The 72,089-nt window shown below is 43.0% G+C and overlaps 1 protein-coding gene across 3 annotated transcripts; it reads left to right on the forward strand.

Moving 5' to 3' along the window:
• The first annotated feature begins 2,526 nt into the window (after nt 1–2,526).
• LOC112231725 (mucin-5AC) lies at nt 2,527–30,563 on the forward strand. Of its 3 annotated transcripts, XM_024398463.2 has the most exons (10): nt 2,527–2,684; nt 3,040–3,125; nt 22,706–23,922; nt 24,530–24,591; nt 24,791–24,951; nt 25,206–25,552; nt 25,694–25,755; nt 25,902–26,056; nt 30,017–30,164; nt 30,371–30,563. In XM_024398463.2, exons 2-9 carry the CDS (start codon nt 3,074–3,076, stop codon nt 30,115–30,117), a joined length of 2,157 nt encoding a protein of 718 aa, XP_024254231.2. In that variant the 5' UTR covers nt 2,527–2,684; nt 3,040–3,073; the 3' UTR covers nt 30,118–30,164; nt 30,371–30,563. The 3 variants fall into 3 exon arrangements, with proteins under 3 accessions (XP_024254231.2, XP_024254230.2, XP_024254232.2); XM_024398462.2 differs by having other exon boundaries at nt 30,017–30,563; XM_024398464.2 differs by having other exon boundaries at nt 22,709–23,922; nt 30,017–30,563.
• Nucleotides 30,564–72,089: the final 41,526 nt, after the last annotated feature.

Genomic DNA, 72,089 nt, shown 5'->3' on the forward strand with positions numbered 1-72,089 from the left:
TGGCTCCATCAAGTAGGATTTGCAATGGCGAATGAACCTCTTTTACGCCAGAGTTTACAACAAAGGCTGGTCTTCGAACGTATAACCATTGCATATTGCCGTTTACCTCAACTCATTGGCTATCTTCCAAGCTAGATTTCAAGATGATCAGTGGTCATTGGGCCAAAATACAGTCAATCAACGATAGACCGGTCCTACCATTGAGGTCATTGATTGGTGTCTTCAAATCGTTTTGTTTTGGTCAATACTTCCTGGGAAAATAACCCTCATGGATGGTTGTGTTAGTAACAACCAGAGGATTGCAATGAAATCAACCATGACTGGATAGAAGTTTGTTTAGTGTGTGTAATTACCACGAACGCTTCGTCCAAAGTTGAATGAGACGGAAATCACGACGCAACCGGGTTACAAATGTTTCGTGTTTGATTTTATCAAACAAAACGAACATTCACTGTGTAGTTAGGACACTTGGCATTGCCACCAGAGGAAGATCTTCAATGGTAAGTGATTTATTTTATTGTTATTTCTGATTTTCGTGACGCTAATGATTGGTTGGAAAATGCTCGTAATACTTGTGTGTGTGGGGCGCCGTCCTCAGAAAATCTCATGTTTGCTTTTGCAGTAAACCTTTTTGAAATCTGACACAGCGGCTGGATTAATAAGACGTTCATCTTTTAAATGATGTAAGATATACAGTATTTACAAGAATGTTTAATACAACGAATGGTGTAATTAAAACGTTAGCTCTCTGCAGTTTCACCGGATGTTGGCCTGGTGGGACGTTAGCGTCTCACCTACCCTAGAGAAGTTAACAAGAAATTTGTGGAGTGGTTGAGAAACGACTTTTAATGGGTGTATGTGAACTTCCGACTTCAACTATAAGTTGACAGTGCATGTCAGAGCAAAAACCAAGGCAATGAATTGTCAATACAGCTCAGAGACGGGATTGTATCAAGGCAAAGATCTGGTAAGTGGTACAAAAAAATGTCTGCAACATTGAAGGTCCACAAGAAGACAGTGGCCTCCATCATTCTTAAATAGAAGTTTGGAATCACCGAGACTCTTCCTAGACCTTGCCGTCGGCCTAAACTGAGCAATCGGGGGAGAAGGGCCTTGGTCAGGGAGGTGACCGAGAACCCGATGGTTACTCTGACAGGGTTCCAGAGTTCTTCTGTGGAGATGGGAGAACCTTCCATAAGTACAACCGTCTCTGCAGCACTCCACCAATCAGGCCTTTATGGTAGAGTGGCCAGACGCTAGCTTCTCCTCATTAAAAAGCACATGACCTCCAGCTTGGAGTTTTCAAAAAGGCACTTAAAGGAATCTCAGACCATGAGAAACAAAGTTCTCTGATCTGATGTATCCAAGATTGAACTCTCTGGCCTGAATACCAAGCGTCACGTCTGGAGGAAACCTGGCACCATCCCTACGGTGACGCATGGTGGTGGCAGCATCATGCTGTGGGGATGTTTTTCAGGGGCAGTGACTGGGAGACTAGTCAGGACTGAGGGAAAGATTAACTTAGCCAAGTACAGAGAGATTCTTGATGAGAACCTGCTCAAGAGCACTCAGGACCTCACACTGGGGTGAAGGTTCATATTCGAAAAAGACAACAAGTTTAAGCACACAGCCAAGACAATGCAGGAGTGGCTTTGGGACAAGTCTCTGATTGTCCTTGAGTGGCTCAGCCAGAGCCCAGACTTGAACCTGATCGAACATCTCTGGAGAGACCTGAGAATAGCTGTGCAGTGACACGCCCCAACCAACCTGACAGACCTTGAGATGGTCTGCAGAGAAGAATGGGATATGGGACCTCCCCAAATACAGGTGTGCCAGGCTTGTAGCGTCATACCCAAGATGTCTCAAGGCTGTAATCTCCGCCAAACAAAGTACTGAGTAAAGGGTCTGAATAATTATGTAAATGTGATATTTCATTTTTTCAAATGTAATTAATTTTAGAATTAGGCTGTGATATAAGAACATGTGGAAAAAGTCTAAGGGTTTGAATACTTTCCGAATTCACTGTATCCCCATTGATTCTTGAAGAACATAACATATAAATGCCTCATGAGCATACTTCCACTGTCGTACTCAATCAGAACACAAAATATAAGCTTGTTTTACTCCAATGTTTGTAAACAAAGTAAATGTTAACAAACAACGTATAGCCTCAGAACATGGTTAAAACACAAATGTCGATTTCATGGATGGGATCCTGCTCTGTTTATGAATTTCAGACTACTTACATTTCTCCAGCCCCATCCCTAAATGTTTTACCGAAATTTTGGGCGGAGAAATGTGTTAGGGAATGCTTCTGATAATCAGCTACTCTTTCTGGTGTCTGATGTCACACAGATGTCTAGACCTTTAATTAATCAAATGACATGTCCTTTCTTCTTCACCAGTGTTTCCGCGTTGTTTTGCCAGTTTGTTGATAAACTCTGCATAAAAATGTTGTTTGGCCATTCAGGTTTTAGGAATGATGAAGTGATGGGAGTGCTTATGTCATAACCCAATGACTTCCTCTCCTTAAATGCTCCCACATCTACACTCCCAAGGTAGTTGTCATTTGGCTGCGAGGCAGATAGTTCTACATCTGGAAATCAGTCAATTCATTATCATTCTATTGTGGAAAGAAAGTAACAGGACTCCTCTTCGTGGTAAACATAGTTATATTTCTAAAGGTGAGTGATGGATGTCATGATATCTGTTCTTTGATTGAACATTAATAGTCTCTTCTCACACACCTGAATGCATGAGAGTTGGTCTGCTCTTTGGTTTGACTATAGGCAGTCAAGCATATGAACACTTCTGACTGCCGATGCATGTGTTGATTGATTTTTAACTTTCAAATCACCTAGATTGTTAAATTACCAACATCGATAACACATTTTTTTTTAAACTACATTTAAAATACAATATTGGCTGGTTATTTCATTGATCAAATTCCACAAATCGTCCCTTTAATTGTCTGGTCCTGTAATATTTTATTTGATCATTTGCTTCCAACTCTTCAATTTGTTCTCTACTCATTTGTAGGTGTTTCCAGGTAGCGGTAGCATTAAAAGGTGACATGTATTGGAAGATTTTGACAGCGGTTCTCTGCTTCTATGCAGTTGTTCCTGGTAAGTTTCTCCTGTTATATACTCCTCTCTTGAGGAGCCATGTAATGCATCTCCTCTGTCTCCTGTGTGACGGCAATGACGTCAAAACAAGTTGATGGTGTTGAAAGTTACTGTGTCATCAATATTGCCAATCCCTGTCAATGTCAATTAAATAGTTGTTACTGGTGAATTACTGTATATTTTTTGCGATTTTGTTCAAAATAAAAACTGAAATATCACAGTCCTGTTGGAAGGTGAACTATCGCCCCACTCTGAGGTCCTGAGAGCTCTAGAGTAGGTTTTCAACATGTATCTCTATCTCTATGTACTTTGCTCCGTTCTTCTTTCCCCCAATCCTGATGAACCTCCCAGTCCCTGCCAATGAAAAACATCCCCACAACAAGATGCTGCCACCTCCATAATTCACCGTAGGGATGGTGCCAGGTTTCCTCCAGACGTGAAGCTTGGCATTCAGGCCACAGAGTTCAGTCTTGGTTTTAACAGACTAGATAATCTTGCTTCTCATGTTCTGAGAGTCTTTAAGGTGCCTTGTGGCATACTCCAAGTGGGCTGTTATGTACCTTTTCCTGATTAGTGGCTTCCGTCTGGCCACTGTACTATAAAGGCCTGAAAGGTGGAGTGCTGCAGAGATGTTTGTCCTTCTGGAAGGTTCTCCCATCTCCACAGAGGAACTCTGGAGCTCTCTCAGAGCTAACATTGGGTTCTTGGTCACCTCCCTGACCAAGGCCCTTCTCCCCCGATTACTGTTAGGCTGGGCAGCCATCTCTAGGAAGAGTCTTGGTGGTTCCAAACTTCTTCCATTTAAGAATGATGTAGGCCACTGTGTTCTTGGGGAACTTCTCGTTAAGCATTCAGCAGGAGGAGGTCTGGCCGTGCCCAGTTGTATGGGCTACAGAGGAAGTGAGTCGAGAGCCCTCTGTGATTTCCGAGGGATCGCGGGTGACATCGGCTTCTCCCGGGATCTTCCGGGATTCCTTGGAGGCGAGGTGGGTGCTGTGGATGAGCGAGTGTGACCAGGAGCAGATCTCCTCTCCCTCCTACGTTCCTGTAGCCACCCATCAATCCGTATGGTCAATGCTATGAGCGAGTTGAGATCCATGGGAAGCTCCCCGGCTGAAAGCACGTCTTTAATCACCTCTAATAATCCATGCATGAACGTGTTGAACAGAGCTTCCGGGTTACAGGCACTCTCGGTGGCCAAAGTGTGAAAATCTACTTCGTAGTCTACGGGAGTCTTGACTCAGTTGCAGTAGCTGATGAGTAGCCTCTCTCCTGGACAACGGAGAATCAAACACCTTTCTAACCTCCGCCACAAACGGTGGATTGTTGCTCCCACACCACCACTGCCCAGGTGAGAGCCCTCCCAGATATCAGCATTATCATGTACGCTTTCCTTGAGCGAACCGAGGGAAACGAAGAGGGCTGCAGCTCAAAGATGAGAGAACATTAGGAGAGATACATCCGGCTGGATCTCCAGCGTAGTGCTCCGGAGGAGGTAAGCGGGGTTCTCGGGAAGCCGGGGTATATTGGGGAGAAGTGCTGTTGGTAGAGGGGTAACTGACAGTCGGGGGGATTACAGTTGTGGCTTGCTGCTTAGTAGATAACCTATGGAATTGCTCCAGCAATGTGATGAAAGCGTGGTCGTGGCATTGCACCAAGGTCTGCGTTCTTTCCATAAGATCTTGAAGTACTTCCTCGTGTCCACCAATGGCAACTCCTTGGATGGAGACAGCGTTGTGGAGCTGGTCTGAGTCTGCTGGGTCAGTCATTGCCAGTTCATACTATCACAACTCAGGATATGACCCAGATGCAGACACAGGAGGCGGATGGTTCAGCTCTCAGATAATTTATTATAACACGGGGCAGGCAAAGGGCAGGTTGAGGACAGGCAGAGATTCGTAATTCGTAACTAGGTCAGATTCCGACAGGTACAGGACGACAGGCAGGCTCAGGGTCAGGGCAGGCAGAATGGTCAAAACTGGGAGGACTAGAAAAGAGAAACTAGAGATACTGGAAAACGGGAAAACACGCTGGTAAGACTTGACAAGACAAGACGAACTGGCAACAGACCACCAGAAAATGTGGGGATAATGGGGGAAAATGGGAGACACCTGCTGGGGGGTGGAGACAAGCACAAGACAGGTGAAATAGATCAGGGTGTGACATGTGGTATGCTGCATAAGTCAATACATTGTATTCAAAGCAAAAAAGTTAGTAATAATGCTGCAAAGTGTAAACAAACAAGACAGACAGACATATATCAAGCAGATAGACAGGCAGACATGTCTTTCGGTTTTTATATCTGTTCTCTCTGTTCTCTCAGTTCTCTCTCTCACACTCTCTTCTCTAATCCCTCCTCCCCCTCTCTCTATCTCCATCTCTCTAACTCTCTACCTCAGTTATCCCCCCTCCTTCTCTTCTCTCTCCCTCCCCCTTCTTTCATCCCCTTCACCCTCTTTGTCCTTTCTCTCTCTCTCTCTTTCTCTCTCACTCTCTATGCTCTCTCACTCCCCTCCCAGGACAGACAGACTGACAGACTGACAGACTGACAGACTGACAGACTGACAGACTGACAGACTGACAGACATATCCACTCACAGACAGACAGAGACAGACTCACAGACAGACATGTCTTTTGGTTGTTATAGCTGTTCTCGTTCTCTCTCTATTATCTATTCCCCCCTCTCCCTCTTTCATTACCTCTCCCTCTTTTCCTCCCTGTCTCTCTCTTCCTTCCCCCCCCCTCTCTCTCTCTCTCTCTCTCTCTCTGAGATTCTTTCAACCTCTGCCATATTGTGGATTCAGAGCTATCTATCTAATATAACTCAAAGGGTTTTATTCAATGTAATATTCTCTAATGTCAAACATGTAAAATGTGGTGTACCGCAGGGCAGCCTCTACTCTTTTCTATTTTTACCAGTGACCTGCCACTGACATTACAGTTTTTCTCAATTGCTAAAACACTAAAACCCATTGGCTGAACTAAGTTCTCAGTTGCCTGGACTCATTGAGCTAATTATGCAGTCTGTTGTCAATACCTTAAACCATTTCACATGGTAAAACACCATTTGCAGTTCTCACTTAGACTTTTCAGCAAAACTCTAAACACATTCTCATTCTCAAAACACATTCTGCACTCGAATGCACATGTCACCCATACTGGTAAACACAAATGGCCACAATCAAATACAAATAGAGAACATACAGTTGGGTAAAAAAGTATTTAGTCATCCACCAATTGTGCAAGTTCTTCCACTTAAAAAGATGAGAGGCCTGTAATTTTCATCATAGGTACACTTCAACTATGACAGACAAAATGAGAAAAAAATATCCAGAAAATCACATTGTAGGATTTTTAATGAATTTATTTGCAAATGATGGTGGAAAATAAGTATTTGGTCACCTACAAACAAGCAAGATTTCTGGCTCTCACAGACCTGTAACTTCTTCTGTATTGAGGCTCCTCTGTCCTCCACTCATTACCTGTATGGCACCTGTTTGAACTTGTTATCCGTATAAAATACACCTGTCCACAACCTCAAACAGTCACACTCCAAACTCCACAATGGCCAAGACCAAAGAGCTGTCAAAGGAAACCAGAAACAAAATTGTAGACCTGCACCAGGCTGGGAAGACTGAATCTGCAAAAGGTAAGCAGCTTGGTTTGAAGAAATCAACTGGGGGAGCAATTATTAGGAATTGGAAGACATACAAGATCACTGATAATCTCCCTCGACCTGGGGCTCCACGCAAGATCTCACCCCGTGGGGTCAAAATGATCACAAGAACGGTGAGCAAAAATCCCAGAACCACACGGGGGGACCTAGTGAATGACCTGCAGAGAGCTGAGACCAAAGTAACAAAGCCTACCATCAGTAACACACTACGCCAGCAGGGACTCAAATCCTGCAGTGCCAGACGTGTCCCCCTGCTTAAGCCAGTACATGTCCAGGCATGTCTGAAGTTGGCTAGAGAGCATTTGGATGATCCAGAAGAAGATTAGTAGAATGTCACATGGTCAGATGAAACCAAAATAGAACCTTTTGGTAAAAACTCAACTCGTCGTGTTTGGAGGACAAAGAATGCTGAGTTGCATCCAAAGAACACCATACCTACTTTGAAGCATGGGGGTGGAAACATCATGCTTTGGGGCTGTTTTTATGCAAAGGGACCAGGACTACTGATCCGTGTAAAGGAAAGAATGAATGGGGCCATGTATCGTGAGATTTTGAGTGAAAACCTCCTTCCATCAGCAAGGGCATTGAAGATGAAACGTGGCTGGGTCTTTCAGAATGACAATGATCCCAAACACATCGCCCGGGCAACGAAGGAGTGGCTTCGTAAGAAGCATTTCAATGTCCTCGAGTGGCCTAGCCAGTCTCCAGATCTCAACCCCATAGAAAATCTTTGGAGGGAGTTGAAAGTCCGTGTGCCCAGCAACAGCCCCAAAACATCACTGCTCTAGAGGAGATCTGCATGGAGGAATGGGCCAAAATATCAGCAACAGTGTGTGAAAACCTTGTGAAGACTTACAGAAAGACTTACAGAAAACTTACAGAAAACTTATGATACAAATTACAGGCCTCTCTCGTAATTTTAAGTGGGAGAACTTGCACAATTGGTGGCTGACTAAATACTTTTTTGCCCCACTGTATGTCATTGATTGAACACAACCACTCAAAATTGATTTAACCTGTTTCAAATGATGCGACACAACCAATATAATCAATTTCAGAGAGCACACAGGTTGTAGAAGGTGGGAAGGAGAAAGTCTGAGAATGGATACTGTAGTACAGTGCATTGTAGGCTGTATACTGTACAATGGACAAATTGTATGGCCCTGAACATTGTGCTTTCCATTTATTAACAGTACCGACTGCTCAATAGATTTTGACTGGTTGCAGGTTCATATCAACAAAGAACAAGAATTACAGTATCACAAGGACATCACAAGTAGAGGAGTTAAACAAGACAGAAATAGCGATACAATTAATCACTTACCTTTGATGATCTTCACATGGTTGCACTCACAATACTCCCATTTACTCAATAAATGTTTGTTTTGTTCGTTAAAGTCCCTCTTTATATCCAAAAACCTCAGTTTTGTTCGCACGTTTTGTTCAGTATTCCACAGGCTCAAAGGCAGTCACAACAGGCAGATAAAAAATCCGAAAAGTATCAGTAAAGTTCGTAGAAACATGTCAAACAATGTTTATAATCAATCCTCCGGTTGTTTTTAGTCATAATAATCAATAATATTTCAACCGGACAAAAGATTTTTCAATGTAAAAGAAAGGCGCGCTCTCGGTCACACGCATGAAAAACCTCTGGGACAGTGCGGTGTCCACTCATTCAGAGTGGTCTTAGTCCCTCAATTTTCAGAATACAAGCCTGAAACAATTTCAAAAGTCTGTTGGCATCTAGTGGAAGCCATATGAAGTGCAATTTGAGTCCTAAGTCAATGGAATCTGTATAGGCAGTCAATGGAAAACTACAAACATAAAACATAATTATCAGGTTTTTGCCTACCATTTCAGTTCTGTTGTACTCACAGACATTATTTTGTGTTTTCTATCCAAATCTACTAATTAGGCATATCCTAGCTTCTGGGCCTGAGTAGCAGGCAGTTTACTTTGGGCACACTTTTCATCCGGAGGCCCCCTACCCTAGTTGTAGTCTGTTTTGGAATGGGTGGCCAGTAATAATCGGGTCCTGAACATCTCTAAAACTAAGAGCATTGTATTTGGTACAAAGTTGAGGAGACTAAATTACATTACTTGACGTTATCATAGAATGTAAACTGTCTTGGTCAAAACATAGACAGTTGAAGTCAGAAGTTTACATACACCTTAGCCAAATACATTTAAACTCAGTTTTTCACAATTCCTTACATTTTATCCTAATAAAAACAATTGGTCAGTTAGGATTACCACTTAATTTTAAGAATGTGAAATGTCAGAATACTAGTAGAGAGAATGATTTATTTCAGCTTTCATTTATTTCATCACATTCACATTCAGAAGTTTACATACACTCAATTAGTATTTGATAGCATTGACTTTAAATTGTTTAACTTGGGTTAAACGTTTCGGGTAGCCTTCCACTAGCTTCCCACAATACGTTGGGTGAATTTTGGCCCATTCCTCCTGACAGAGCTGGTGAAACTGAGTCAGGTATGTAGGCCTCCTTGCTCGCACACGCTTTTTAGGTTCTGCACACACATTTTCTATAGGACTGATGGCCAGGGCTTTGTGATGGCCACTCCAATACAGTCGTGGCCAAAAGTTTTGAGAATGACACAAATATTAATTTTCACAAAGTTTGCTGCTTCAGTGTCTTTAGATATTTTTGTCAGATGTTACTATGGAATACTGAAGTATAATTACAAGCATTTCATAAGTGTCAAAGGCTTTTATTGACAATTACATAATGTTGATAAAAATAGTCAATATTTGCTGTGTTGACCCTTCTTTTTCAAGACCTCTGCAATCCGCCCAGGCATGCTGTCAATTAACTTCTGGGCCACTTCCTGACTGATGGCAGCCCATTCTTGCATAATCAATGCTTGGAGTTTGTCAGAATTTATGGGTTTTTGTTTGTCCACCCGCATTTTGAGGATTGACCACAAGTTCTCAATGGGGTTAAGGTCTGGTGAGTTTCCTGGCCATGGACCCAAAATATCAATGTTTTTTCCCCAAGCCACTTAGTTATCACTTTTGCCTTATGGCAAGGTGCTCCATCATGTTGGATAAGACATTGTTCATCACCAAACTGTTCCTGGATGGTTGGTAGAAGTTGCTCTCGGAGGATGTGTTGATACCATTCTTTATTCATGGCTGTTCTTAAGGCAAAATTGTGAGTGAGCCCACTCCCTTGGCTGAGAAACAACCCCACACATGAATGGTCTCAGGATGCTTTACTATTGGCATGACACAGGACTGATGGTAGCGCTCACCTTGTCTTCTCCGGACAAGCTTTTTTCCGGATGCCCCAAACAATCGGAAAGGGGATTCATCAGAGAAAATGACTTTACCCCAGTCCTCAGCAGTCCAATACCTGTACCTTTTGCAGAATATCAGTCAGTCCCTGATGTTTTTCCTGGAGAGAAGTGGCTTCTTTGCTGCCCTTCTTGATAACAGGCCATACTCCAAAAGTCTTCGCCTCACTGTGCATGCAGATGCACTCACACCTGCATGCTGCTATTCCTGAGCAAGCTCTCAGCCCCGATCCCGCAGCTGAATCAACTTTAGGAGATGGTCTTGGCGCTTGCTGGACTTTCTTAGGCACCCTGAAGCCTTCTTCACAACAATTGAACCACTCTCCTTGAAGTTCTTGATGATCTGATAATTGGTTGATTTAGGTGCAATCTTACTGGCAGCAAAATCCTTGCATGTGAAGCCCTTTTTGTTCAAAGCAATGATGACGGCACCTGTTTCCTTGCAGGTAACCATGGTTGACAGAGGAAGAACAATGTTTCCAAGCACCACCCTCCTTTTAAAGCTGCCATTCTGTTATTTGAACTCAATCAGCATGACAGACTGATCTCCAGCCTTGTCCTCGTCAACACTCACACCTGTGTTAACGAGAGAATCACTGACATGATGTCAGCTGGTCCTTTTGTGGCAGGGCTGAAATCAGTGGAAATGTTTTTTGGGGATTCAGTTCATTTGCATGGCAAAGAGGGACTTTGCAATGAATTGCAATTCATCTGATCACTCTTCATAACATTCTGGAGTATATGCAAATTGCCATTACACAAACTGAGGCAGCAGACTTTGTGAAAATTAATATTGTGTCATTCTCAAAGCTTTTGGCCACGACTGTATATTGACTTTGTTGTCGTTAAGCCGTTTTGCCACAACTTTGGAAGTATGCTTGGGGTCATTTTCCATTTGGAAGACCCATTTGCGACCAAGCTTTAACTTCCTGACTAATGTCTTGAGGTATTGCTTCAATATATCCACATAATTTTCCGGCCTCATGATGCCATCTATTTTGTGAAGTGCACCAGTCCCTCCTGCAGCAAAGCAACCCCACAACAGGATGCCGCCACCCCTGTGCTTCATGTTTGGGATGGTGTTCTTCGGCTTGCAAGCCTCCCCCTTTTTCCTCCAAACATAACAATGGTCATTATGGCCAAACAGTGCTATTTTTGTTTCATCAGACCAGAGCACATTTCCCCATGTGCAGTTGCATACCATAGTCTGTCTTTTTTATAGCGGTTTTGGAGCAGTTGCATCTTCCTTGCTGTGTGGCCTTTCAGGCTATGTCGATATAGGACTCGTTTTACTGTGGATATAGATACATTTGCACTTGTTTCCTCCAGCACGTTCACAAGGTTTGTTGCTGTTGTTCATGGATTGATGGATTGATTTTCACTTTTCACAACAGTGTGCGTTCATCTCTAGGAGACAGAATGCATCTCCTTCCTGAGCGATATGATGGCTGCGTGGTCCCATGGTGTTTATACTTGCATACTATTGTTTGTACAGATGAACATGGTACCTTCAGGCATTTGGAAATTGCTTCCAAGGATGAACCAGAATTGTGGGGTCTTGGCTGATTTCTTTTGATTTTCCCATGATGTCAAGCAAATAGGCACTGAGTTTGAAGGTAGGCCTTGAAATACATCCACAGGTACACCTCCAATTGACTCAAATGATGTCAATTAGCCTATAAGAAGCTTCTAAAGCCATGAAATAATTGTCTAGTATTTTCCAAGCTGTAAAGGGCACAGTCAACTTTGTGCATGTAAACTTCTCACCCACTGGAATTGTGATACTTTGAATTTATAAGTGAAATAATCTGTCTGTAAACAATTGTTGGAAAAATTACTTGTGTCATGCACAAAGTAGATGTCCTAACCGACTTGCCAAAATGTTAGTTGGTAACAAGACATTTGTGTGGTGGTTGCAAAATGACTCCAACCTGTGTGTATGTAAACTTCCGACTTCAACTGTAGATACAATGGTTGTAAAGATGGCCGCTTTTTTGACACCGCACTCGAAAAAGCAAGTTCTGCAGGCTTGAGATTTGCATTTTATTGTAATCAGAGGGCTGTTATAAATACTATGCACACCAGTCTCTCTAGGCTAAGAGTTGAGGAGAGACTGACTGCATCACTTCTTCTTTTGATAAGAAACATTAATATGTTGAGAATCCCATTTTTTTTGCATAGTCAACTTACACACAGCTCTGACACACACACACTTAACCCACCACCAGACATGCCACCAGGGTTCTTTTCACAGTCCCCAAATCCAGAACAAATTCAAGGAAACGTGCATGGAACTTCCTTCCATCTCATATTGCTCAAATATACATCAAATCTGGTTTCAAAAAACAGATAAAGCAACACCTCGCGGGCACAACGCCTCTCCCTTATTTGTCCTAGATAATTTGTGTGTATGCATTGATATGTAGGCTACGTGTGCCTTCATTTTTTTTTACTTAGTCCTGTCCTTGAGCTGTTCTTGTCTAATGATGTTCTGCATTATGTCATTCTTTATTATGTTTCATGTTTTGTGTCGACCCCAGGAAGAGTAGCTGCTACTTTTGCAACAGCTAAAGGGGATCCTAATAAAATTCCAAATACCAAATACCCCGACAGACAGGCAGTTTCAAGTTTCCAGTTCATCTCAAAATATTTGACTGATATTCTCTTCAGAATTAATTCTAACAAGGCAGTTTGTTTATTGTGTTATTTTTTGCCCCACTGTAAATGCTTTCGGGCTGATTGACTTAAATTGTCATATGCTGGTAATTTGGGAAGGTTCAACCTTTTTAACCCCTCAAAACTGTTCCTATGAACCCCAATTAACTCACTTCCTATAATCACAGGAAGCTGATATTGAATGTATGACTTCCTGGGGACACCTTTTAAAAATGTACCGAATTTTAGTCTTTACGTTAAGAATTGACTGTTCTACAGACGATGGAAGACAGTGTTTTTGTGTAACCTCAGGGAGAGAATGAAGAACCGTGTCGAGAATGAATTAAGTCACCACCTATTTCCACAGAAGCTGAACCTTAACACAGGCAATCCCTATACAGTCAGAATGGATTTTGTGAAAAGACAGTTAGCTAGCTCAATCGAGTCCACGGGGCGTCATGGATATGTAAGGGATGTAGGTAATGCTTTTCTATGGAAGAAAGGCCTTGTTCTTGCTGTAAAAGAGTTCATTTCACATGGTCAGCTGTAATCTTGCGTTCATTGAGAGCTTCTGCTGAACGATCCCAAATGTGAATGGTCTTTCTAGTCTCAACCATTCTGCAGATGTCACTCACAGCCCTAGCCCTAACCACTAGCAGACCGGACACTCCCGCATCCCCTGCAAGGCCGGGCCCATGCACCCGTCATCTATGTCTATTTTCTTTTATAAAGAAATATTTGTTTGTTTTATACAGCTTTTTTCACTCCAGACACAAATGTATACATGCGAAAAACAACTTACATAAGCACACAAACTGTTATGTTCTGTTAATTACTGATGTCCCCTTTAAGGATGGAACACCCTTGGTCATGCGCAGTTTGTTCTATGTTATTCTGGTACTAACTAGTTTGAGTAAATGTGAAGCTCCAGTTCAATTGCTTGTATTCAGAGTCTTTCTTATTACATAAATAAGTACTAGGTGTTAAGACACTACAATGGCGACGAGGATGATTACCTGCAGTGTGCATCACGAATACAGATGGAGTTCGTAGGAAGAGAGGAAGATTTTGACCCTGTAGCACAACAGCTAGCAAGCAGTGAAGACAAGGGGAGAGCTGACGAGAACGAGGCGGCAGATCAAAAACCCGTGGAGCCGGAGGTAAAGAGAATGGCTAGCATCGGGAAAATAGATGTGTTTGATGACACGCAAGAAAACTGGGCAACTTACATTGAACGACTGGAACAGTACTTCATTGCAAACGACATTGCTGATAACAAAAGAGTACCAGCGTTGTTGAGTTTAATTGGCCCAAAAACATACAGTTTGCTAAGAGATCTGACTGCCCCTCTGAAGCCCTCAAATAAAACATTCACAGAGATTGTGGAGATATTGCAAAATCACCTATCACCTAAACCACTCCTCATTGCGGAACGTTTTCGTTTCCACAAGACAGGTCAGAATGAGGGGGAGGGTGTTTGTACATATGCAGTGTTGAAGAAACTGTCTGAACATTGCCAGTTGGGAGAGAACCTAAATGACACATTAAGGGATAGATTTGTTTGTGGACTGAAACATGAACACATTCAAAAACGTTTGCTCACAGAATCAGAGCTCACGTTTGCAAAGGCTGTTGAAATTGCTGTGGCTATGGAAATCGCGACCAAAGATGCATTTGAGTTGCAAGGTAAAAGAGGTACTGACCTGTCACAAATTTCCCTGCACAAGTTTTCACGCAGTCGACAGCGCCCCCGTGTGGCCAAATAATGCAACAGGTGTGACAGAGATGGTCACAGAGCAGAGGACTGCCGTTTCAAAGACGAAATTTGTCACAAATGCAGTAGAAGGGGGCACATTCAAAGAGCATGCAAAGCAAAATTCAGTCACAACAGGAAAAATGAGAAAATTAAAGGGTCTGTGAATGCACTAGCAGAGAACAGTGGCAGTGATTCAGATGAACGATTAATTGGTACAATGGAGTTAAACACAGTGACTTCTCCCAGCAGTAGCATAATATGGGTGACACCAGATATCGAAGGCAAACCCCTCAAAATGGAGCTGGACACAGGATCTGCAGTGTCTATAATTTCCACTACTGTCTACAATGAGCACTTTAAGGCTATCAAGCTGAAGAACACAAATGTGTTGCTGAAGACATACTCAGGAGAGAGAGATTGAGCCCAATGGGGGCGTTGCAGGTCAGAGTGCATTATGGGGGGCAAACACAGCAGTTAGAGCTGTATGTGGTGCCTGGAACTGCCCCCCCATTATTTGGCAGGGAATGGCTTTCAAAAATAAAGCTGAATTGGTGTGACTTGAAAATGCTCCACACGTTCCAGTCCAAAGAGAAAGGCACAGACCAAACACTGGAACACTTGCGGAAGAAATACAACACAGTTTTCAGTGATCAGATGGGAACAGTAAAAGGCTTCACAGCAAAACTTGTACTAAAAGAAGACGCAACCCCAAAATTCTGCAAAGCCAGATCTGTTCCATACTCCCTGAGACCAAAGGTGGAAGCGGAAATCGATCGCTTGCAGGATACAGGGATCCTGACGAAAGTGGACAGAAGCGAATGGGCCACACCCATAGTTCCTATTGTGAAGAAAGACGGGTCTGTTAGAATGTGTGGGGACTTCAAGGTAACTGTGAATCCAATGTTGCATGTGGACCAATATCCCCTACCACGTCTGGATGACATCTTTGCTGCACTAGCTGGTGGGAAACACTTCAGTAAAATCGATCTGAAACAGGCTTACCTGCAGCTACCGGTTGAAGAGAGCTCCAAACAGTACCTGACAATAAACACACACAAAGGTCTATACAGGTATAACCGCCTGGTTTTTGGCATTGCATCAGCCCCAGCCATTTGGCAATGAACTATTGACCAGATTTTGCAAGGAATCCCAGGAACCCAGTGTATCCTGGATGACATGATCATAACAGGACGCACCGACAAAGAGCACCTGGCTAACCTGGAAGAGGTCCTGAAAAGACTGAAAGAGTATGGTCTACAGGCAAACTTAAAGAAGTGTGAGTTCTTCAAAGACAAGATTGTCTTCTGTGGACATGAGATTGACTGCAATGGATTGCACAAAACACAGGACAAAATCGAGGCAGTGGTACAGGCACCACGACCACAAAATATCACAGGAGTGAGATCTTTCATGGGACTGATCAATTACTACAGAAGATTCCTCCCAAACCTTTCAGCAGTACTCCAGCCTCTAAATCAGCTCCTGGAAAAGAATAGGACATGGCGGTGGACAGAGCAGTGTGAAAATGCATTTCTGGAGGCAAAACGGCTCATAACATCTGAACAGGTCCTGATGCATTACGACCCTGAAATGCCAGTGAAGTTGGCTTGTGATGCGTCCCCTTATGGATTAGGGGCAGTCCTTTCACACACACTGAAAGATGGGTCAGAGAGGCCAGTTGCATTTGCGTCACGAACATTGAATGATGCAGAGAAAAACTACTCACAAATCGACAAAGAAGCACTGGCACTAGTGTGGGGCGGCAAGAAATTCCACGCACACCTATATGGCAAGCGTTTCACACTGGTTACAGATCACCAGCCGTTGCTTTCCATTTTCAGTCCAAAGAAAGGCATTCCGGCGATGACAGCAGCCAGGTCACAGCGATATGCCCTGTTCCTTGCCAGTCATATGTATGACATTGAGTTTAAGCCGTCGTCCCTCCACACAAATGCAGATGGATTATCCAGACTGCCGTGTACAAGAGAAAGACAAAGGAGGGTGGATGCAGTGGACATGTTCCATACCGCTCAGCTCGAGGCACTACCGGTCACAAGCACAGTTATCAAACATGAGACAAGGAAAGATGTGACCTTGTCAAAAGTGTACACCTACACCATGTCAGGATGGCCAGCTACTGGCAGAAAGGAGCTGACTCCGTATTTCCAGCGGAGAAACGAAATTACAACGTACCAAGGATGTTTGATGTGAGGAATGAGAGTCATTGATACCCCAGAAATGCCAACATCTAGTCTTGCAGCAACTACATGAAGGTCATGTTGGAATTGTCAAAATGGAGCTGCTCGCAAGGAGCCACTTCTGGTGGCCAGGTCTGGACCAACAGATAGAAAATATGGCAAAGAACTGTAGTGGATGTTTGGAAACCCTTCACATGCCTGCTCCTGTCCCAGTCCACCATGGGAATGGCCCGCAGAGCCATGGCAGAGAATTCATGTGGACTACGCTGGTCCCTTTGAAAAGCACATGTTTCTGGTTATAGTTGATGCCCATTCCAAATGGCCAGAGGTGTTTTGCACTGACTCCTCCACCTCAGCTCAGACGATAGTGTCTCAGAACAACGTTTGCACGCTTCGGTTTGCCACTGCAGCTGGTAAGTGACAACGCGCAAGCTTTTGTAAGTGACGAGTTTACAAGATTCATGTCAGTAAATGGAATCAAACACTCAACCTCAGCTCCGTACCACCCTGCCACCAATGGGCTGGCAGAACGCTTTGTGCAAAACCTAAAGCAAGGACTCCGTGCAGCAAAACGAGAAGGAATGGACTTTGCAAACAAAACTGGCCAAGTTCCTGGCCTCCTACCGAAACACACCACATGCCACGACAAATGAAAGCCCAGCCGCACTGATGTTCGGGAGGCCTCTCCGCACACAGCTGGACATCATGAAGCCAAACAGGCGTAATGAAGTGCTGAACAAACAAGCCAAGATGCTCTCCGGTGGCCGGGAGCGCCATCTCCAAACAGGACAGGAAGTGATGGTGCGAGAGTACAGAAGAGGAGGGAAATGGACAAGAGGGACCGTACACACACAAACGGGACCCAGAACTTACCAGGTTCAAGTGAGCCCAGACATAATGTGGCGGCGTCACATTAACCAAATGCATTCCACTGAAAACAGCACAACAATCGAGAGAGAACAGGCACAGAGCTCCTGAGAGTGACACACAGGGAACTGTAGAGGACGGTGGGGCAGTAGAGAGAACAGGTACAGAGATCCTGAGAGTGACACACAGGGAACTGTAGAGGACGGTGGGGCAGTAGAGAGAACAGGTACAGAGATCCTGAGAGTGACACACAGGGAACTGTAGAGGACGGTGGGGCAGTAGAGAGAACAGGTACAGAGATCCTGAGAGTGACACACAGGGAACTGTAGAGGACGGTGGGGCAGTAGAGAGAACAGGTACAGAGATCCTGAGAGTGACACACAGGGAACTGTAGATGACGGTGGGGCAGTAGAGAGAACAGGTACAGAGATCCTGAGAGTGACACACAGGGAACTGTAGAGGACGGTGGGGCAGTAGAGAGAACAGGTACAGAGATCCTGAGAGTGACACACAGGGAACTGTAGAGGACGGTGGGGCAGTAGAGAGAACAGGCACAGAGAGATCCTGAGAGTCACACACAGGGAACTGTAGAGGACGGTGGGGCAGTAGAGAGAACAGGTACAGAGATCCTGAGAGTGACACACAGGGAACTGTAGAGGACGGTGGGGCAGTAGAGAGAACAGGCACAGAGAGATCCTGAGAGTCACACACAGGGAACTGTAGAGGACGGTGGGGCAGTAGAGAGAACAGGCACAGAGAGATCCTGAGAGTCACACACAGGGAACTGTAGAGGACGGTGGGGCAGTAAAGAGAACAGGCACAGAGAGATCCTGAGAGTCACACACAGGGAACTGTAGAGGACAGTGGGGCAGTAGAGACAACAGGCACAGAGAGATCCTGAGAGTCACACACAGGGAACTGTAGAGGACGGTGGGGCAGTAAAGAGAACAGGCACAGAGAGATCCTGAGAGTCACACACAGGGAACTGTAGAGGACGGTGGGGCAGTAGAGACAACAGGCACAGAGAGATCCTGAGAGTCACACACAGGGAACTGTAGAGGACGGTGGGGCAGTAAAGAGAACAGGCACAGAGAGATCCTGAGAGTCACACACAGGGAACTGTAGAGGACGGTGGGGCAGTAGAGACAACAGGCACAGAGAGATCCTGAGAGTCACACACAGGGAACTGTAGAGGACGGTGGGGCAGTAAAGAGAACAGGCACAGAGAGATCCTGAGAGTCACACACAGGGAACTGTAGAGGACGGTGGGGCAGTAGAGACAACAGGCACAGAGAGATCCTGAGAGTCACACACAGGGAACTGTAGAGGACGGTGGGGCAGTAAAGAGAACAGGCACAGAGAGATCCTGAGAGTCACACACAGGGAACTGTAGAGGACGGTGGGGCAGTAAAGAGAACAGGCACAGAGAGATCCTGAGAGTCACACACAGGGAACTGTAGAGGACGGTGGGGCAGTAAAGAGAACAGGCACAGAGAGATCCTGAGAGTGACACACAGGGAACTGTAGAGGACGGTGGGGCAGTAGAGAGACCCCAGGCTGAAAGAAGGGAACGTGTTGATGAAGGTGCTGCTATAGCAGACGCTATAATGGAACAAGCACACACTGAGGATGTTCAGGAGCCTCCAGACAATCTGAGGCGCTACCCAGAACGAAGGCACCGTCCACCAGACAGACTAGACTTATAAACAAACAAACAAAAACGAACTGTTCAAGTTCAAATTAAAAGATGCAAAATAACTACAACAAGTTCTGGGAAATGTTTCAGTTGTGGTTTGGTAAAAGTAACTCTGATTGTATAAGAGAAGGAATGTTATGTTCTGTTAATTACTGATGTCCCCTTTAAGGATGGAGCACCCTTGGTCATGCGCAGTTTGTTCTATGTTATTCTGGTACTAACTAGTTTGAGTAAATGTGAAGCTCCAGTTCAATTGCTTGTATTCAAAGTCTTTCTTATTACATAAATAAGTACTAAGTGTTAAGACACTACACAAACAATGACTACATTTCATCAGCCCAGACGTGCATGCTCACACCCCCATCCCTAGTGCCTGCATTATTGTTTGCCACATGGCCTTAAATTGCACAGATTTGTTTTTCCTCTGTCAACCATGCTTTTTCAATATTTTAATACTAGTCATTTGATTTTACATTGTGTTAATGATGGCGGATTGATTGATTTCCAAGTTCGTAGTCTAACGTTTTCTTGAAATGTGTAACGGTCGTTGTTGGAATGAGGTGAGGACCAATGTGCAACGTGGTAAGTGTCCATCGTTTTAATAAAGTAAATGAACACTGAACAAAAACAACAAAGTGAACGAACGAAACCAGAAACAGTTCTGTCTGGTGCAGATACAAACACTCAACAGAAAACAATCACCCACAACTCAAGGGTGAAAACAGGCTGCCTAAGTATGGTTCTCAATCAGGGACAACGATACACAGCTGCCTCTGATTGAGAACCATACCAGGCCAAACACAGAAATACTAAATCATAGAAAAAGAACATAGACCGCCCACCCAACTCACGCCCTGACCATACTAAAACAAAGACATAACAAAAGAACTAAGGTCAGAACGTGACAAAATGAGTGATGAGAAGAGAATCGTCCAGCCAATTGGGTATCTCACTATATAACCATATGCCATGTCTTGAAATATGTAGACAAACAGATTAAAAGTAAGTTTACAATGTAATACTTCTGATAGACAACTTTCTAGCTCCGCCCGTAATTTTTGGACTTCATAGCATCCCCAGCAGGGATATTGAGTAATTGTTAGTTTTACACTTAAGACATAACTCTGCCGTTCTGCTGTAAATCATTTTGAAAGTAACCCTACAAAAAGTAATTAATACACCTTTTTATTTTATACGTAGGAAGTTGTGTTTTTCAATAATCTACATGGGTAGTAGGTGCGTCAGAGACAATAGGCCTATCATTGCCATGCATCTAATTGGCCTCTTGCTCAGCCCCGGCCTCCTCACTTAATTGGCTATCAATTTTTTTTTAAAGTAAATTGGATCAGCAGGTCGGACTCGGATACGGAGAGTGAGATGGATAAAAGGCAAGACCAAGTGGTGCACAAAAATGCCAAGAAAAAGTATTATCTGATTAAGCTCGTACCAAACTATCGAAGCTTATTCAGACCAGTCAGCGAAGCCACCTCGTCCTCGACTGACGCAACACCATTGCATGTGGAAGAAGCTAGTACTTCTGCAGCAGCTTTCGATAGCAGCCCCCCAATCCCAACTGATACCTCACTGCCAGCAATGACAGCAATGGCAGTGGCCTTGCTCCTCTTCCTCTCCACGAGAATAGTCACAGTTCATCTAGTGAGAGCACTGGTTCTCCATCTCCTCCTCCTCCTCTCCCAGAAAACCAAGCTGATGACCAGAGACCCTGCAGCGCTAATGAGTGAGATTGTCCTTCTCTGAACATTGGTAGGCCTGCTACGGGTGTTACGTACTGACAGGGTCAATTTCCCAGTTGATGTAAATTATGACAACATTAAATCAGTGACAATATAAATAGTCCGGGTGGCCATTTGATTAATTGTTCAGCAGTCTTATGGATTGGGGGTAGAAGCTGTTAAGGAGCCAATTGGTCCTAGACTGCTTGCCATGCGGTAGCAGAGAGAACAGTCTATGAAGTACTGGAGTCTTTGACATTTTTTGGGTCTTTCCTCTGACATTGCCTAGTATATGGGTCCTGGATGGCAGGAAGCATGGCCCCAGTGATGTACTGGGTCGTACGCACTATCCTCTGTAGTGTCTTGCGGATGGAGGCCGGGCAGTTGCCATACCAGGCAGTGATGCAACCCGTCAGGATGCTCTCAATGGTGCAGCTGTTAAAACTTTTGAGGATCTGAGGACCCATACCAAATCTTGTCAGTCTCCTGAGGGGGAATAGGTTTTGTTGCGCCCTCTTCACGACTGTCTTGGTGTGCTTGGACCATGTTAGTTTGTTGCTGATGTGGACACCAAGGAACTTGAAGCTCTCAACCTGCTACACTACAGCCCCGTCAATGAGAATGGGGGAGGGCTCGGTCCTCCTATTCCTGTCGTCCATAATCATCTCCTTTGTTTTGATCACGTTGAGGGAGAGGTTGTGTCATTGCACAACACGGTCAGGTCTCTGACCTCCTCCCTATAGGCTGTCTCATCGTTGTCGGAGATCAGGCCTACCACTGTTGTATCATCAGCAAACTGAATGATGGTATTGGAGCCTGAATGCCAAGCGTCACGTCTGGAGGAAACCTGGCACCATACCTTAGGTGATGCAAGGTGGTGGCAGCATCATGCTGTGGGGATATTTTTCAGTTGCAGGGACTGGAAGACTAATCAGGATCGACAGAAAGTTGAACGCCGCAAACTAGAGAGAGATCCTTGATGAAAACCTTCTCCAGAGCACTCAGGACCTCACACTGGGACAAAGGTTCACCCTCCAACAGGACAACGACCCAAAGCAAAAAGCCAAGACAATGCAGGAGTGCCTTCGGGACAAGTCTCTGTATGTTCTTGAGTGGCCCAGCCAGAGCCTGGTCTTGAACCCGATCGAACATCTCTGGGAAACCTGAAAATAGCTGTAGAGCGACAGGGCTTTAGAGGATCTGCAGAGAAGAATGGGAGAAACTCCCCAAATACAGGTGTTCCAAGCTTGTAGCGTCATATCCAAGAAGACGCGAGGCTGTATTTTCTGCCTGAGGTGCTTCAATAAAGTACTGAGTAAGGGTCTGAATACTTCTGTAAATGTGATATTTAATTTTTAAATTTTTAATACATTTGCAAACATTTTTAAGAACATGTTTTAACTTCGTCATTATGGGTTATTGTGTGTAGATAAATCGTGTGGGGAAAACTATGTAATCCATTTTAGACAAAGGCTGTAATGTAACAAAATCTGGAAAAAGTCAAGGAGTCTGAATACTTTCCGAAAGCACCATAAGATTGCAACAATATGCTGCAACAATGTGTGTTGTAATCAGCAAGAAATTAGTTTTCTACTGAAAAAATATTATGCACGAGATTATTACACGAAAATGTAATACAGATATTGGTTCATTATATAAATGCATTCACTCTTTTCAGTAGAACCTACTGCATCCTCAGCAGCTCCCACAACAACTGGAAATGCAACAACAACAGCCACAGCTGCCAACACCACAATCACAGCTGCCAACAATATCACCACATCTGCCAACACTACAACCACAGCTGTCCCCACAACAGCCACAGCTGCGAACACTACATCCACATATGCCAACAATATCACCACATCTGCCAACACTACAATCACAGCTGCCAACAATATCACCACATCTGCCAACACTACAACCACAGCTGTCCCCACAACAGCCACAGCTGCGAACACTACATCCACATATGCCAACAATATCACCACATCTGCCAACACTACAATCACAGCTGCCAACAATATCACCACATCTGCCAACACTACAACCACAGCTGTCCCCACAACAGCCACAGCTGCGAACACTACATCCACATATGCCAACAATATCACCACATCTGCCAACACTACAATCACAGCTGCCAACAATATCACCACATCTGCCAACACTACAACCACAGCTGTCCCCACAACAGCCACAGCTGCGAACACTACATCCACATATGCCAACAATATCACCACATCTGCCAACACTACAATCACAGCTGCCAACAATATCACCACATCTGCCAACACTACAACCACAGCTGTCCCCACAACAGCCACAGCTGCGAACACTTCATCCACATATGCCAACAATATCACCACATCTGCCAACACTACACCCACAGCTGCCAACAATATCACCACATCTGCCAACACTACACCCACAGCTGTCCCCACAACAGCAACAGCTGCAAACACTACATCCACATATGCCAACAATATCACCACATCTGCCAACACTACAACCACAGCTACCAACACAACAGCCACAGCTGCCAACACTACAACCACAGCTGCCAAAACCTCAACCCCAGCTGCCAACAATATCACCACAGCTGCAACAACAGCTGCCCCCACAACAGCCACAGCTGCAACAACTACAACAACAGCTGTCCCCAAAACAGCCACAGCTGCAACAACTACAACAACAGCTGTCCCCAAAACAGCCACAGCTGCAACAACTACAACAACAGCTGCCCCCACAACAACCACAGCCGCTCCAACTACAACGCCCTCGCCCCCAGTTGTTTTTGGCCTGGTATTCAGATCAGATGAGGATTTCAGTCCTGCTCTGACAAATACCTCTTCACCTTTGTTCCAGAATCTTGTAACGAAGACAACTCAAGCGGTAAGATCCTCGTTTGCCATGCAATAGGAAAGTACCAGGCATTCACAGTAATGATTTAAATTAAAGGCAGCTCATCTGGGCCATTGAGCTTGCTTTGACAACCAATTTCAAATTAAATTAAAAATAGGAATTTTGTTTGGCACATTTTGATAATCTCAACAAATTACTTTTAGTGAAATGATCATGTGGATTTCATTATAGGACCCCTGTATTTTTTAAACACACATTCAAACATTCATAGCAGGAAGTGAAAGTTTGCTAAAACAGAATATCATTTATCACAGATAACAGTACCAATTGTGCATAACATGGGAAATCACAAGACTGTAAAATGTTGTTGACCTCTAAAACAGCATTTTAGAATAATGAAGTTATTGAAATATTGTTTTATATTTTTAGAATTTCTTGAAAAATATCCTCTACCAGGCAGATTATTTGCCCATTAATTAGAGGAATGCTGTTTAGTCAATGCTAGCTATTATGGATAATGGAGAAATGTTGCTCTGGGATTTGTTTTGAGCAAATAGAACAATATTTTCATATTCATATCAGTATTTACTGTCTGCCACATGTCACTGAATCACTCTTTATCATTTTTGTTTTTCAGCTTGAGCCTCTGTTTAAGGCACAATTCCCAAACTTCATAAGACTGATTGTGGTGGGTTTCAGGTCAGTAAGCTGTATCACTCAATATACAAAGTCAGTAACATTTATAAACCTTTTGTATACCCAGTGTAATTTATTTCTAAATCAGTATTACCATTAAACAGTTTTAAATAGCTAGTACAACAGTTTACTGCTATCAACAACCACCAAACTAATTATAAAAAATAAAATATTCAGTCTATGCCTTGTTTTGTCACCCCAGGAGGGGTTCCATCATCACAGACACCCAGCTGGAGTTTGCTGCCGCTAACACAACTGCTAATGCAACCACACCTTTTGCTGATGCCGTGGCTACTACTCTGAAGGCTGCGATCACCAATGGAAGTTTGAGTATCAACATCTCAGCCAATTTCAATATTACTGGTCAGTTCTTGCACACTTCAACATTATACATTTAAGCAATAAGGCACGAGAGGGTGTGGTATATGGCTATACCTGACTACGGCACATCAACACATACAATTATGCACTACTGTGCTGCAAAACTGTGTGTGGTAATCCGCAAGGAATTTGTATCTACAGAGAAAAAGATTATGCACAAGATGTTAGAAATGGTATACATTCAAATTAAATACAGATGTTGATTCATTATATGAATGTATTGATTTTTTTTTCAGTCCGAGCTAATCCAACGACAGCAGCTCCCACAACAACCACAGCTGCCCCCTTAACTATCACAGCTGCTCCCACAACTACCACAAGCGCACCAACAACAACCACACGTGCACCAACAACAACTACACGTGCACCAACAACAACTACACGTGCACCAACAACAACTACACGTGCACCAACAACAACTACAGCTGCCCTACAAACAACCACAGCTGCCGTTGCCCCGACAACCACCGCAGCCCCAAATGTTTTGCTTCTAGTGTTCAGTTCAGATGAGACCTTCACCGAAACTCTCTCAAACAACACCTCCCAAGATTTCCGGGATCGGGCTACTACTATAAAAAACGCGGTAAGGTCATTTTTTGCAATCAAGCAGCAAATAGAGTTTGTAACGTTAGTTGATTTCAAATTTCCCAGCTATGAACCTTCTAAGGTCTGTGATTTCTGTCTTGATCCTGAAGTCTTCATACCATCTCTGTTTGCTTTTCAGATTGAGCCAGTCTATCGCAAAGTCTTTAGAAGTTTCATTCAGCTTGTTGTGTTGAGTTTCAGGTGAGTGGCAGCCTGAGTTCAATAATGATCTGGGTGTTCTTCTAATAGATGCACAAATTGTCCTTTTTCCAATTTACTTCAGCCACTTCTAAGGGACTGTGCCACTTTTTTTAACCTTAGCTCTGTTCCTTGTTTTGCATTCACAGACGTGGGTCCGTCATCACAGAATGCAGAATGGAGTTTGGACCTACTGGTAACGGGACTGAACCCACTGCTAATTTGGTGAAAGATGTTCTGGTGAAAGAAGTCAACAACGGGAATATAGATATCCCTGTCAATGCCAGCTCCATCGTTGTCAGCGGTCAGTTCAACACATCACCTACTGATATTTCTGACATGTCACGCTCAACATTTCACCACAATCATAGCTGCCCATCTTCATTCTGCGTCACTTCACTATACTATGCACTTGACATAAGGTGGCACAATGTCACTCTATTCAGAGCAACACATAACAAGTCAGACAGGGACACAGTTGAACATAAATAAACGTTACCATTTACACCAATTACGGCAGAAAGGACTAGTGTCTAGTGTTCTTTACCGTCACTTTTGTCTTAAACTCACCCTGGCAATGTTACGGTTTTCTAGTGGTGATGAAGGAGAGTCGGACCAAACTGCAGCGTGTCGATTGCGATCCATATTTATTAAACAAAACGTAAACACGACTAAACACTAAACACTACAAAACAATAAACGTAATGAAAACCGAAAACAGCCTATCTAGTGCAAACTAACAGAGAGTACAAGTAAGACACTAAGGACAATCACCCACGACAAACTCAAAGAATATGGCTGCCTAAATATGGTTCCCAATCAGAGACAACGATAAGCACCTGCCTCTGATTGAGAACCACTCCAGACAGCCATAGACTTTGCTAGACAACCCACTAAGCTACAATCCCAATACCACCACCAAAACCCCAAGACAAACACACCACAATTACAAAAACCCCATGCCACACCCTGGCCTGACCAAATACATAAAGATAAACCCAAAATACTTTGACCAGGGCGTGACAGAACCCCCCCCCCTAAGGTGCGGACTCCCGAACGCACCTCAAAACAATAGGGAGGGTCCGGGTGGGTGTCTGTCCATGGTGGCGGCTCCGGCGCGGGATGTGGACCCCACTCATTTAATGTCTTAGTCCCCTCTCCCTTCGTCCCTGGATAGTCCACCCTCGCCGCCGACCATGGCCTAGTAGTCCTCACCCAGAACCCCACTGGACTGAGGAGCAGATCGGGACTGAAGGACAGCTCGGGACTGAGGCAGCTCGGGACTGAGGGGAAGCTCGGGAGTGAGAGAAAGCTCAGGAGTGAGAGAAAGCTCAGGAAAGCTCAGAGTGAGAGGAAGCTCAGGAGTGAGAGAAAGCTCAGGAGTGAGAGGAAGCTCAGGAGTGAGAGGAAGCTCAGGAGTGAGAGGAAGCTCAGGAGTGAGAGGAAGCTCAGGAGTCTCAGGAGTGAGAGGAAGCTCAGGAGTGAGAGGAAGCTCAGGAGAGGTAGAGGTAGATAGATCTACCAGCTCCTGGCTGGCTGGTGGTTTCAGCAGATCCTGGCTGACTGGCAGATCCTGGCTGACTGGCAGATCTGGAAGATCCTGGCTGACTGGCAGATCTGGAAGAGTCTGGTTGACTGGCAGATCTGGACGAGTCTGGTTGACTGGCAGATCTGGAAGAGTCTGGTTGACTGGCAGATCTGGAAGAGTCTGGTTGACTGGCAGATCTGGAAGAGTCTGGCTGGACTGGCGGATCCTGGCCGACTGGCAGATCCTGGCCGACTGGCAGATCCTGGCCGACTGGCACTACTGGCAGATCCTGGCCGACTGGCACTTCTGGCGGATCCTGGCTGACTGGCACTTCTGGCGGATCCTGGAAGACTGGCACTCCTGGCTCCTGGAAGACTGGTGGATCCTGGCTGACTGGCGGATCCTGGCAGACTGGCCCTGGCTGACTGGCGGATCTAACTGATCCTGACAGACTGGCGGCGCTGGGCAGACTGGCGGCGCTGGGCAGACTGGCGGCGCTGGGCAGACTGGCGGCGCTGGGCAGACTGGCGGCGCTGGGCAGACTGGCGGCACTGGGCAGACTGGCGACGCTGGGCAGACTGGCGCAGGGCAGACTGGCGACGCTGGGCAGACTGGCGGTGCTGGGCAGACTGGCGACGCTGGGCAGACTGGCGGTGCTGGGCAGACTGGCGGTGCTGGGCAGACTGGTGACACTGGGCAGACTGGCGGCACTGGGCAGACTGGCGGCTCCTTGCAGACTGACAGCTCCTTGCAGACTGACATCTCCTTGCAGACTGGCAGCTCCTTGCAGACTGACAGCTCCTTGCAGACTGGCAGGTCTGGCTGCTCCATGCAGACTGACAGCTCTGTCTGCTTCATGCAGACTGGCAGCTCTGGCTGCTCCATGCAGACTGGCATCTCTGGCTGCTCCATGCAGACTGACAGCTCTGGCTGCTCCATGCAAACTGACAGCTTCATGCAGACTGGCAGCTCTGGCTGCTCCATGCAGACTGACAGCTCCATGCAGACTGGCAGCTCTGGCTGCTCCATGCAGACTGACAGCTCTGGCTGCTCCTTGCAGACTGGCAGCTCCATGCAGACTGGCATCTCTGGCTGCTCCATGCAGACTGACAGCAGCTCTGGCTGCTCCATGCAGACTGACAGCTCTGGCTGCTCCATGCAGACTGACAGCTCTGGCTGCTCCATGCAGACTGACAGCTCTGGCTGCTCCATGCAGGCTGGCAGCTCTGGCTTCTCCATGCAGGCTGGCAGCTCTGGCTGCGCTGAACAGGCGGGAGACTCCGGCAGCGTAGGAGAGGAGAAAGGCTCTGGCTGCGCTAAACAGGCGGGAGGCTCCGGCAGCGCTGTAGAGGAGAAAGGCTCTGGCTGCGCTAAACAGGCGGGAGACTCCAGCAGCGCAGGAGAGGAGAAAAGCGCTGGCTGCGCTGAACAGGCGAGGCACACTGAAGGCCTGGTGCATGGTGCTGGAACTGGTGGTACTGGATCGAGGACACGCACAGGAAGCCTGGTGCGGGGAGCTGCTACCGGAGGACTGGAGTGTGGAGGTGGCACAGGATGGGCTAGACCGTGAAGGCGTACTGGAGATCTTGAGAGCAGTGTTGGCACAGGATGTGCAAGGCTAGGGATGTGCACAGGAGGCCTGGTGCGTGAGGCTGGCACCAACTTCAACAGCCGACTAACACGCACCTCAGGACGAGTATGGAGCGCTAACCCAGGTGCCATCAAATCCCCAACACGTTCCGTCGGGCGAATTCCATGCAAAAAGCACCAACACAGCAACTCCCTCATTTCTCTCTCCTCCAATTTCCCCATTAACTCCTTCACAGTCTCTGGTTCTGGTCTCCTCCTTGGCTCCTCACGATAAACAGGGAGAGTTGGCTCAGGTCTGACTCCTGACTCTGCCACACTCTCCCTGAGCCCCCCAATAAATTTTTGGGGCTTCCATCCGCTACGCCGTGCTGCCTCCTCATATCTGCGCCTCTCAGCTTTCGCCGCCTCCAGTTCTTCCTTGGGGCGGCGATATTCTCCAGGCTGAGCCCAGGGTCCTTTACCGTCCAGTTCTTCCTCCCATGTCCATTTCTCCAGGTGGTGCAGCCTCTCCCACTGCAGCTGCTGCTGCTCCTGCTGCTGCTGCCTCTGTTGCCTCTCCTGTGGTTCCTGCCTGTTAACACGCTGCTTGGTCCGTTGGTGGTGGGTGATTCTGTTACGGTTTTCTAGTGGTGATGAAGGAGAGTCGGACCAAACTGCAGCGTGTCGATTGCGATCCATATTTATTAAACAAAACGTAAACACGACTAAACACTAAACACTACAAAACAATAAACGTAATGAAAACCGAAAACAGCCTATCTAGTGCAAACTAACAGAGAGTACAAGTAAGACACTAAGGACAATCACCCACGACAAACTCAAAGAATATGGCTGCCTAAATATGGTTCCCAATCAGAGACAACGATAAGCACCTGCCTCTGATTGAGAACCACTCCAGACAGCCATAGACTTTGCTAGACAACCCACTAAGCTACAATCCCAATACCACCACCAAAACCCCAAGACAAACACACCACAATTACAAAAACCCCATGCCACACCCTGGCCTGACCAAATACATAAAGATAAACACAAAATACTTTGACCAGGGCGTGACAGGCAACTCTTGTTCAGATAGTGATGATGATTATAAATTGTACATGTGTTTCAAGTGTTTTAACGGGAATCCCATTTTTATGTCCACAGTTCTAAGCTCATCCATGTCTCCAGTGGTAAACAGTGTGTTTTCCTCTTTTGGAATGACCCTGGTTTTCCTGCTGCTGTCTGCTGCAATGCACAGACTTTAAGACCGGGACAAACCAACTCATTTGCAACCCTGCACCTGACTACACATGTAACTCTTTTATTTTTTTATTTTTTTATCACATAGCCCTCTTTTTCCAGTGAAATTTCTCTATAGCATATGCATATTAGGATCCAGCCATCAGCTGTTGTATGTGAAGTCACCACATCAAAGAGTAAAGAGCTCTATCATTCAAATGAAATTATGTTTGTTTAATCCTAGATGGTCTTTAACGTAATGTTAAACCTATTGTACAGGAATGGATGCGTAAACAGATTTCGTTTGTCAATATGGAGTTAATGAAGGCAGGGCAAACAATGAAACCAGACCTGAAGATAATCCCAACCATCAAAATCACCCATTATTGTGAGAATATGTCTGCATTAATACAATTATCCCTTGTGTTTACTGTTGATTTGATTAAAATAAAAAAGGAAACTTTGGAAGAACCTTCACTTGTCAGGTTTTTTTTTAACTGGTCCAAGAGAAATCTAGAAATCTACTCGTTATTACTGTTACGTTCGTCGATGGAAGGATTGGACCAAGGTGCAGCATGGTAGGCGTACATTTTAATTTATTAAATGAACACCGAAAAAACAACAAATACCAAACGTAACGTCTAGTAGGGCTAAACAGCACAGTACCAAAAACAAGATCCCACAAACAACAGGTGGGAAAAGGCTGCCTAAATTTGATCCCCAATCAGAGACAACATTTGGGAACCATACCAGGCCAACATAGAAAAGAAAAACTAGAGTACCCACCCTAGTCACACCCTGAACTAACCAAAATGGAGAATAAAAAGGCTCTCTAAGGTCAGGGCGTGACAATTACAGAAGTCAAAAAAAGGCACTGTGATTATGGCATCCGTTCCATGTGAAAAACAAACTGTGTATATTTTCCTGACATTAAGTAATGAAAGAATGAAAATGATATAATTCCGAAGTAATTTATTAAGTGATTTTTGTTCTCCAAATTTTAGCCATACCAAGGATGGATGATTTGTCAATTTAATTATGAATTCTGAAAAGTCTTCAAGAAGGCCTGGGTGAACACAAATGATCATATACTGTATATGCCTATTAATAATGTATTCATAAATACTAATATAAAATAAAAAGTCAGATAATGTGACCTAAAGCATAAACAACAATAGACAGGTCAATACATTTGTTTTGCTTCATAAATAATGTATCCTTAAATATGAATAAGTTACATTCAGAATGTATCATTCTTGTTTTAATCCCAGTATTTTTTCGCATATTGCAACCTGCCCACCATATGACTTGCAGTAGCATAGCATGTAAACATAGCACAACTTTTCAAAAGCTTACTTGGTTTTCTTCCTATGAAATAATGTCAGTGTTGTAGCTGGTGTTTTGGCCATTATTATGTTTGCATGTGAATTTTGTCATTCACAACTTCTCCTGATTCATCATTATTGCAGATAAAACATGTTGAGCCACTTTAAATGTGAAAGTCACTCCCCTCTAGAAAGAATGTATATGGCACACCTAGTTTTCCTCTCTTTTTCCATTCCCTCCAGTACTCACTTTCATAACAATTGTTGTGTTCCTCGGTTAATGTCCTTTAGCTCATAAGGGTTTGAGCAAGCTGACATTCTTTACTTTACAAGGGTTATAGCCAGCTGGACAGTCCTGTTAGCATAGTGAAACTGCAATCATCATGGTGATTTTCAAGGCGTTGGCTCCTGAGGCAATGGTGTCAGCGACTGCAGCTGCTGTAGTTGGTGCTGTGATGGCAGTGGTTGTCAGGGTTTAACAGCGGAAGAGAGTGAAATAACACTAAGATGTATTCCCTTTTATAAAGCTCCATTCGTTTTCATAATAATGGTAATAATGCAACAGCTACATCGGAAACACTATAACATCTTAGAATAACAGATGGAATTACTTACTTGCTCTAATGGAGGTTGTATCAACAGTTAGGAAGGTGTTCCCCTGAGCCAGAGATTGAGCCAAACCATGCTCTGCACTCATTGTATTGGGAACCGCTGTCTGGTTCTTGAAAATAAGGGTCATGTTGACAATAACTGAGCTACTACTGTAAACAAATAAATATATAAATATTTAGTATTTCTTTTGAGGTCAGATACTTAAACAGTTGTTTCCCAAAAAGTATTTAGAAAGATGACAATGTTTATAGTAAATATTTTTTAAAAATCTTACTGTATTATTCAAACTTGCTATTTCTAAATAATTATATTTAAGTGTTGACATTCATACAGTTACAGAATACAATTAATTGTTACTTACGTGAATTTAATTATCTTACACCTTAGGTAATTTAAAAGGTAAATTATTTTGTAACCACGATTCACCTGTAAAAAAATTAATGGTTGTGGTTGTTGTAGCTGCGGATGTGGTTGTTGTTGGTGTTGATATGGCTGCTGATGGTGCAGATATGGTGGTTGTTGGTGCAGCTGTGGTTGTCTTGGGTGCAGCTGTGGTTTTTGTTGATTGAGCTGTAGTTATTGTGGGAGCAACTGTGGTTCATGTGGTAGTAGCTGTTGTTGTCTTGGCAGAAGCTGTGGTTGTTGTAGGTAACGCGGTGGTTGTTGTTGGTGCAGCTGTGGTTGTTTTTGGAGGAGCTGTTGTCATGGCAGCAGCTGTGGTTATTGTAGGTGCAGCTGTGATTGTCATGGCAGCAGCTGTGGTTGATGGTGGTGGAGCTGTTGTTGTAGTGGCAGTAGCTGTGGTTGTTGTAGGAGGAGCTGTGGTTGTTGTTTGCAGCTGTTTTTGTTGTAGCTGTTGTTGTCTTGGCAGAAGCTGTGGTTGTTGTAGATAACGCGGTGGTTGTTGTTGGTGCAGCTGTAGTTATTGTGGTAGTAGCTGTTTTTGTCTTGGCAGAAGCTGTGGTTGTTGAAGGTGCAGCTGTGGTTGTTTTTGGAGGAGCTGTTGTTGTCATGGCAGCAGCTGTGGTTGTTGTAGGTGTAGCTATGTTTGTTCTTACAGCAGCTGTGGTTGTTGGTGGTGGAGCAGTTGTCATGGCAGTAGCTGTGGTTGTTGTAGGAGGAGCTGTGGTTGTTGTTTGCAGCTGTTTTTGTTGTAGCTGCTCCTGTGGTTGTTGTGGGTATAGCTGTCATTGTAGTTGCTGCAGCTGAAGTTATTGTGGGAGCAGCTATTGTTGTCATGGCAGCAGCTGTGGTTGTTGTAGGTGGAGCAGTTTTTGTCTTGGCAGAAGCTGAGGTTGTTGGTGCGGCTTTGATTGTTGTAGGTGCAGCTGTGGTTGTTTTGCTGTAGTTGTGGTTGTTGTGGGTGAAACTGTTATTATCGTGGTATCAGCTGTGATTATTGTGGCAGCAGATGTTTTTGTTGTGGTGGCGACTGTGGTTGCTGTGGGGTAGGTTGTGGTTGTTGAAGAAGAACCTGTAGTTGTGGCTGCTGAAAATGTGATTGTAGCTGCGGCTGTGGTTGTAGTTTGTGCTGCTGTGGTTGATGTGTGTTTCCCGGGGCGGCTGTGGTTGTTGTTGGAGCAGATGTGGTTGTTGCGAGGCAAGCTGTGGTTGCTGAAACAGCAGCTGTGGTTGTTGTGGCAGCTGTGGTATTTTCTTCAACTGTAGTTGTTGTAGCAGCTGAAATTGAAGTTGATGTCCCTGTAACTCATAAAATGTACCTAATAGTAACATGCCATGTGTCAATCTTGAAAGTGATGACAATGCCAACAACGTCATCAATGATGGCTTTACTTACTTGCAGTAATGGAGGTTGGATCAACGGCGAGAAGGTGTTCCCCTGTGACAGAGAGTCAGTCAATCCCTGCCTTGCCATGGTTGCATTTGGAACCACAGTCTGATTCTTGAAAACAAGTGTCATGTTTACAATCACTGAGCCACTCCTGTAGGAAAAGATACAGACAAAGAGATGTAGTATTCCTTTCAGGTGAGGTGCTTGAACAATTGATTCAGATTCAATTTGATTCATCCATTGACATCTTTTAAGGAGAGTGCACAGTTTTGAACAATGGTTCGTTAGATCAGTCTAAAACTTTGCACAAACACTGCTCCCATCTACTGGCCAAATTCTAAATTGCAGCTGGGCTGGAATAATACATTATGGCGTTTCTATTGCAATTAAAAGATGATGGTACAAAAAAATACAAATGAATGGTTGTTCTTTTCTTTGTGTTGTCTTTTACCAGATCTTTTGTGTTATATTCTCCTACATTCATTTCACATTTCCACAAAGTGTTTACTTTCAAATGGTATCAAGAATATGCATATCCTTTCTTCAGATATTCTTGCTACAGGCAGTTAGATTTGGGTAGGTCATTTTAAGCGAACATTGAAAAAAAGTGTCCGATCCTTTAAAACAGGTTTCCAAACGTTGTATAGTCTGGTACCTCTTCAAACATTCAACCTCCAGCTGGTAACCCCTCTAGCACCAGGGTCAGTGCACTCTCAAACTTTGTAATCCTACCACACACACACACTATGTGATACATTTATTAAACATCAGAATGAGTGTGAGTTTTGTCACAATCTGGCTCGTTGGTATTGACAAAGAGCTGTTTATAGGACCAGGGCACAAATAATAATATTATAATTATCAATCATTTTGCTCTTTATTTAGCCATTTTATATATAAAACTGTATTTGTTCATCGAAAATTGTGAAAAACGCAGGTTAAAGAGAAGGGTGTGCTTGAAGGGATTTTATTTGTATTTTTTATTTATTTAACCTTTATTTAACCAGGAAGGGCTCATTGAGATTTGAAATCTCTTTTTCAAGAGTGCCCTGGCCAAGATAGGCAGCACCAAGTCATTACATAATTACAGACAGACAACATGAAAAACTACAGGTAATCTAGTAAAAAAAAACATTGAATTCACAAGAGTATAACAAAATCATAAAACAGCTAATTAAAAACATTGCCAGGTCAGGGAATCATCCTCCACATCCTTTATCAATGATTTAAAAACACCAATTGGGACAAATTCTTCCAGATTAAAAGTATTTTTTAAGGCGTTCCAAGCAGATGGTGCAGAGTACATAAAGCCCCTCTTACCATATTCAGTTTGGACATTTGGAACAGTTAGCAGGATAAAGTCCTGCGAACAAAGAGAGTACCCACCACATTTCTGAACAATAAAAATGCCCAAATGAAATGCTAGTAAACCCAAAATGGCTTTGTAAATAAAAGTATACCAGTGACTGAGCCTACAATTGACTAGAGAAGGCCAGCCCAACCCTTGTATATAAAGTGCAGTGGTGCGTAAGGGTTTTGCAGTTTAAAATAAATCTCAATGCTCCATGGTAAAGGGTGTCAACTGATCTCTATCACTGAGCGGAAGAATTCATATTTAAATTATCCCCATAGTCTAGTAAAGGCATAAATGTAGCTGATACTAGCCTCCTTCTGGCTTCAAAAGAAAAACAGGCCTTTTTTCTCAAATAAAATCCCAACTTCAGCTTCAATTTTTTTTGTAAGTCCGTTGAATGATCAATTAAAATTCCAGGATATTTATTTGAGGTTACAGTCTCAATCTCATTGTCATGACAGGTAGTAATATGTGAAAGGTTCAGCGGTCTATTTCTTGCTTTAGAAAACACCATTAGTTTAGTTTTGTCAGTATTGAAGATAAGCCTCAATTGACACAAGGTATGTTGAACAGTATAAAAAGCAGTTTGCAAGTTCTGGAAAGCATTTGTGAGAGATGAGGCACAGCAATAAATAACAGTATCATCAGCATAAAAGTGAAGTTGCGCATTCTGCACATTTCTGTCTAAAGTACTTTTTAAATAGTCAATAAGAGGGGACCAAGTACAGAGCCCTGGGGCACACCATTACAGACAGACAATGTAACAGACATGAGCCCATCAAATTAAGTGCACTGAGTTCTATCAGACAGATAGTTATCAAACCAAGCAACTGCATGCTCCAAAAGACATACACTTGACAATCTGTCTCAGTATAGCATGATAAAATGTATGAATATCCTTAGAACAGGGGTGGGCAATTCCAGTCCTCGAGGGCCCGATTGGTGTCACAGTTTTGCCCCAGCCCCAGCTAACACACCTAACTCCAATAATCACCTAATCATGATCTTCAGTTTGGAATGCAATCAGCTCTGTTTTCTAGGGATGGAGAAAAAGTGTGACACCAATCAGGCCCTCTAGGACTGGAGTTGCCCACCCCTGCCTTAGAGAGATCAATAACAAGTGACACACAGTGCTGTTTTTTGTCAAGGGCTTCAGTGAGTATGCACATAACTCTGCAATGTTGGGTTGTATTGGAGAGAGTCTCAGTCTTAAATCCTTTTCTACACACAGCCTGTGCCTGTATTCAGTTTTCATGCTAGTGAGGGCCGAGAAAACACTCTCACATAGGTACGTGGTTGCAAAGGCATCCGTTTCTTAACAGAGCGATTTGCCAAGGCAGGATTCTCAGAGCGCAGCCAAATCCAGAAATCTGGCAGTGTCTTCTGATTAAATTCAATTTTCACAGAACCGCTTGTTGCAATTTTGATGAAGATCTCTTGTTCAGATATTGGTAAGTGGACTGAAGGCAGGGCATGAAAGGGATAACAAATCCAGTTTGTGTCAACCGTTTCGGGAAAGTACCTGCTTAATTGCACAACCAACTCACTCAGGTGCTTCGCTACATCATATTTGACATTGTCCGTAAGCTTGTGTTAATTTGCAGACAAAAATTCATACAATGATGGAAAGACCTTGTCACGAATCCCGTTTCCTGAGTCTGTTTTTTGCCTGTGTTCTGTCCTGGAGTGTTTTTTCTGTCGTCCTGGAACGCACCCTGTCTGGTTGCCGGGCAATGTAGCCAGTTGGGAGTTCTGATTACCCGCACCTGTATCCCATCAGCTATCTGCACACCTGGTCCTGATCATCATCTCTCCTCTTCATAAGCCCGGACCTGACATCCATTCCCTGCCGGATCGTTAGCCATGAACAGTATGTTGTGCCATAGTATCAGCCTCAAGTTGGATAGAATTTGTTTTGTTGTTTTTTTACGTATTGCTTGCCTTAAACTTACCTCCGTTTGTTCTGTCTTCAGTTACTCTCCCGGATCATTTACCCCATTCCCGCCTGGTCGTCGGAGGATTCCGCTTCCCCATTGGATCCACCTATTTACTCCCATCAACTCACCACCGCTGCCCGCTACGCCACCTGGATATATCTACCCATTCACATTCACTTGTAAATAAATACTCACCTTCTTCCTACTCTCCTTGTCCTGGTCTGCTTCTGGGTTCGATTTTGAAGAAACGTGACAGAACGATCCGGCCAAGGATGAACCCAGCGGACCTGGATTCCGTTTGCCATGCCATTACCCAGCAGGGGAAGACATTGGGACAACACAAGACGGCGCTACAGGAGATAGCGGGTGCAATCCAGAACTTATCTGCTAGCTTGACACAAATCCAGGATTTTCAGGTTGCTGGCGATTCATTCACCACCTGTTTCACCCATCTCACCTGCCGTGTCTGATGCGGTTTCCTTCCGTGAACCCAAGGTACCGACGCCTGATAAATATGAAGGGGATTTGGGAAGATGCCAATCGTTTCTTATGCAGTGTGGGTTAGTGTTTGATCTGCAGCCCCATTCTTACGCCACTGACAAGGCTAGGATAGCCTTTGTTATTGAACTGCTGAGTGGAAGAGCTCTGGAATGGGCTTCAGCCGTTTGGGAACGACAGGAGACCTGCATGGCTTCATACCAGGAATTCACGGGAGAGATGAGAAGGCTTTTTGACCATCCAGTCCGAGGTAAGGACGCAGCTAAACGTTTGTTCACTCTTCGCCAAGGAGCTTGCAGTGTGGCAGACTTTATGATCGAGTTCAGGACATTGTCTGTGGAGAGTGGTTGGAATGAGGAGTCACTACAAGCGGCTTTTTACCAGGGGTTGTCGGAGCAACTCAAGGACGAGCTAATATCCTATCCAGAGCCTAGTGACCTAGACAGCTTGGTCACTTTATCTATTCGGGTAGATAATAGAGTCCGAGAGAGAAGGAGGGAGAAGCAGTGGGGCCCATCCAATCAATCAGCAACTCGGTTACCGTTCAGGAAGTGAACCAGAACGTATTGATCGTTATTCCCCACACGGGATTAGTGGAGGGGTCTTGCCACCAGATCCTGAACCAATGCAAGTGGGGCAACACGGGCTAACTAAGGAGGAGCACCAACGTAGACGTGAGACCAACAGCTGTCTCTACTGTGGTAGCTCAGGACATTACATCTTCGCTTGTCCACAGCGCTCGTTAAACTGCCCGGCTCGCTAGTTTTGGGAGGAATTTTAGCGAGCCAGTTTCAACCTCTCAAGAATCCTGTCAGACCCTGTTTTCCTGCGACCCTTATGAATAAGGATCAGAGCTTAGAGATGAACGCTTTTAACGATTCAGGTGCCGATGGCAGCTTTATTGATGCCGACTTGGTGGAACAGCTGGGGCTTTCCAAGGAGCAATTGCCGGAAGCCATTGAAGCAACCACTCTGAACGGCAGTAGTCTGGCACGGATCACTATGAGGACTGAACCGGTTAAGATGTTGTTGTCGGGGAATCATTCAGAGTTTATCTCATTCTTCATTCTGTCCTCGCCCCATGTTCCCCTGGTTCTTGGTTACCCCTGGCTGAAGGAACACAATCCCTCGTTTGATTGGGTGACGGGAAAGGTAACTAGTTGGAGCATTGATTGTCATGCTAACTGTCTTAGGACTGCCTGTTCTCCTGCCGTTTCCAGTCAGGTCAGTGACTCTGCTCCTCCTGATTTGTCCCTGGTTCCAGAAACATATCACGAGTTGGGTGAAGTATTTAGTAAACAGAAGGCTCAGTCCCTTCCTCCCCACCGACCTTATGACTGTGCGATTAATCTGTTTCCTGGAGCCGCCTTTCCCAAGGGACGGTTATACAGTATCTCTCGACCTGAACGTGAGGCCTTGGAGACCTACATCAAGGAGTCTCTAGCTGCAAGTCTCATTCGGCCCTCGTCATCACCTCTGGGAGCAGTATTTTTTTTTGTGAGCAAGAAGGATGGCTCTCTTCGACCGTGTATTGATTATCGGGGTTTGAATGATATTATGGTCAAGAACAAGTATCCCCTGCCCTTGATGAGCTCGGCTTTCGATTCTTTACAGGGTGCTACGGTTTTTACGAAGCTTGATTTACGTAATGCTTATCATTTGGTTCGGATCAAAGAGGGGGACGAGTGGTTGACTGGGTTCAATACTCCGATGGGACATTTCGAGTACCAGGTGATGCCGTTTGGACTGACCAACGCTTCTGCTGTGTTCCAAAGTATGGTGAATGACGTTCTGAGAGATATGATTGGTATTTTTGTGTTCGTTTACCTGGATGATATCCTCATCTTCTCGAAGGAGCTTTCTAGCCACGTTCAGCATGTCAAGCAGGTCCTGCAGCGGTTATTGGAGAACCGTCTGTTCGTGAAGGCTGAGAAGTGCGATTTTCACGCCCACACAACGTCCTTCCTCGGGTATATCATCTCCAGGGGAGAGATCAAGATGGACCAAGAGAAGGTTCGGGCGGTTCGGGCGGTTCGGGATTGGGTCCAGCCCGGTACGAGATTGCAGCTCCAGAGATTCCTGGGGTTTGCGAATTTTTATCGGAGGTTTATCCGTGATTACAGCCGGGTGGCCGCCCCTTTAACTGTACTGACGTCTTGCACCAGAAAGTTCTGTTGGTCTCCTGAGGCAGACCGAGCATTTCTAGATTTGAAGAGCCGATTCACCAACGCCCCGATTCTCTCTCAACCTGACACTTCCCGTCAGTTCGTTGTGGAGGTGGATGCGTCTGATGTGGGGGTGGGCGCCATCCTGTCCCAGCGTAGCTCCACTGACGGGAAACTCCATCCCTGCGCCTTCTACTCTTGTCGTCTTTCTCCAGCTGAAAGAAACTACGATGTGGGTAACCGGGAGCTTCTCGCTGTGAAGCTTGCCTTGGAGGAGTGGCGTCACTGGTTGGAGGGAGCAGAGCAACCGTTTGTGGTCTGGACTGCCAACAAGAATCTGGCTTACGTGCAATCGGCTAAACGTCTCAACGCCCGTCAGGCCCAGTGGGCTTTGTTTTTTGGACGCTCCAATTTTTGGGACGCTTTTTTGGATGCCCTGTCCCGGATGTTCTCCAGGACGGAGGAGAGTGGGGCCAAGACTGAGACGATTCTTCCCCAGAACGTTGTCGTGGGAGCCGTTACAGAGGATTGAGGAGGAGGTGATGTCGGACTATGGCGTTACTGCGCAGACGATTTTGGTGGCCTGCCATGGGAGAAGATACCCGGAGGTTTGTTGCCGCTTGTCCTGTTTGGTACTCTTATTCTGCGCACAATCGGGCCAGCTCTGGGCTTCTTCACCTCCTACCTATTCCCCGGCGACCTTGGTCGCATCTGGCCCTGGATTTTGTCACGGGGTTGCCCTCTTCTGTTGGTAACACGGTTATTCTGACCATTGTGGATAGAGTCAGCAAGTTTGCCCACTTTGTTCCCCTCTCCAAGCTGCCTTCTGCCACTGAGACGTCTGAGATCCTGGTTAGGGAGGTGTTCAGGGTCCACGGGTTGCCCTGTGACATTGTTTCTGACCGTGGTCCTCAGTTTACCTCTGCTGTCTGGAAATCCTTCTGTTTGGCCATTGGAGCTACAGTCAGTCTCACATCTGGATTTCACCCCCAATCTAATGGTCAGGCGGAGAGAGCCAACCAGAAGATGGAGTCCACGCTGCGCTGTCTTGTTTCCTCTGATCCCACCTCTTGGTCCTCTCAATTACCCTGGGTCAAGTATGCTCATAATACTCTCCCTTCATCTGCCACTGGGATGTCCCCCTTCCAGTGCCTGTACGGTTACCAACCTCCCTTGTTTCCTTCTCAGGAGCGGGATCTCTCGGTTCCTTCTGTCCAGACCCACATTCGTCATTGCCACCGCACCTGGCATCGGGCCAGGAAGGCCCTCCTTAAGATTTCTGAGCGGTATCAGATCCAGGCGAATCGTCGCCGTATTCCTGCCCCCGCTTATACCGTTGGAGATAGGGTTTGGTTGGCTACACGGGATCTTCCTCTACGGACTGAGTCGAGGAAACTGTCACCGAAGTTCATTGGTCCGTTTGTAGTGGAGAGGATCATTAATCCTGTTGTGGTCCGACTCAAGTTGCCTGCTACACTAAGAGTACATCCCACCTTTCATGTCTCCTGCCTCAAGCCGGTTCTCCTCAGTCCTCTGTTGCCCCCTCCTCCTTGTCCTCCTCCTCCTCGGATGATCGGTGGTGGTCCTGTCTACACGGTGCGCCGCATCATGGACTCCAGACGGCGGGGTCGAGGGTTCCAGTATTTAGTGGATTGGGAAGGATATGGTCCTGAGGAGAGGAGTTGGATTCCTCGGCGTCAGATCCTTGACGATGACCTGCTTCGTGACTTTTACCGCCTCCACCCTGGCGCTCTGGGTAGTCCGCCCGGTGGCGTTCGTCGGAGACAAGAATCTCCATCACCTTGAATCTAGGTAAATGTTTTTATTGTTCTTTGAAGGGTCAGGAAGTTAATTGACAACACCTATACCATCAGTCTTGGACTTTCATGCTGAGTAATCAGCAGAATGACGTTTACTCTGGAAGCAAAGGCTACTGTAATGGTCAGTCTTACATTTTACCCCCTATCAAACTTCAGGACTTGGGGAGCAGTGGGGGAAAAAGTACCCAATTGACATACTTTAATAAAAGTAAAGATACATTAATAGAAAATTACTCAAGTAAAATTGAAAGTCACCCAGTAAAAAACAACTTGAGTTTGAAATATATTTAAGTATCAAAAGTAAATGTAAATGCTAAAATACATTGCATTCGGAAAGTATTCATAACACCTGACTTTTTCAAAATGTTGTTACGTTACAGCCTTATTCTAAAATTGATTAATTTGTCATTTTTTGGCAATCTTGGCACAATACCCCATAATCACAAAGCAAAAACAGGATTTTAGACATTGAAATATCACATTTACATAAGTATTCAGACCCTTTACTCAGTACTTTGTTGATTGCGATTACAGCCTCGAGTCTTCTTGGGTATGAAGCTTGGCACCTGTATTTGGGGAGTTTCTCCCAGTCATCTCTGCAGGTCCTCTCAAACTTTGTCAGGTTGGATGAAGAGTTTCGCTGCACAGCTATTTTCAAGTCTCTCCAGAGATGTTCGATCGTGTTCAAGTCCGGGCTCTGGCTGGGCCAAATCAAATCAAATCAAATGTTATTTGTCACATACACATGGTTAGCAGATGTTAATGCGAGTGTAGCGAAATGCTTGTGCTTCTAGTTCCGACAATGCAGTAATAACGAACAAGTAATCTAACTAACAATTCCAAAAAAAAAACTACTGTCTTATACACAGTGTAAGGGGATAAAGAATATGTACATAAGGATATATGAATGAGTGATGGTACAGAGCAGCATAGGCAGGATACGGTAGATGATATCGAGTACAGTATATACATATGAGATGAGTATGTAAACCAAGTGGCATAGTTAAAGTGGCTAGTGATACATGTATTACATAAGGATGCAGTCGATGATATAGAGTACAGTATCTACGTATGCATATGAGATGAATAATGTAGGGTAAGTAACATTATATAAGGTAGCATTGTTTAAAGTGGCTAGTGATATATTTACATCATTTCCCATCAATTCCCATTATTAAAGTGGCTGGAGTAGAGTCAGTGTCATTGACAGTGTGTTGGCAGTAGCCACTCAATGTTAGTGGTGGCTGTTTAACAGTCTGATGGCCTTGAGATAGAAGCTGTTTTTCAGTCTCTCAAGGATATTCAGAGACTTGTCCCAAAGCCACTCATGCATTGTCTTGGCTGTGTGCTTAGGATTGTTGTGCTGTTTGAAGGTGAACCTTTGCCCCAGTCTGAGGTCCTGAGTGATTTGGAGCAGATTTTCATCAAGGATCTCTGTATTTTCTCTCTGTTCATCTTTCCCTCAATTCTGACTAGTCTCCCATTCTCTGCCGCTGAAAATTAGCACCACCGCATGATGCTGCCACCAACATGCTTCACCGTAGGAATGGTGCCAGTTTACCTCCAGACTTGACGCTTAGCATTCAGGATAAAGAGTTCAATCTTGGTTTCATCAGACCAGAGAATCTTGTTTCTCATGGTCTTAGAGTCCTGTAGGTGCCTTTTGGCAAACTCCAAGCGGGCTGTCATGTGCCTTTTAATGAGGAGTGGCTTCCATCTGGCCACTATACCATATAGTCCTGATTGGTGGAGTGCTTCAGAGATGGTTGTTATTCATGAAGGTTCTCCCATCTCCCCAGAGGAACTTTGGATCTATGTCAGAGTGACAATTGGGTTCTTGGTCACCTCCCTGACCAAGGCCCTCCTCCCCGATTGCTCAGTTTAGATGGGTGGCCAGCTCTTGGAAGAGTCTTGGTGGTTCCAAACTTCTTCCATTTAAGAATAATGGAGACCACTGTTTTCTTGAAGACCTTCAATGCTGCAGAAATGTTTTGGTGCCCGTGCCTCGATACAATCATGTCTCGGGGCTCTATGAACAATTCCCACGACCTCATGGCTTGGTTTTTGCTCTGACCTGAACTGTCAACTGTAGGACCTTTATATATATATATATATACCTTCCAAATCATGTCCAATCAATTGAATTTACCACAGGTGAATTCCAGTCTAGAAGCATCTCAAGAATGATACATGGAAACAGGTTGCACCTGAGCTCAATTTTGAGTCTCATAGCAAAAGGTCTGAATACCTATGTAAAGAATGTTTTTATTTTACTTTTAATTTGCAAACATAAAAAAACGATTTTGACTTTGACTTTACAGAATGCAGATTGATGAGGGGAAAAAATGTAATCCATTTTAGAGTAAGGATGTAACGTAACAAATGTTCGAAAAGTCAAGCGGTCTGAATTCTTTACGAATGCACTCTGTACTTATTAAGCATAAAAAGTAAATGTATAAAAAATAAATGTAATTTCAAATTCCTTATATTAAGCTAATGTTTTTTTAACTTACGTGTAGCCAGGCCAAACTCCAACACTCTGAGATAATTTATAAACAAAGCATTTGTTCTTTGTGAGTCCGTGAGTCCACCAGATCAGAGACAATAGGGATGACCAGGGATATTATCTTGATTAGTGCGTGACTTGGACCATTTTTCAGTCCTGATAAGCATAAAAAATATAACGAGTACTTTTGGGTGTCAGGGAAAATTGACATAATTTCTTTAGGAATGTAGAAGTAAAAGTGAAAGTAATCAAAAATAAAAATAGTAAAGTCCAGTACAGATACCCAAAAAAATGAATAAGTAGTAATTGTAAGTACTTTACACCACTGTTGGGGAGTATACGCTGATCCTAAATCTGACTGATGGATAACTACCCAGAGCAAAGTAAACATACCTACAATAATGTAAATAATGTATCAAAAAAATTGTCACATACACAGGATAGGTGCATGGATAGTGGCCATAGTAGTACAGAGCCCCTAATGCAAATGAAGTGCCTTGCTCAAGGGAATGTCATCAGATTTTTCACCTTGTCGGCTCGCGTATTCAAACCACCAACCATTCGGATATTGGTCCAACTGTAACGCACTGCGCGCAGGAGGCAGGAGATACGGAGTAGCGCTTTAATACGCACGGGGAAAATGTACTCTCCAAGACACTGTGCGCACATAAATAATCGCCCAAAACCAGGACCACACCAGTCCGAAGGGAAAATCTAAAACAATCAGCACTACTACACAAAATACACAGTGGGAAACAAATATAAGCCTGCACAAAGAGCAGGCGGGCCTACCGGCTTAAATAGTCCAACTAACCCTAAACAAGAAACAGGTGTACTAATCAGACAAACACAATAGAAAAGGGGAAAAGGGATCGGTGGCAGCTAGTAGGCAGGTGACAACGACCGCGGAGCGCCACCCTTCGGTAGGAGTCGTGACACCAACGCTCTAACCGATATACAATACTACCTGCCGCCACTGAAAGGGGGGAAAGGGGATAGTAATTCACAAATTAATGCTTTATCTAAAAAATGCTAACTACTCAAGAATTACTCAACTGCTTGACAAAAAACACAATGAAAAAATAAAACTTGATTGTGATAATATCAACTTGCAGGGAACTGAACAAACAATAAGCAAACTCCTCCCTTACACTTTAAACACTCTTCAATTAATTTCAGCTGCCTTGAGTCAATTTCCCCTTCCCCTCAAATTTAATTAGCATCATAAAAAGAATCCCATAAAATCCATCTGTTTAAGATAGAGATATCTGCATGGGCTGCCTCTTAACCCACCGCATCCGCCGATATCGGCCTGCCACATCTGCGGCGAAAGGTGTTCGTCAGACCATGAGACATCCCAAAAATCTGTCTTCTCACAAAAACGTATGTGGTGTCTGAAAGTTTTGGCCTACACAATGATATGACCCCTCTATGGAAGGTGAGTCTCTCACGAACACATACATGTCAGTTGTAGTATCTGGGATCTACATCTGTTTATATTAGTTACTGTGCTGTTACTAAGCAGTAATGCATTACGGCAGTGTTACGTTACTACACCTAATAGGAAATGCACATGCGCACTGGAATGCCGCGAACTGAAGAGCACGAGGGGTTTTGACTAAACGAAAACTAACTGTACTCCCGTCTCCTGCCTGGTCATTTCTCCACAACACAAATATTACATCAGTTGTTTTAGGAAGTATATATGGAAGTAGTTTAGTGCCTAAAAACGTTGATAAATATTTAAAACATTGTTTCCCTGATCTGTCATCAAACCAAAGGGTGGTTACTTTGAAGAATCTCAAATATATGTTGATTTGTTTGACACTTTTTTAGTTACTACATGTGTTATTTCGTAGTTTATATGTCTTCACTTCTACAATGTAGAAAATAGTCAAATAAAGAAAACCCCTTGATTGAGTAGGTGTGTCCAAACTTTTGGCTGGTACTGTATATAAAACAGGAATATACTGTATCTTGATTACAGAGGTATTCAACTTACTGTTAGAATCATTGTTTAGCAGTTTATAGTTGTTAGTCTTTCTGGTTAAGTCTCTAAGAGCTTTGCACACATGGATTGAACAATATTTAGAAATTATAATGTAAACATTTCTTCAAGGTCTGTCAAGTTGTTGTTCATTACCAGGCTGCCATTTTCTTGCCATACATTTAAGTCAAAACTGTAACTAGGCCACTCAGGACCATTCAATTCCAGTGTATATTTGACCTTGTATTTTAGGTTATTGTCCTGCAGAAAGGCAAATTTGTCTCCCAGTATCTGTTGGAAAACACGCTCAACCAGGTTTTCTTCTAGGATTTGCTAAGTTCTATTCCATTTATTTTTATCCTAAAAAACTCCCAATTCCTTGACGATGACAAGCATATACATAACATGATGCAGCCACCACAATGCTTGAAAATACTGTATGACGAGTGGTACTCAGTGATGTGTTGTGTTGGATTTGACCAAAACATAATGCCATGTATTCAGGATATAAAGTTAATTTCTTTGCCCCATTTTTTGCTGTTTTACTTCAGTACCTTATTGCAAACAAGATGCCTGTCATGGAATATTTTTCGTCTGTGCAGGCATCCTCCTTTCCCCTCTGTCATTTAAATTAATATTGTTGATCCATCCTGAGTTTTCTCCTATCACAGCGATTCAACTCTGTAACTGTTTTAAAGTCACCATTTGGCCTCCTTCCTCTCCTGCATCTGAGTTAGCAAGGACACCAACTTCAGACGGGCCTGGACATGTACTGGCCTGGACATGTACTGGCTTAAGCAGGGGGACACGTCTGGCACTGCAGGATTTGAGTCCCTGGCTGTGTAGTGTGTTAATGATGGTAGGCTTTGTTACTTTGGTCCCAGCTCTCTGCAGGTAATTCACTAGGTCCCCCTGTGTGGTTCTGGGATTTTTGCTCACCGTTCTTGTGATCATTTTGACCCCACGGTGTGAGATCTTGCGTGGAGCCCCAGATCGAGGGAGATTATCAGTGGTCTTGTATGTCTTCCAATTCCTAATAATTGCTCCCACAGTTGATTTCTTCAAACCAAGCTGCTTACCTATTGCAGATTCAGTCTTCCCAGCCGGGTGCAGGTCTACAATTTTGTTTCTGTTGTCCTTTGACAGCTCTTTGGTCTTGGCCATAGTGGAATTTGGAGTGTGACTGTTTGAGGTTGTGGACAGGTGTCTTTTATACTGATAACAAGTTCAAACATGTGCCATTAATACAGGTAATGAGTGGAGGACAGAGGAGCCTCTTAAAGAACAAGGTACAGGTCTGTGAGAGCCAGAAATCTTGCTTGTTTGTAGGTGACCAAATACTTATTTTCCACCATCATTTGCAAATAAATTCATTACAAATCCTACAATGTGATTTTCTGGATTTTGTTGAAGTCATAGTTGAAGTGTACCTATGATGAAAAGGCCTCTCATCTTTTTAAGTGTGAGAAGTTGCACAATTTGTGGCTGACTAAATACTTTTTTGCCCCACTGTATCTCTCTGTAATACTACCCAGAGACGTTCCCAATCTCCCAACCTCATAACTAGCTACCAAAAAGCCATTTCAGGATATCAATCAAGTTAGAGTAGTTACCTTATCTAATTATCTTAGCTGGCATGGCTGCTGGCAAGGCTGGTAGACTTTAGAAATGAGGGCAATAACTAAATGTACTGAATAAGACTCACATTCCTTTACATTTTTTCTACCCAGAGTTTAGCAGAGATGCAGAGAAGCATATTATGTATAGTTTCTTTAAATTATAAAGAAATTGTAAATTCTTTACAATTATGGCTATAGGTGTTTGATTAAGTTTGAGAATTTAGCATTTTTCAATCAATGAACATGAAAAAACACATAAATTGTGATAAACAATTCTAAAAATCAAACTGCAATAGAGCATGCCGGGAAAAAGGATACTGATGGGCGTGGTTGAGTGTTTTACAGTACACAGAGTAAAAATTACACCAACACCGTTAATTTCACTCTTAGCAGTGTTAGTTTAACTCTTTTCGAGTAAACAAAATAGTAACTCTGCTGTAATTAATCTCCATTATTTCCTTGGTACTTATGTTACTCCATACGGTTTTCCACACAATGTCTCCCTCTAGTGCTGGAAAATCATTCTTCCAAGTTTCATACATCTTTAGAGGTTTGATTTGAACAATTCACTTGGATTTACATGTTGCATACATCGAGCCAGTAAATTGGTGTTTACATAAATAAGAAGACCAAGGAACACCATAAGCCTTTATGGGAGCACGTAACTGAAGGTAAAGAAAAACATATAAAACTGGCATATTACATGACAATTTGTCTGCTTCATTGCTGATTTCCCATATAGACAGAACATTAGAAATGATGTGTCCATAATGAAGTCAAGCTTGTTTCCCAGGAGTAATGTAATCCTCCAATACATGACATATAACTCGTTTCTCCTCAATGGAACCCCAAGCTCTGTCAGTAATGGGTCTATCCATATAAAAAATGTACAATTCAGAACCCCAACATCCACCAGCAGACTTGGGTCTTTTTAAAGTTGATTTGTTAAAAAGACAGAAATGCCAATGGTGGAGGTGTTGCTGTTATTCAGGACCACATTCCTGTAAAAGTTAGAGATGATCTCATGTTAAATACTGTTGAAGTAATATGCCGACAGGTTCATCTGCCTCACATGAAGCTCATTCTGGTGGGAAGCTGCTATAGACCACCAAGTGCTGACAGTCAGTATCTGGACAACATGTGTGAAAATGCTTGATAATGTATGTGATATCAAGAGAGGTATATTTTCTGGGTGATGTAAGTTTGGTTGCAAAGTAATTGTTGCATTAGTAGGTGAGGAAGTTGTATCGGTGTGTGGTTGTGGGGAAACGGTAACATTCAGTGTTAATGTAGTATTCATATCTGGTGGCAATGTAGTCATATTGGATGGCACAGAAGGGATGCTGCTAATTGGTTGACGTGTTGTCACATTTCAAGACAATGAAGCTGTGTTGGTATCTGGTTGTGGTGGTGTGCAAGTTCTTCATTTGAGCCTGCTGGAACAGGATCTGCCACCTCTCAGTTTTGGACTGTTTCGTTCCGGAACCTATTTGCCAGGATCCAGTACCTCTTGCGGCATGAAAAATAATTTTCACTGTTTGCAATGTAAAATGTATAATAAAAGCAATCAGAGTTCATTCAAGTTTTCTCCTCTGTATTTCTCCTGCCCCCTAAAAAACGTAATGTGAATATGCGCCTGATATTCTAAGAATTGATTTGTTTTGATGATGATTTGTGCAACATTGTAGCCTATAGACCAATGCCTTGCCATTGCTGTGGTGAGAGAGAAGCACACCTGTATCTCTCACAGAACTAGAATGAGATTCACTTTCTATGATCTCTCCCTCTCTGTGAGCCTGCAACTTAATTTATTTCCTTATAGGATATACAGCATAAGAACCCTTGATGAAATTAAATACATCATATTGTATTATTTATTGTATACAGTATCTTTGACACGTATGTGTTTGACACGTATGTGTTTGACACGTATGTGTTTGATATGTTTGACACGTTATGACAATTCCTGAAACTTTCCTAAAGTACAGGTAAATTGCTGGTGAATTGCAAAACAAACTAGGAATATTCCCTCCCTTTGCAAACCTAGTTACTGCTTACAAACTGCAAACCGGTAGTACAGTTACAAATACCTACAATGTAATTACATTGTACGTAACTACAATGTAAATGCAAAGGTATTAGGGACATTTATTGTTAAGTTGGACCCAAAGTAAACCAGGAACTTTGCATGCAAAGATAGGGCAAGTACTCCAGCTACCAACTATTTTCTCCAAGTGTTTAAGTACTGCTGGTATCTGGTGGCAGTAGAGTCATATTCAACCTGAAATCACACCACCCACAAGTGGCAATTAATTGAATGAAGGCATGTTTTTTTGTGTGGTTTTGTTTTCTAAGTTTACCTAACCACTTAGTAGCATCTGTTTGTGGCATTGTTCTGTAGCTTTGTTGCCATTCGAAACATTTTGAGGCAGTGATTTTGACTGCATCTAGTGTGGTCTCAATGAACATTCAATCTGTTTCTGTTTGTTGCAATGGATTGTGTTGAAGTCGTTGGAATGTTGATTCATGTGAGAGTGCATTACCCATTGTAATGGGTAAACAATTTAGAAAAATATAATACAAGACTATACATTCCAGTCCAATATCCATCCCCCTTATACACTGTACAATAAACATCAACTATAACTTATGATAACTTATTATTTCCAACAGTAGTGGTAAAAACGTGGCTGTGCAACACTTCATGAGCAAATAGCTATTTTAACCTGCGAGGTTAACCCCTGAGGAACACACCAACACACAAAAAACACAGACACACAGTGTAAGCTAAAAAAAATTACCTCACACTCAACGTCAACAAAACTAAGGAGATGATTGTGGACTTCAGGAAACAGCAGAGGGAGCACCCCCCTATCCACATCGATGGGACAGTAGTGGAGAGGGTAGTAAGTTTTAAGTTCCTCGGCGTACAGAACACAGACAAACTGAATTGGTCTACCCATAACGACAGCATTGTGAAGAAGGCGCAGCAGCGCCTCTTCAACCTCAGGAGGCTGAAGAAATTCGGCTTGTCACCAAAAGCACTCACAAACTTCTACACAATCCATGCACATCAAACCTTAAATGAAGCTCATTACATCTCACGTTAACCCACATTTCTGTATTATTATTGTTGGACATAAGACTATAAGAACACCAGCAAATCAGCTCCAAGTGATTTTGATTTAGGAAATCTATTCCAAAGTATTCACTACCAGAATAGAGAAACATATGAGATTGTGTACAAATGTAAGCAAGGCTTGAAGTTATTGTTTTATTCAAATATTATATCTTCTTTGGCATACATGCGGTCAATTTGCAATTTAAATCTAGTTGATGATCCCTGATATAGACTAATATCAATTAGTCCATTAAGTGAATTGGGACCTGGTGGTTAGAGCATTGGGCCAGTAACCAGAAAATCACATTGTAGGATTTTTAATGAATTTATTTGCAAATTATGGTGGAAAATAAGTACTTGGTCACCGACAAACAAGCAAAATTTCTGTCTCTCACAGACCTGTAACTTATTCTTTAAGAGGCTCCTCTGTCCCAGAATCACACGGGGGGACCTAGTGAATGACCTGCAGAGAGCTGGGACCAAAGTAACAAAGCCTACCATCAGTAACACACTACGCCACCAGGGACGCAAATCCTGCAGTGCCAGACGTGTCCCCCTGCTTAAGCCAGTACATGTCCAGGCCCATCTGAAGTTTGCTAGAGAGCTTTTGGATGATCAAGAAGAAGATTGGGAGAATGTCATATGGTCAGATGAAACCAAAATAGAACATTTTGGTAAAAACTCAACTCGTCGTGTTTGCAGGACAAAGAATGCTGAGTTGCATCCAAAGAACACCATACCTACTGTGAAGCATGGGGGTGGAAACATCATGCTTTGGGGCTGTTTTTCTGCAAAGGGACCAGGACGACTGATCCGTGTAAAGTGATAGAGCATAATCGAGCAACCATGCCCTGCAGTGCCCTGCCATCCCATTGAGGGTCATCATGTGCTGCTTAATAACAGGCTATGGTATAGCAAAAATAGATTGAACCCTTTCAGCATTCAACTGTCTCCCATTAGGAGTTACATGCTCTAATATACTGCTGAAATGGCCAATTTACAGGCTTGTTGAACTCGGGATGGCCGAGCAGTGATAGTAGTTCCTCTCCATCGCTCGTTGGTGTTGATTTCAGCATGTCCATTTGGTGATGGTAAATCCCTCATTAAATACATTGGAAATGTACACTGTCCATTTGCAATGTATTACAATGGGCATTTACCATCACAAATTTGACATGCTCTAATGTACTGCAGAAATGCCCAACTGACAAGCCTGTTGAACTACAACCACTTGCTGATCTAATATACGGCCACAAGATGGCGGTGCAAGACCTCATTAAGTGGACTCCAAAGGCTAAGTTGTCTTTGACTAGGTTTAAACAGCTTCGTACCTCCTCTCCTTGTTTAGGATTGCCTGATCATGAGAAGGTTTTTAATCTTTTTGTTTTTGAAAATGATGGGTTTATGTCCTCAGTTCTTACTCAGGATCATGGTGGTAAACAAAGACCTGTTGCTTACTATTCTAAGAAGTTTGACAGTTTTTTAAGGGGGCTGGGATGTTGTCTGAGAGCTGTGGCTTCTGCATATGAGGCTGTGCTGGCTTGTGCTGATATTGTGACTATGTGCCCATTGACCGTTCATGTTCCTCACACAGTTCACACTCTTATCTGTCAGGCTAAGACTGTACACCGTACTCCTGCCAGACTGTTGCATTATCAGAATGTGCTACTAACAATGTCTCATGTCACCCTTAAGCGTTGTAGAGTTTTTATTCCAGCCATCCTTTATTGCCGACGGAGCAGCACAAACCGCATGATTGTGCTGCCCTGTTGGAACAGGTCTGTAAGACACGCCCTGATTTATTTGTTGTGCCATCAATGAATGTTGATTTGGAACTGTTTGTTGATGGCTCTGCCCAGAGGTCAGAATAAAGGTGAGCCATTGGTGGCATATGCAATAACTACTGCTGCCACCACCCTAAAAAGTGCAAAGCTACCAACTCATGTATCTTCCCAAGCAGCATAACTGTTTGCTTTGACTAGAGCATTCCATTTTGGCAAAGGATAAAACTGTGACTATTTACACAGACAGCGGGTATGCATTTGGGGTTGTGCATGGTACTCTATGGAAGCAGGGTGGTCTTACCTCCTCTGGTAAGACGATTTCACATTGTAAATTGGTTGATAACTTGTTAAAGGCTATTTTGTTACCCACTTCCATTTCAGTTTGTAAATGGCAAAATCGCACTCATTTATCTGACCCCATTTCTAAAGGGAATGCTGCTGCCGATCTGGCTGCAAGGGCGGCAGCCACCTCAACTATCTCACCACACTTCTGAAGGTTTCATTTCCTATTTCTGTGAAAAAATATGCTTTCTTTACAGGATGTGTCTGATCTGCAATCAAGTGCAGGTCCTGGGGAGCTTTGCATGTGGAATACAAAGTGTTCATTTGATGCTGGTCAGAACCTATAGACAGGACCTAATGGCCTGCCGGTTCTGCCCCCTCTTGTTATCCAAAGTTTGCTCATGGTCCAGATCGTGTGTCAAAGGGGGGATTTGTGGGAATTGTTCTTCATATTTGGTTTGCTTCTGGGTTTTCTGTTTTTGCGGAGGAATTCTGTGCAAAGTGTGTGATTTGTATGACTAACAATGCAGACAGAGGCATTCCTATGCCCATGTCAGCCCACCCAAGGCCTGAAGGACCTTTTGAACACATTATGTTGGATTTTATTGAGCTCACTCCATGCCAGGTGTGTAAGAACTGTATTGATGCTTTTTTTAAGTGGATAGAGGCATTTCCTTTACACCTATGACTTTAGTCAATAACCTACTGAGGGAAATCATTTCTAGGTGGGGTCTGCCATCCACATTAACGTTGGACAATGGCACACATTTTGTAAATAGTGTTATTCAAAATATTTCTGAGAGTTTGCAGGTTGACCTGCAGACACATTGCAGCTGTCACGCAGCAAGTGGTGGTCTCGTTGAGAGAGCCAAACAATCTCTGAAAAATTAAGCTGACGAAACTGATGGCCGAGGCAGGTGTGCCAAGGGTAATGGTAATGACTTTGGCTCTAATGTACATGCGTGGGCGCACACATCGTACCACTGGGTTAGCACCTCATGAGATACTAACAGGGAAACCTATGAGAATTCTAAATACCCAATTTCCACAGAATAGGCTCAGAATAGGCCTTAGCAGAAAGACATGGCACCAGAAGCGTTGGACTGGTCCATTCCAGGTACTCCTGACAACCCAGACTGCTGTGAAGGTTGCTGAGAGATCTATGTGGGTTCATGACAGCCAATGCATGAAGGTGCCATACAACCCGGTCCAAGATGTACCAGAGGACGAATGGCCGCAGAGGACCTAGACGGCCATGGGAGGATCAGGACCAGACTCGTATCCTGTTTGTAGCTTTTCTGACTAGCCTCCTTATTGCAGCTGCTTTATGGACCCTGAAGGGAGCGGAGCAGACCCGAGGAGGTGATGAAAATAATGCTACCAGTCTAACTAATTCCAGTGCAGTCCTAATGCGGGACTTTTTAACTAACAGCCACTCAAGCAGAAATAAATGTTCAGCACCTACACAAGGCTGGGATGGGCTACAGGACAATAGGCAAGCAGCTTGGTGAGAAGGCAACAACTGTTGCCGCAATCATTAGAAAATGGATACTTACTACATGCTTTGTAAGTAGGAAAACCTGCAAAATCGGCAATGTGTCAAATACTTGTTCTCCCCACTGTAGGTACGCCGGTGGGGAAATATTAGGGTATGTGGTACAAATGCTTATACTTTTATTCCTCGTGATTAAAATCAAATCAAATCAAATCAAATTTTATTTGTCACATACAAGCAGATGTTAAGCATTAGCATTAGCAGATGTTAATGCGAGTGTAGCGAAATGCTTGTGCTTCTAGTTCCGACAATGCAGTAATAAAAAGCAAGTAATCTAACTAACAATTCCAAAAAAAACTACTGTCTTATACACAGTGTAAGGGGATAAAGAATATGTACATAAGGATATATGAATGAGTGATGGTACAGAGCAGCATAGGCAAGATACAGTAGATGATATCGAGTACAGTATATACATATGAGATAAGTATGTAAACCAAGTGGCATAGTTAAAGTGGCTAGTGATACATGTATTACATAAGGATGCAGTCGATGATATAGAGTACAGTATCAACGTATGCATATGAGATGAACAATGTAGGGTAAGTAACATTATATAAGGTAGCATTGTTTAAAGTGGCTAGTGATATATTTACATAATTTCCCATCAATTCCCATGATTAAAGTGGCTGGAGTAGAGTCAGTGTCATTGACAGTGTGTTGGCAGTAGCCACTCAATGTTAGTGGTGGCTGTTTAACAGTCTGATGGCCTTGAGATAGAAGCTGTTTTTCAGTCTCTCGGTCCCAGCTTTGATGCACCTGTACTGACCTCGCCTTCTGGATGACAGCGGGGTGAACAGGCAGTGGCTCGGGTGGTTGATGTCCTTGATGATCTTTATGGCCTTCCTGTAGCATCGGGTGGTGTAGGTGTCCTGGAGGGCAGGTAGTTTGCCCCCGGTGATGCGTTGTGCAGACCTCACTACCCTCTGGAGAGCCTTACGGTTGAGGGCGGTGCAGTTGCCACCCAGGCGGTGATACAGCCCGCCAGGATGCTCTCGATTGTGCATCTGTAGAAGTTTGTGAGTGCTTTTGGTGACAAGCCGAATTTCTTCAGCCTCCTGAGGTTGAAGAGGCGCTGCTGCGCCTTCCTCACGATGCTGTCTGTGTGACTGGACCAATTCAGTTTGTCTGTGATGTGTATGCCGAGGAACTTAAAACTTGCTACCCTCTCCACTACTGTTCCATCGATGTGGATAGGGGGGTGTTCCCTCTGCTGTTTCCTGAAGTCCACAATCATCTCCTTAGTTTTGTTGACATTGAGTGTGAGGTTATTTTCCTGACACCACACTCCGAGGGCCCTCACCTCCTCCCTGTAGGCAGTCTCGTCGTTGTTGGTAATCAAGCCTACCACTGTTGTGTCGTCCGCAAACTTGATGATTGAGTTGGAGGCGTGCATGGCCACGCAGTCGTGGGTGAACAGGGAGTACAGGAGAGGGCTCAGAATGCACCCTTGTGGGGCCCCAGTGTTGAGGATCAGCGGGGAGGAGATGTTGTTGCCTACCCTCACCACCTGGGGGCGGCCCGTCAGGAAGTCCAGTACCCAGTTGCACAGGGCGGGGTCGAGACCCAGGGATTATGCTGGCTGTTTCCATTTATCCAATCTTACTACTGGCATAGCCGTGTTTCTGTTAAATTCCCAGAGGGGAAATACATCATAGAAATGAAAGGGACTTTAAGTAGTTCAATAATCTTGAATATTTTCATTGGCATACATCACTAGAAGAGAAGTGGGCTATAAGTATTTTCCCCTGGTATGGGACAGTATTCTTGGCTGAGCATAACGACAACATAACCTACTCTATGTGGCAGTTTTCGAATCACGCTGTACACCGTTTCAAACCTTGAGTAATCCCAGCAAAATCACAGGATAATGCTGTTACAGCATCAGATGGCACTAGGTTATATTTTGGCAAGACAAGGTGGGGTATGTGGCGCTTTAAACCTGACGGGTTGCCAGATCCATATGATGATTTAACAGCATTAATGGATGGTTTGGAGGCATTAACTAATTCATTTGCCCCTTCAGATAGTGAGGGGTAGTTCAGCATCATTGTAGTTCTTTGACACGTTAGGCCCTTGGTGTAATCTGATGTTACAAGTTCTCCTCCCAGTAGCAATTGTGTTATGCCTTATGTTTTGTGCCTGTGCTATTTTGATAACATGTATGAGAGCTGTATTGCTGAAATGGGTTGGGGTTGCTCTAGAGCCTGACAAATCCTTAATGATGCCCCTGCTAGCAAAGGACGATGGAACAGAGGATAAGGACCCTAATTTGAATGAGTTGCCAAACAATTTTTATAATGGTGAAGGTGATGAACTCCATTGTTGCATACACTGCATTATGCATTAAATAATTGATTTTCACTGTCTATGAAGATATAGCCTTAAATCGTATAAACTGTATGTATCTTTTGTTTTTCTTTAAGGTTCATGCAGGTCATGCAGGTGACTGGGTATCATAACCTCTTAAAACCAGTTTATAGAATGCTTAGAATATGTGTTAGAGGTTGAAATGGGAGACAGTGCACATTTTGGGGGGGAGGAGGCTGAGTCTGTGATATAGCTGTAAGTCACATGCAGGGACAAATGCAATTCATTATTGTTTTTAGGTGTCTTGTTTTATGAAGAATGTATGATCTATGTGAAAGTTTAAAAAACTCAATGAACCAACGGATGGTAATTTACAATGGTAATATACTAGTGCAAGGAAGCTTTTTTTCCTATATGTTTTAGTTAGAAGTTGTTTGTTTTTATTTTGTGAGAAAGTTTTTTAAAAGTTGTAATTTAAAATTGAGACTAGGTCTCAAGTTGGGGAAATGTCGTAGAATTACAACATGATGTTAATCACATTACTTTTATATTAGTACTTTCACAATATCTGTTCATCTGAGTTGTGCCTCTGAAGGTTTCGCTGAGGGTTGATTTACGATGCCTTGGTGATAAAACAAACAGCCACATTCCATTCATGTGAGAGAGATTGCTCCGGTCTGACTGAGCCAGGGAGCGATAGCTCAGGTATGGATAAGGGTGCGGAGAATCCTCCCTTAAAGGTTATTAATGAACACTGAACTTTATTAATTAAGGGAAGGACTTAGTATCCTATGTCACATTAGTATTTTTGTATAAACAAACAGTAAATTAACTAGAGACAGATATGCACCATGTAAATCTTGATATCTGTTGCATGAGGGCACAATGTACCTTTGTATAATTTCACGTTTCTGTTCTTCGTCACAATGACTCAGAAAGACTATAAAGAGTTGTAACCTAAACCTGTTTTTTGGGGCTTTAACTCTACACCATTGGGTGACCGGTAACGCTCCATTACTGCAGTAACTATGAATAACGTTTGATGGTTTTGAAGAAATCTAAAAATCTCTCCTTTGATTAGAATAATTACCACGACAGGTGAACAAAAGGACTTGAGTTTCTGTATGTTATCACAATCACACCATGAGTAGTTAATCAGGAATCATACACCTCTGCCTCTCTTCTTCCTGGAGAGTTTTTGTATTCCTATCCGCGATGTACTGAGAACCCAGCTGGCTGTATGAAAGGGGACAGTATATCCCGAGAGAGCTATGTTTCCGTTACAATCTCTGATGTCTCTCTGGAAGGAGATCCTCACCCTGAGCTCGTCTACTTTATTATCCAGAGACCAAACATTAGCAAATAACATACCCAGAAGCAGTGGATGGTGAATACCTCTTCTCTGCCGGCGGTGTTTTGGAGCAATCTCTGGAATAAGATCAATTGCCCTGGGGGGTACAAACAAAGGATCCAATTCAGGAAAGTTGTATTAATGGGTATAATGCTGGTGAGTTACCGCCGCTCTGATATCCAAAAGTTATTTCCGGCTGTATGTAATAACACCAAAAAAAATCTGCTTTAATAATGTAAGAAATAACACACAAAAAAAAAATGTAAAGTTGCTTAGGAGCTAGAAGCAGAAGGCCATGTCTGTTGGCGCAATCTTAACTGAACACATTATCCGTCTGAAAAACAGTGCATTATCTTTTACCAGATATAATGTGTTATATTTTCCCACATTCATTTCACATTTCCACAAACATCAAAGTGTTTCCTTTTAAATGGTATTAAGAATATGTATATCCTTGCTTCAGGTCCTGAGCTACAGGCAGTTGGATTTGGGTATGCATTGAATACTGGGGTAGTTGAACGAGCTGTTATCTTGCCTACTGGGGTAGTTAGAGAAGCGTTTGTGTTGATTACTGGGGTAGTTGGAGAAGCGGTTGTGCTGATTACTGGTGTAGTTGTAGTAGCTGTTGTGTTGACTAAGGGCATATTTGAAGAAGCTGTTTCACTGACTACTGGGGTAGTTGGATTAGCTGTTGCATGGAATAATATGGAAGTTGGAAGAGCTGTTGCATTGACTACTGGGGTAGTTGGAGAAATTGTTGTGTTTACTACTGGGGTAGTTGTAGGAGCAGATGCTTTGACTACTGGGGTAGTTGGTGGAGCTGTTGCCTTGACTACTGGGGTAGTTGGATTAGCTGTTGCGTTGAATAATATGGAAGTTGGAAGAGCTGTTGCATTGACTACTGGGGTAGTTGGAGAAATTGTTGTGTTTACTACTGGGGTAGTTGTAGGAGCAAATGCTTTGACTACTGGGGTAGTTGGAGAAGCTGTTGTCTTGACTACAGGGGTGGTTGATGGAACTGTTGTGCTGACTTTTGTGGTGGTTGGAGGCACTTATGCATTGATAGCTGGCATAATTAGAGGAGCTGTTGCAATAACAGCCTGGGTAGATAGAGGAGCTGTTGCATTGACTACTGTGGTAGTTGGAGGAGCTGTTGCGTTGACTACCTTGGTAGTTGGAGAAGCTGTTGTGTTGACTATGGGAGTAGCTGAAGGAGCTGTTTCTTAGACTACTGGGGTAGTTGACAAGGATGGGCTTGTAGTTGATAGTGTTGAAGTTGTATTGCTTTGTGTTGCAGGCACAGATGTGACGCTGACAGCATTTTGGGCTGTTGTTGACAAATTGAAGGTCTGCCGAATTTCCGTTGGGCTCTCTATGTGTGTTGTTGACATGTTCATGCAAGTGGAGTGAGCATGGAGAGAGATCACGTTCAAACTCCTCTCATGCTGCTGGTCCACTAGTGGGATAATAGACCTCACAGAATGGACTGGACAGAATGGTGGTGTCGGCTTAGGTAAGATTGGTCTGCTTGGGAAAATGTGATTATTCCTCAGATATTGAAATCAGGACATTATCAAAGGATGTCACACATCTCAGGAGGGATTTTGTCCCACGTCTCTTTGCAGATCTTCTCCAAGTCATTAAGGTTTCTAGGCTGACGTTTGGCAACTCAAACCTTCAGCTCCCTCCACAGATTTTCTATGGGATTAAGGTCTGGAGACTGGCTAGACCACCCCAGGACCTTAATGTGCTTCTTCTTGAGTCACTCCTTTGTTGCCTTGGCCGTGTGTTTTGGGTCATTGCCATGCTGGAATACCCATCCACGACCCATTTTCAATGCCCTGGCTGAGGGAAGGAGGTTCTCACCCAAGATTTGAAGGTACATTTCCCCGTCCATTGTCCCTTTGATGCTGTGAAGTTTTCCTGTCCCCTTAGCAGAAAAATACCCCCAAAGCATAATGTTTCCACCTCCATGTTTGACGGTGGGAATGGTTTTCTTGAGGTCATAGGCAGCATTCCTCCTCCTCCGAACACGGCGAGTTGAGTTGATGCCAAAGAGCTCCATTTTTGTCTCATCTGACCACAACACTTTCACCTAGTTGTCCTCTGAATCATTCAGATGTTCAGCGGCAAACTTCAGACGGGCATGTATATGTGCTTTCTTTAGCAGGGGGACCTTGCGAGCGCTGCAGGATTTCAGTCCTTCACGGCGTAGTGTGTTACCAATTGTTTTATTGGTGACTATGGTCCCAGCTGACTTGAGATCATTGGCAAGATCCTCCCGTGTAGTTCTGGGCTGATTCCTCACCGTTCTCATGATCATTGCAAGTCCACGGATTGAGATCTTGCATGGAGCCCCAGGCCGAGGGAGATTGACAGTTATTTTGTGTTTCTTCAATTTGCGAATAATCGCACCAGCTGTTGTCACCTTCTCACCAAGCTGCTTGGCTATGGTCTTGTAGCCCATTCCGGCCTTGTGTAGGCATACAATCTTGTCCCTGACATCCTTGGAGAGCTCTTTGGTCTTGGCCATAGTGGAGAGTTTGGAATCTGATTGATTGATTGCTTCTGTGGACAGGTGTGAGGTGAGGACAGGTGGACAAACAGGTGGACAAACAGGTGGACAAACTGAGATTAGGAGCACTCCCTAAGAGTGTGCTCCTAATCTCAGCCTGTTACCTGTATAAAAGACACAGGCAGTTAACCCACTGTTCCTAGGCCGTCATTGAAAATAAGAATTTGTTCTTAACTGACTTGCCTAGTAAAATAAAGGTAAAATGTTTTTTAAAAAAATTACATTTAAAAAAGTTAATTTGTTTCAATGTACCGGTAGGCACCTGCGGCTTATAGACATGTGCGGCTTATTTATGTACAAAATACAGTGGGTGCGGCTTATATTCAGGTGCGCTTAATAGTCCAGCAATTATGGTATATACAGTGGGGAGAACAAGTATTTGAAACACTGCCAATTTTGCAGATTTTCCTACTTACAAAACATGTAGAGGTCTGTAACTTTTATCATAGGTACACTTCAACTGTGAGAGACGAAATCTAAAACAACAATCCAGAAAATCACATTGTATGATTTTTAAGTAATTAATTTTCATTAGGAGCAATGTGCCCCCTGTGATGCGTTGAGCAGACCGCACCACCCTCTGGAGAGCCCTGAGGTTGCGGGTGGGCAGTTGCCGTGCCAGGCGGTGATACAGCCTGATAGGATGCTCTCAATTCTGCATCTGTAAAAGTTTCTGAGGTTTGGAGTATCTGAAAGATTCAGTCCTAGATCTATCAGTGAACTGCAAAGGCAATAGGAGAGCAGGAGACAGATTCAATGAAATAGCTATTCTCACAGTAGTCGATGTAGGGACAGTAACTGAATGAGCGGGAGTTGTGGTGAAGGATGCTATAGTAACAGCATGGAACTGGACAATAGCTGCAAATTAGGAGTGGGAGAAGGGGAGAAAAGTGAAAATGACATGGATTGGGAACACCTCTTTGAACCTGTTGCCGGACGGGGGAAGACTGGGTGAAAGCATGAGGAGGCTTTTTAGGGCCTTCATTTTTGTGGAACCCAGCATAAAATTATCCCTAAATCATAGAGTTAGGCGAAGAGAGAGTTGGAATCGTCATGTTATCAAACTTCGGTTTTTATTTGCATATATAATTATGCAAAGCTTAGCACATTCCTAATACTTGTTTTGTTTTGTGTTTCTTTTTCATTTTCAAGTCTTGTGCTATCACTCTTTTAGGAACCAGAAGGAGGAAATGGAGGAAGTCCAGACCTCCAGCTGAAATGTCATTATCAGTTGTCCGATGAGAGATGGAAATAAGAGTGTGCATAGTGCGATTAGAGAACAGAAGCCAAAAGTCTCTGAGGTGTACACCTAATAATGAACTGTGAATGTTAATCATGTTTTATTATATGTTCATGTTTTATTTTTTGTTCATTTATAAGTAATTTAAAAGTTTGATGTTGAACAGTATGGAATTACTATTCAAATAGGAGAGACTGTTGGGTTGTAATTTGAAATACTTGCTACTCCAGAAGTTCATCTTCATATGTAGGAGGAATGTATATGGTGCGGTCAATGGAGGTTGGATAAGATCCAGAGGTTTGGAATGTTACTAAGTAAGGGAAAAGGCAATTACATGGTTGTGGTCACTGATGATGGTGGTTGGCTGTGGATTAGTGAGGAATGGGGACAGAAGGCAGGTCAGGTCATTTGAAGGGAGAAGAAACAGTTTATTACCAACATCACTTAATTTCATGCCGAACAGCAAAGATGTAATGTTTAGCGAAAATGAGTCTGCCTGAAGGGGGGGTCTAAATACTTGTGCTGGTGGAAACATATCTTTGCCTTTTCAGCTGTTTAACCCAATGGGTGAATAAACTTGGTTTGGGCTTTAATTAAGCATCTTATATGCATATTCTAGCATCATGAGAAATAGGCCGTTTACTTTGGGAACGTTATTTTTCCAAACATAAAAATAGTGCCCCCTAGCTTCAAGAGGTTAATTAACTACTTGTCCATTTATTTAGAACCTAACAATACAAAGCATTATGTTTGAGGCAAATCCAATACATCACATCACAACATGTTTTCAAGAAAGGTTGTGGCTGAATCAAGGTATGCTTGGCATCAGCAAGGACTAAGGAGTTTTTAGGATAAAAATAAATAAAATACAGCTAAGCACAGGCAAAACCCAAGAGGAAAACCTTGTTAACTCTGCTTTCCAACAGATACATGGAGGAAAACACACTTTTCAGCAGGACAATTACCGGAAACACAAGGCAGCATACACTGGAGTTGCTTACCAACACAAAATTGAATGTTCTTGACTGGCCTAGTTACAGTTTTGACTTAAATCGAATTGAAACTCCATGGCAATACTTACAAGTGGTTGTCTAGCAATGATCAACAACCAACTTGACAGAGATTTATATTTTTTTGAAGACTAAGGTGCAAATATTGTACATTCCAGGTGTATAGACTTACCAAGAAAGACTAACAGCTGTAATTGTTGCCAAAGATTATTCTATTGACAAATGGTTTGAATACTTATCTCAATGTGATATTATTCTATTTCCTTTTCAGTAAATTAGCAACAAAAATTGCAATAATTATGTCATTATGGATTATTATGTGTAAATGGGAATAACACAACAAAATGTGGAATAAGTCAAGGGGTGTGACCACTTTCTAAAGGCACTGTATAATGAAGGAACACTGCTATGTCTGATGTCCTTTCTTGAACTGACTTGGTAACATTCTTGATTGATTTCGCAGATATAAATGAATGATGTTAGGGGCTACAGGTCTACTTGGTGGAAAGATCATTTCATGTGATATTATTGGATTCGTAAAATAACAATCACTGACTTTGATAGGAATTTCGATATTTGAGTCTTGATCACTGTTTTGAAATTTCACATGAAATTCTGTGAAATGCCAATTTTGATGACAACATTATTACATATCTTGATTTTAAGAATTTTGCTTTTTTTCATTTGTTTTGATGGATTTTAAATGTGGAATTGCTATTATTGAAGTTCAGATTTGTGTGGATAAAGATGGCACATAAAACCATTGAGTTTAAAATTATGAAATGCACAAATACTATCATGATAATTAAATGAGTTGGCAAATGATAGATAACTCTATAAAGTAAAGCTATAAAATCTAAATCATAAAAAGATCCTAGCATTCTTACACTAAATTCAGTATCTTAAAATTGAAATCCCAAAGGGTCAAAAGGTGATGGTCAACCAGGTATAAAGGTCCAAAATTGCAGTGTATCCTTTGTCTATCACCTCACGATTGGTAGTGTCAGTAAGGAGAACGCAGGTATGGTCAATATGAATCTCAGACTGTCTTTACAGCCTTAATATTGCAATTGCTGATCAACTGGTTGGGTGACCTCAATGTCAACCCTTTTGTGTTGTTAGGACCTCTTTATACATAAACATTCCTCCACCAAGGCAAATCCATCTACCCTACGCCACTGTGCAAAGACAACATCAGTGACATCCGCCTATCTGTTTTTTTTCCTTTGCAAAAGAGGAATCTGAATTATTTGCCTTAACGGTTATACCACAAGTCACAGATAATTGCTTTCTATAATTGCTTTTTCAAAGACAAATGTGTAAATACAGTTGAGGTCGGGAGGTTACATACACCTTAGCCAAATACATTTTTCACAATTCCTGACGTTTAATCCGAGTAACAATTCCCTGTATTAGGGCAGTTAGGATCACCACTTTATTTATAGAATGTGAAATGTCAGAATAATAGTAGAGAGAATGATTTATTTCAGGTTTTATTTCTTTCATCACATTCCCAGTGGGTCAGAAGTTTACATACACTCAATTAGTATTTGGTAGCATTGCCTTTAAATTGTATAACTTGGGTCAAACGTGTCAGGTAGCCTTCCACAAGCGTCTCACAAAAAGTTGGCTGAATTTTGGTCCATTCCTCCTGACAGAGCTGGAGTAACTGAATCAGGTTTGTAGGCCTCCTTTCTCGCACATGTTTTTTCAGTACTGCCCACAAATATTCTGTAGGATTGAGGTCAGGGCTTTGTGATGGCCACTCCGATACCTTGACTTTGTTATCCTTAAGCCATTTTGCTACAACTTTGGAAGTATGCTTGGGGTCATTGTCCATTTGGAAGACCAATTTGTGACCAAGCTTTAACATTCTTACTGATGTCTTGAGATGTTGCTTCAATATATTCAAATAATTTTCCCTCCTCATGAGGCCATCTATTTTGTGAAGTGCACCCCTCCCTCCTGCAGCAAAGCACCCCCACAACATGATGCTGCCACCCCCGTGCTTCACGGTTGGGATGGTGTTCTTCAGCTTGCAAGCCTCCCCCTTTTTCCTCCAAACATAACGATGGTCATTATGGCCAAACAGTTTTATTTTTGTTTCATCAGGCCAGAGGACATTTCTCTTAATAGTTCATGCAATCTTTGTCCCCATGTGCAGTTGCAATCCATAATCTGGCATTTTTATGGCGGTTTTGGAGCAGTGGCTTCTTCCTTGCTGAGCAGCCTTTCAGGTTATTTCGAAATAGGACGCGTTTTACTGTGGATATAGATACTTTTGTACCTGTTTCCTCCAGCATCTTCACAAGGTCCTTTGCTGTTGTTCTGGTATTGATTTGCACTTTTCACACCAAAGTACGTTCATCTCTTGGAGACAGAACATGTCTCCTTCCTGAAAGGTATTACGGCTGCGTTTTCCCATGGTGTTTATACTTGCGTACTATTGTTTGTACAGATAAACGTGGTACATTTGGAAATTGCTCCCAAGGATGATCCAGACTTGTGGAGTTCTGTAATTTTTCTTCTGAGGTCATTTCTTTTGATTTTCCCATGATGTTAAGGAAAAAGGTACTGACTTTGAAGGTAGGCCTTGAAATACATCCACAGGTACACCTCCAATTGACTCATATTATGTCAATTAGCCTAAGCTTCTAATTAGCCTAAGCTTCTAAAGTCATGACATAATTTTCTGGAATTTTCCAAGCTGGCACAGTCAAATTAGTGTATGTAAACTTCTGACCCACTGGAACTGTGATACAGTGAATTATAAGTGAAATAATCAGTCTGTAAAAAATTGTTGGAAAAATGACTTGTGTCATGCACAAAGTAGATGTCCTAACCGACATGTCAAAATTATAGTTTGTTAACAACGAGATTTAATGACTCCAACCTAAGTGTATGTAAACTTCCGACTTCAACTGTACACTATCGATCAAAGGTTTGGGGTCACTTAGAAGCCGGGGGAGGGGGGTACTGCTAAGCTACGTGGAATGTTTGTATGAGGGTCATAGAAATTATCGTTTTGATTTTTAGACCCCTTGAATTGTAAAAAAAATTATAATGACTTGATTAACATTTTTATTTGGCCTTACTGCTATTAGTCTAGGTAATTTTGTGAATATCTATTATTATCTGGAACTACTTCATGTGTCCATCTCATTGATATCAAATTATTAGAGATACACAAATTGTTTTTGCACCCACCATGCTTCATGTGCGTAATGATCATGTGAGATGAAATGTGTATATTTTGGCATGTGAGCACTCAGTTTGTTTGTTTGACCTGAAGAAGTGTTCAATAAAGTGGTAAATTGGGAGCTTTAACAGTGTGCGGGCCTCCTTGTTTCTTACTGCAATTATCCCATACAAAAGTATTGAATAACAGATTTAGTACAAGGAATGACAGATAGGCCTGAAAGAAAATCTAAAGGAAGTGTCTGTCTTATATCTGAGAGACATGAGAAACATCAGGAAACATTTGCAATTGTTTAACCCGTTATATTTGGCACTAAACAGTCTCCACATACAGTGCATTTGGAAAGTATTCAGTAATCCGTTTTTTGTTTTAGCAGAAATGCCTTCTCGAACATGTAAACTTCATGTGCTGTCACGGCATTCAGAGGAAGAAGGTGAGGACCAAGTTGCAGCGTGGTACATGTTCATCATTTTATTAAATAGAACTGAACACTAAATACAAAGTACCAAAATGAACAACCGAAACAGCTCCGTCAGGTGCAAAACACACTAAACAGAAAATACCTACCCACACCACACAGGTGGGAAAAGGCTACCTAAGTATGGTTCTCAATCAGAGACAACGACAGACAGCTGTCCCTGATTGAGAACCATACCCGGCCAAAAACAAAGAAATACAAAAACATAGAAAAAATAACATAGAATGCCCACCCTAGTCACACCCTGGCCTAACCAAAATAGAGAATAAAAGCCTCTCTATGGCCAGGGCGTGACATGTGCCTTAATAACAAATTTGTATGCCATCTGTAAATATGAATGAAAGTGTTAAAATTACGAGCCTTGTTGGTTAAGCCATCGAAAAAGTTAGCAACCTTCCCATTAGCCATGATTGGCTGAGATAATGAGTGTGTTGGACATGCTGAGAGAGGAGTTCGGATTGGTCTGCCGTCAGTCTGTGTTGGTAGTCCTGTCGAATGCTGCTTTAAAAAAATGTATTGTGTAGTAGAGATGCATAAGTGTTGCTCTCCACTTTCTGGAGGATCAAGTTTTGAAGTCAGTGGAATTAGAGTATGATAGCTAAAGAGATGGAGAAAACACCTGTCTCCGGATTACATCTCAAACTAAGGACATGGCATGGCATTCCTGACAGGGAGACGCATCCATGCATGATGACGTATACAGGTAGGATAGTTTAGCATTAGCTAGCTACATTTTCAGATACTACATGTCTCCTAATTTTGACCAAAAGTGTTTTGATTCCTACCTAAAGTGTACTGTTAGCTTTCTAGCTAACATTAGCTGGCTGGCTCCCTAGCTGATGATATTGTTATTTTTTGTTTGCTGTTTTAATTAGCTAACTGCTCTAGTTAGCTAGCTAACATTGAACATGGTTTGTTAGCTCCCAGCACTGTGGCATTATTGGCACTGGTCATTGTTGTTTAACTAGCTAAAGTTAGCTGGCTGGCTCATTAGCAAACGTTACATGACGTGTGTACAATACCCATTGAATATGGCCCGTGTCATTACAAAAAATCATAATGAAATTGTATGCCAGCGGATCTGGTTAGGCTGTTTTCATGTTATTCAGAGGTAAACAAATCATCGGCCAGAGTGTCAAATGTGCGCTTCAAGAGCGAAACGAGATGAGTGGGGCTAAAGCTTAAGAGGGTGTGAAGGATGCTGAATGGGTGTTGACAAAGAGCTCTTCACTAAACAGCAAAACATTCAAAGCCGATTTTCTCAAAAGTGAGTTTATAAATTGATCAACGTTCAAAGCATAATTACTTTCCCATTATTCCTCAAATGCAGTGCATGATATACCATTTTCTAGCTCTGAGTCTCCTTTTATCCAATGTAATAAACACAATTTCTAATTTTGCTACTTAAGACCGAATCCAGGTGGTGAGTATATATACTGTATATATATTTATTTAACAGGACAAATCTGAGGGCGCAAGTGCCCCTGTGCCCCATATGGGCATGATGTCCCTGGTTCTAACCCTGGTAGTCATTCTGAATGCAGGTTGTGAATAAACATTATAATTCTTGGATATCCCACTCTGGCTGGTTTCCAATAGGAATTCAACATCACTTTGCAAGCCAACATAATGTGACCTGCAGACCTGACGTGTTCAGCAAAAAAAGGAGTTTCCCTTGGAGCATTATGAAGTTGTTAATTACACGTTGGATGGTGTATCAATACAGCCAGTCACTACAAAGATACAGGTGTTCTTTCTAACTCAGTCGTCGGAGAGGAAAAAGCCAAATGTTAAAACAGTTACAGAGTTTAATCGCTGTGATAGGAGAAAACTGAGGATGGATCAACAACATTAACTTAAATGAAAGAGGGAAAAGAAGGAAGCCTGTACAGATTAAAAATATTCCAAAGCATGGATCCTGTTTGCAATGAGGCACTGAAGTAAAACTGCAAAAAAATATGACAAAGAACTTAACTTTAAATCCTGAAGACATGGTGTTAGGTTTTGGGCAAATCACTGAGTACCACTTCATATTTTCAAGCATTGTGGTGGCTACATCATGTTACGTATATGCTTGTCATTGTCAAGGAATAGGGAGTTTTTTGGGATAAAAATAAACGGAATAGAGCTAAACAAATCCCAGAGAAAACATGGTTGAGTGTGCTTTCCAACAGATACTGAGAGAAAAATGTGTCTTTCAGCTGAACAAAAATCAAAAACACAAGGCCAAATATACACCGGAGTTGCTTACCAAAACGACATCGAATGTTACAGTTTTGACAAGACTTGAAAATGGCTGTCTGGTAATGATCAACAACTTGACAGAGCTTGAAGACATTTTGAAATGATAATTTCTAAATATTGTTCACGCCATGTGTGCAAAGCTTTTAGAGACTTATCCAGAAAGACTACCAGCTGTGATCACTGCTAAATGTGATTCTAAAGGGGGTGTTGAATACTTATGTAATCAAGATACAGTATATTACTGTTTTATAAACAGTACAAGTCAAAAGTTTGGACATGTATACTCATTCAATTTTTTTTCTTAATTTTGGTAAAATGTTCTACATTGTAGAAGTGAATAGATAACAACTATGAAATAATGCATATAGAACCATGTAGTAACCAAAAAAGTGTTAAACAAATCAACATACAGTGGGGCAAAAAAGTATTTAGTCAGCCACCAATTGTGCAAGTTCTCCCACTTAAAAAGATGAGAGAGGCCTGTAATTTTCATCATAGGCACACTTCAACTATGACAGACAAAATGAGAAAAAAAATTCCAGAAAATCACATTGTAGGATTTTTTATGATTTATTTGCAAATTATTGTGGAAAATAAGTATTTGGTCACCTACAAACAAGCAAGATTTATGGCTCTCACAGACCTGTATCTTCTTCTTTCGTCTGTCCTCCACTCGTTACCTGTATTAATGGCACCTGTTTGAACTTGTTATCAGTATAAAAGACACCTGTCCACAACCTCAAACCATCACACTCCAAGCTCCACTATGGCCAAGACCAAAGAGCTGTCAATTTTTTTATTTTTTTATTTTACCTTTCTTTAACTAGGCAAGTCAGTTAAGAACAAATTCTTATTTTCAATGACGGCCTAGGAACAATGGGTTAACTGCCTGTTCAGGGGCAGAACGACAGATTTGTACCTTGGCAGCTCGGGGATTTGAACTTGCAACCTTGCAACCGGTTACTAGCCCAACTCTCTAACCACTAGGCTACCCTGCCGCCATCTGGTGTCAAAGGACACCAGAAACAAAATTGTAGACCTCACCAGGATTGGAAGACTGAATCTGACACGGCGGTTGGAACCAAAAATCACAAATTTGGACTCTCCAAACCAAAGGACATATTTCCATCAGTCTAATGTGCATTGCTCATGTTTTTTGGCCCAAGAAAGTCTCTTCTTCGTATTGGTGTACTTTACTAGTGGTTTCTTTGCAGCAATTCGACCAGGAAGGCCTGATTCACGGAGTCTCCTATGAACAGTTAATGTTGAGATGTGTATGTTACTTGAACTCTGTGAAGCATTTATTTGGGCTGCAATCTGGTGTGCAGTAAACTCTAATGAATTTGTCCCCTGCAGCAGAGGTAACTCTGGGTCTTCCTTTATTTTCCAAGTTTAATCCCACCTTGTAACATAACAAAATGTAGAAAAAGTCCAAGGGTGTGAATACTTTCTGAAGGCACTGTATGTTGCAATATCATAGCCTGAGTAGCTACTTAAAATGCCTGTATCATGCTTATGTTTGTAATAGCCTACTGGCACAACAGACAAAGACGTTTGTTGTACAACATGTCGAACATGTATTCTGTACAACATGTCAAAGTTTATAGGCTACACCCGACACAGACATCTGTCTCGCGGTGTGTTGAAACATTGGTGATTTAGCTATACAGCAATACATGCCAATCTGCTCTTTGAATAGATTCTCCAGAGACATATCTTTAAGCTATGTCCCTGTCTGTCAAACCTATCCATAATATGCTTTGAGAATGTCACTCACTTTATTTATATTCTGTTTCTCTGGTACAGAGAGCCCTGGCTGAATTTATCTTCCATTGATCTATTTAAGCGAATTGTTTGAAAAGGTAATTTACAGATTTCACGAGTGCAGTGTCAGTGCTATGATGGGGGTTAAAATCCACACTGAAGCGTTTGGTATACATTGTTGTCTTCAGGAAGGCAGTGAGTTGCTGCACAACAGCTTTTTCAAAAGAAATTGAGAGGAATGGGAGATTTGATATAGGCCGATAGCCCCTGAAAAAAAAAAAAATTAATCACACAAAATGTTTAGGCCTAATTGAATAGGTTAAATTGTCCTATATATAATCTGTTGATCTTTTCTCCTGTCAAAAAGCCTGTTTAATGTTGATCTAACAGCAAGGCTAAGCACCTGACCCTGTGCCATGATAAACACAAGTAGCACGCATTGCAACTGGGATGTTAGGAGAAGTTGATGAGTTGCTCACTCCCTCACTCATCCATTGTTCTTCCTTTCTTGTTTTTATTTTGCGTTCATTTGCCAAAGCACACCATAGACGATTAAAATGTTGTCGCCAAACAGGCTAACTTCCATGACTCCAGGTAGCTGTCAAGTAGCCTTTGAGTTCATAATGAAAAAGGACTTGCAAATAGGCTATGACCCATTTGACGCTACGAAAATTGATAAACTATACACGCCTGCTATTGAAGTTGCGGATACAAGCTATTTACACCATATGCAAATGTAATTGCAACCAAATACACTTATCGGAATGTAAAAAGCTTATGAAGCTCCCATTAAAAATTGAGTAAGTCATAAAACATGTCATGTTCATAAATATCAGACTAAGAAATTATGCCTATTTAGATACACAACACATGAATGGATTTTAAACCAGTGCTGAACTCTTGATTCTAAATTGGCCGAAAGTTTGCAATATTATTATAGGTTGGTACGCTGTTACGGATACAGTTATCCTGTGTGTGTGTGTATCCTGTGTGTGTTTCTTTTCTCTCCTTCTCCCCTCACAGGTGAAAATCATCACTCCCCAATCAGTCAACAATTAATCATCAATCAGAAGACACACCTCCTCCTATTTCCTACCCTATCACAGTTCCTTCCCCTTGGTTTAAAAACCCCATCATTTGTTTGCTCTAAAGCTCAATCTCTCTGTAAATGCCATGTCTGTAGGTCTCTGTGTTTCACTCTCGCTTTGTGTCTTAACCTCTCTTTTGTTTGAGCACCTCCATAGCACTTTGTCATCACCTGTGAGTATTGTTTTTGGTTATGGTGTTTGTTTGTTGCTGGTGGGAAAAGGGGGAAACCAAGACAAGTCGCCCATGGGCATACACTACCCGTAGGTGAACTTCGTTAAATACACTTGTTAGAACTGGGCAGACCACCCACTGTATTTTTGGTTAGTTAGTTAGCTGTTATTAAAGTAGGCTAGTCTAGCTTAGGGGTGTTTTTGTATATTT

The sequence above is a fragment of the Oncorhynchus tshawytscha genome, linkage group LG34 (assembly GCF_018296145.1).
Source record: "Oncorhynchus tshawytscha isolate Ot180627B linkage group LG34, Otsh_v2.0, whole genome shotgun sequence".
NCBI classification, from domain to species: Eukaryota; Metazoa; Chordata; class Actinopteri; order Salmoniformes; family Salmonidae; genus Oncorhynchus; species Oncorhynchus tshawytscha.

What these genes read in the sequence shown, in the direction of transcription:
- LOC112231725 (XM_024398462.2), top strand. Translation starts at nt 3,074, where the DNA reads ATGTATTGGAAGATTTTGACAGCGGTTCTCTGCTTCTATGCAGTTGTT. An exon ending in CTTGTTGTGTTGAGTTTCAG is followed by an intron (nt 25,756 to 25,901) that starts GTGAGTGGCAGC and finishes TTGCATTCACAG; the next exon opens with ACGTGGGTCCGTCATCACAG. An exon ending in CAGCTCCATCGTTGTCAGCG is followed by an intron (nt 26,057 to 30,016) that starts GTCAGTTCAACA and finishes TTATGTCCACAG; the next exon opens with TTCTAAGCTCATCCATGTCT.